The 64,845-nt window shown below is 31.6% G+C and overlaps 2 protein-coding genes across 2 annotated transcripts; both read right to left on the bottom strand.

Annotated features, from left to right (window-relative positions):
- Positions 1–13,129: 13,129 nt before the first annotated feature.
- LOC137931175 (uncharacterized) lies at positions 13,130–59,584 on the bottom strand. Its single transcript, XM_068774581.1, has 4 exons — positions 58,999–59,584; positions 34,703–35,643; positions 34,275–34,463; positions 13,130–13,242 (listed from the first exon to the last, which is right to left on the bottom strand). The coding sequence occupies exons 2-4, from the start codon at positions 35,361–35,363 to the stop codon at positions 13,130–13,132; spliced, it is 963 nt and encodes a 320-aa protein (XP_068630682.1). The 5' UTR covers positions 35,364–35,643; positions 58,999–59,584.
- On the bottom strand, positions 19,592–20,899 carry LOC137931113 (sodium channel protein Nach-like). The gene has a single exon (XM_068774513.1). It carries the CDS (start codon positions 20,897–20,899, stop codon positions 19,592–19,594), a length of 1,308 nt encoding a protein of 435 aa, XP_068630614.1.
- Positions 59,585–64,845: the final 5,261 nt, after the last annotated feature.

Genomic DNA, 64,845 nt, shown 5'->3' with positions numbered 1-64,845 from the left:
AAAACGTTTCTACGATTTATCGAAGGAAACAGCTTTTCCTAGGAGCTAACTAATAAATACATTGCACTTTTACATTTCTTTTAAGGTAATTAGATAATCAAAATTATCTAATGTCTAAAGATAGACTTTACATAATCATGATATGATGTAAGACAAACTACAGAAGCTTTTAAGTCAAAACATATTAAATAATTAACACGCATGTAAATTTACAAAATTAACGCAGTAAACATCATGTACATATCTATTTTTGTTTCTTTAGCATAGTTTACCATCATTATTGCAATATTCAACAAGAATAACAAACTATATTCGAGATTTTTAAGCAAATAATCATAAAAGTGTTTACGTTATTTGTTGTATTAATTTAAATTTATATATAGTCATTAATTAACAGGCAAAAAGAACATAAAAGTATTAAAATATTTTATTTTGAACCTAAAGAGAAATAAAGTTAAAGTTAAATTGAACAGAATATTTAATTTTTGAATTAACTCACCATTACGCTATGTACAAATTTAAAGTTAAGTTCGCCTCAGTAATCATGATCTAATGAGGGGCGTCAGAGAAATTGAGAATTATGCTCGTGTAAATAATCTTGTACGTCCGAGCACCATTTAGAATTCCAGTCCCAATTCCACTTATAATTATTATCTCAAAGAAATTTGTTTTGGAGCCGACAAATCCTTTTTACTTTATCACTAATAGCATAGTTAAACTTTTTGTTGTTAATATCAAGTGGGTTACAAATATTATCACCAAAATTTAAACAAAATCATATTGGTATAGTAGAGATGTAAATCTATTATTATAATTAGTGGATTATTGATTATTAATTATGATAATAATGAATAAAGTAACATAACATGTACATCAAAATAACTTAATTTAGTGTGAAGAAAAAAAGCGTATTTCTCGTTTCTGTCCAGTACAACTCAGGATCAGATTACATTGCCTGCGACTACTTTGTTGTACAGATATATATGACTTCAGACTGACTCCTTTTGGATGGAAATTAGACACATGAAGGAAAGGGCAGTTTAGGGTGTGTATACTTATATATATATATATATATATATATATATATATATATATATATATAACTAAATAATAATATATACTAGCTGTTCCCGCAAACGTTGTTTTGCAAAAAAATAGGGTTTTAATTAACAAAAAAAAAATAAGGGTTGATCGTAGAGTAGTGAAAATTTAAGGTTGTATGTATTTTTGTATGCTGTATCATAATAAAATAAAAAACAAAAAAATTGTCTAAAAAATAAAAAAAATAATTTAGGGGTGGACCACCCTTATCACTTAGGGGTATGAAAAATAGATAGTAGCCGATTCTCAGATCTACTGAATACGCATATAAAATTTGGTAAAAGTCGGTCAAGCCGTTTAGGAGGAGTTCAAGTTCGAACACCGTGACACCAGAATTTTATATATTAGATATATATATATATATATATATATATATATATATATATATATATATATATATATATATATATATATATATATATTATCTATAATTATTTTTTTGTTATCTGTACATCTTAAAAAAGATGTGGCAAGTTAAATGGCTCTTGTAATTTGTGTTTTTTTTGTCGACTATACTAATACTGCTATATAAATAATATTTTGGTGACTATTACAAATTGCCAAGACAACGGATTTCCGAAAAATCTTTTTTTATTCGACTAACGGTAATTATCAATTTTAAATACTAAAATACGCCGTAGTGCCTTTAGCTTGAGATAGTACTCTAAATAAATGATATTAATCACGTCGCCTTTGAAACCAGAAAATAATAATGTTATTGCTTCGGCTTAAAATTGGAACAACGATGGTCACGGGATAAACTATTTCTTATAAAATATGTAGTTCGTTCAAACAGTACCTTACACGAGAAGAAAATTAATTAGTTACTGTACTATTTTCTTAATTCTATAATTTTAAAATTGATACAAGGCAGAGAGATTTAATTTGAAACTGAAATAAATTTTATCCAATTTCCCGATTATTTGCGCAACCGTTCAATGAAATGCATTTCACAAGAGTTTACAAAAGCAATTATACAAAAGAAAGAATGGTTAACGTCAATTAGGAGCGAGCTAAATTCTCTAGTGAAGCTTCTGTTATTCTTGGCGGGAAATGAAGCGGGGGATGGGGAATTGGACCACCGGAAAATTTATTACGAGATGTAATTTTAGGAACGAACGATATATTCGCTCATATGGAATATTAACAATTATTGTAATGGCAATAATAGTGTGTTTATTTTATCATGATTATATGTTGCTTTAAGAAGTTAAAATTTACGAGGACGGGATTTTCTCTAAATTTATTATAACTGGAATGGAATATTAATTATTATACATTATAAAAATAATTTAAATTTGTAAAATGGTTTATGATAATTTAAGACAAAATATTTTAGTCATGTAAAATATATGACTACCATTGTACTGCATTACATACACATACGAGTACACATATAACATTATCTGCATGTAAGAATATATTTTTTAGGCATTGTTAATAATATTTGTTTTTAAAGTTAGACCAAATTACAATTTATTATCGAGTATAGCTGAATTTTTTAAAAATCGATAGAAATGCTTTCCAATATACGAATGTTTACTAAAAAAAAAAGGAATCTGAAAGTTATACCCATGAATTTTTTTCGCAAGATTTTATCTACAAAATAACAAGCTACGTTTTTATGTATCTTAAGATGTAGTAGCGGTGTAGTTCTCTGGTTTACGGGTCCCCTAACTAGTAATATAACTGACCGGGGCATCACCCCGATCTATCTGACAAGAATACACGCCTGGGACGAAGAAGAACTAGTAAAATAACAGAACCATTGACGAAATATGTTACGATAAGTAATTTATCGTATATCAAGAAATCGAACCAAGAAATTATATCAGAAAATTTCGACCAGCTCTGTGTTATAATGGTTGGGTCATAACTTAAGCAATTAAAAGAACGGCCTGCTGATTTCGATATTTCTTAAGACATGTGTATCCATTTATTTGCCATGTAAATGTTGTCGTACCGATTAAGTATTAGTGAAATATATGTTTTATTATTTTATTATATTCTATCATCACAAATAATGCATGTGCCATATTGTTAAACCTTTTATCCCCGATTCTCATAAATTTAACTTATATGGTAAACTTTTTCTTTACTGTCGCTCATAATAACTTTCTGTATATTAAAAACTGACACGTAGTGTATAGAAAAATAAGCCCGCGAAGAAAAAGCGGACGTTGTAACGAAATGTTTCTATATCTTGTTCCTTCATGCGATCATTTGGAAAATAACAAAAAAAATGCTGTTAGAATAAATTATACTACATACGCAAAATAATTTGTGAATATAATCGGTGATATTTGAGTTTACTATTGTAATTATTTTCTCGAAGTACGCAACAATATGTTCGTTGTTACAATCGAATCGATATCATATACATATATATGAACATGTTTAACATTATGTCGTATCTAGGTATGATCGGATTAACTTGAGCAATCTATGAATATAATAAGAGCCTATATATTCTTTATCGATGTAATGTATTTACCAAAAAAATTGAAATGTCTTGTATGGAAAATTGTATACTTTATAAATGAAATCCGTCCTACTTCGAAGCAATAACATGTAGGTATGGTGTTTTTTTCGTACATTATTCTGCATCAATATGATTGAATAGCGAAACGTTTATTAAACTTTAACGAATGCGCTTTATTGTATGGTAATGTATGTTCTTTTGACCCAACAAAGGTGTCATCTCGTGCATGTTGTTAGAACGTCTGAGATTGAATTAACCTTTGTGTTCGTTGCTTGCATTGCAACAAGATTAGCTTTACCTACGGATATAGCTATAGGTTGTAACATTAAAAGACGCCGAGTTGATACACCAAAACCGCATTGCGACTGTTCACATATTTATGCCTCGTTTATCTTTAATGCAAGAGGTACCAACAATCCGCGTTCATCACTTTTTGCTTTTATTTATTCAAATAATGATGATGAATAATTTAGCAAAAAACTTAAAATTCAAAATTAACAAAACATTTATTATAACAACGTATACACTCCCGTTGTATAACAAAAGCCATTCTGAATAATTAATGCTAATGTTATTAAAGAACAATACAAAATCAGTTTCATTTTCAAAGAGAGTTATTTTTTCATAATTACATTAACGGCTTATGGAAACAAAAATAAATAATATTTCCTCAACGTTTCGAATACAAAAAAAAAATCGTATCATCACTTTGATAGCTCTATTTTTTAACTGTTCTTGTCACAAAATAATAACAATACTCGAACATGACATGTATTCTAAATTCAACAACAGTGATTTAACTCAAAGCTTAATTAATAAAAATTTTTTTTTAATCAACTATTCTATTTCAAATATCATTTTATGTTGTAGTATGAAATTGTTAGCCTTGTTTATTGTGATTTTTCCACCCTATTCACGTTCAACATATGAATATTCATTGTTTGGATGAATGTGTATTGATTTTGTTAGCAAAACCGAATTCGTACATTAAATATGCTGTTGTTTTTTAGCGTCGACAAAGAATAAGTATTTTTTTGTACGTATCAATATAGGTTTTTGTAGGAAAAGACAGGAAAGACCTTATACTACCGATAAACAATTAGTTTTAACTTCGCCTATTACAATTATTAAAAGTTCAATAAATAATTAAATTCATCATCAAGTCGAATGGACTACATCGTCATAATAATACTACTATGTATGACAACGTTTTTACAATGATTGCATACATAAATCTAACAGCCGTGTATTATACACAAACAACGATTCTTTGCGTCAAGTGACAAAAACGTGCTTGTTCTTTTTCTTTGTTTTTTTTTTCCCAAATGCTGTTAGGCCGCTGAAATTTACAGTTTCGTTGCGCTCTAACGCTGAATGCGCCTAGCTCAGACCTGTTTTCAGTTAAGCTCAACGACGTTCTTTTTTATTAGGATCTATATTTCACGGACATTAGCATCCGTTTCTTTTTTTTACATTTACGTTTAAAATTTCAGATTTTTTTTTCTTAAACGATTCTGCATGAGACAGTGTTTACTAAGTCTTTTAAACTATTTAATAACTTAAATCATGAACTATTTAAAACTGAGTTGTAGTTAAATAGATAATATGATTTTTTTTATCATTGGTGCTTTGTTTGTTTTTAACGTCGCCTTAACAATGTCCAGATTTTAAAATTACGATTCTTGACTCTATATTGTCATTCTCAGGTTGTACGCCAGTATCTGTACGGTGGATGCCTTATTCCCACATCGATGAATCTTGCGGTCGCATTTTCAGTCTCCTCTGTGTATTGCCACCACCAGTCTGCGATTCTGACCTCTGCTTGATCGATTATTGGAAGAATTTCTACAGTTTATGTGACTAGAGTTATGGAAAGCGTGTGTAGATCACTAGATTAATAAGGGTTATTTAGATAGAAATTACTTACGCTCTATTTCTTTTTTGGAATATATTGCAGCGATAATAGATTTTGTTGTATTACGATAAATGCAAAAGAAATGTCCTTTTCTTCGGTAATAATTATCCATATATGCAAGATTTCGAAATTCAGAAGTTCTCGTCATATCTCCCTATTGAAAATTGAAAGAGGCTTTCATGCTTAACTGTTGTAATTCAAATGTCTGTTTTTTTAAAGACACTATAAATGAAAACTATTCAATTTTAAATCTGTGTAGTCCAAGCTCGTTAAATGTTTGCTGACCTGGACAATTGCCAGTTAGAAAGTCGTAACGGGTCATGCCAATGCCAATGACATCTTATAATTGAGTTATTTGAGTCACACTTTACATGTGTCAACATGGAGTTATTTTAACACGCGGAAGATGTAGGATCTGTTTTTTTAAGATCATATTAGCTATTAATATATTAAATAATTACTTATTGAAGCATTTCAGTTATATTTTTGACATTAATGTACTGTAAACTATGCAAGTTTACAATAATATAACCTCTTTTTAAATTTTCTCTTATCTCTATTTTTATGCTATTAGACAGCGGCTATTTAATTTAAAAAATAACGTTCAAATGTGTGTCTCCTATTGTGAATTTGATCGTAGCGGTCTGTTACAATGCGCTTTTGGGCTTGCTGGGATGGTCTGACAAATGATTGATAAATAACCTTTATTACTTGTTTATGTCGTATTTGAAATTCTAGGCGGTACCAACAAAGCTTGCTTCACTGAACACGAGGTTTCAGATGCTATACTCTCCACTTCTATAGCAGTGTAATAGTGTGGAGTGCTCTTGGTTCGACAAAAGGAAAGTCGTATATATGGATTATTTTGGAATAAAAAGCACGCAAGATCCGCTGCAAGGAGTCTCAAAAGGTTTGCACTTGGGAATACTCATTATTTTATTTATTTATTTGCACTTGTTTGCACAACATAGACAATAAATAAAGGAAAAAAAAAACAATTTATATGGCACAAGTGGCGGTATTATCGTTCGGGGCGATCTCTACCAGGCAACCTTTGGATGGAGATGAGAGAAATGAAGGATAGGGCAGTTTAGGGTGTACGTACGTAGAAAAACATACATTACTATGCATATATGCATGTATACGAGAATACTTATATAAACATATATACACATATATACATGTACATGTACATGCGGAAAGGGTGCTTCACGACATCCCATTTTATCACTATAATATTATCATAATCTCAGCGGGAAGATGTCTATGCTTAGATATTCAGCTAGTATCGAGAGATCCTCGAAGACCTTAATAAGGTCTTCTTTCCGCTTTGGTTTTATCTATCAAACCTCAAGACCTCAACGGCCATCTGTGGGCGCCTTGTAGTCTGCCCACTATACGCTAGCCACATAATTATTCATTTACTAGATATTCTTGAATTCTGGGTAAACTTAGATGGCTCGAATTTACTCCACTAACTATAAACTAAAGCACTGCATATTTCAGTGTATCTTTCTGTTTTAGGACGGTAGAGGTAGGCGCTGGCGGGGCTGCGGATGTGTGTAACATTCTCGTAGTCCGGTCATATCGCGGCGTGAAAACAACATTATTTGGGTTTTAGTCCGTGAAATGACCACATATCCCGTCCCTGCAAGGGAAAGTATGCGACGGCATTCGTCCTAATTAAAACCAAAGAATTTTTATACATAGATAAAAAAAATTGTATATATTATGTATAAAGTACTGTTTTAAATTAGACGCAAATAATATGCAACATTAGTTATAAAAGTTAAACGTTAACGCTTAAAGCTAGAGCGCTTAGATAATGAATGTCTTGATCTATTATAGAACATCTACTGTGATAACTATGGTTATCGTACAGGACGATCATAATGGGGTTAAATAGGTTAAATAATTTAATCAATTTTTATATGGTCATATAATTTAGATAGAATACAGTAGGTTTAGAGTCCATAATATTATGTATTTGTTATTTATAGTCGTAGCCATGCAACTCGCGTGGTACTAATAACTGTTACGTGTCTGCGGTAAAATAATATTACCTTCATTAATTCTGAGTCCTATGACATAACCTTTTTCCATGCATTTGTTAGTAAAATATAAGTTATAGCTATTAACTAATGTCGCACTGCGGCTGTTCTGAAATTCAGGGCTTGACCTCATCTTTAATGCAAGGCGCAGGAGACGACGACCTTACAATTCCTGTCATTTTGTAGCGAGTTTTGAACATTATAAAATCCCTTTCATAGTAAATAAATGGCAAATTATTACATTTTTAATGTTTTCTGTTTGGAAGTATGAGTAGACGTGATGAAGAAAAAAATAATGTCCTTCCAAATAAGGTAAAATGATATGAACATGTTGTTGTTTTTATTTTAGTTTTATTTTGTTGTTGTTTCCATTTGTCTTAATGTTTGGGAGATAAATATTTATGTTAGATTGTGAAGTGACGGACAGGGTAATTACTCGTACGCGAGTAACTGCAGTGCAATATACTCGGCAAGATATGTTACTTCACAGACACCACTCGGTCTGTTAGAGTAACAAAGTCATACAACTGAAGTGGTCTCATATTATCAAAGATTTAATAACAAACACACAAAAAACAGCACATTTAACAACTACCAGATAATATTGATTTACAGGTAATCTACATAGAGTATTGTATCTCTAAGAATGATTCGCGCGACTTCGAAAATGACTATATATATTTTTTATGGAGTATACAGACATAATTAAAATTGTTAGATTGTAATAGCATAAGTTATAGCACCAATTTTATTATTAAATTAATAATGTTACGAGATTTAGGGGAAAGGGGTCCTGTGATAAAGTTGTTAACTGAAATTTAAGTAATCATTTAAATTCACATTCATAACATCGCATATAGTAAAATTAAGAAAACATGATGTAGTATGGGAAGCTTGAACGTTAATTTAATTTAGTAAGAATATATATAAGATAAGGAAAATTTGTACTGAAATTATCTAAATCTGTCTAACTAAGCAGTCAACGATTAATAAATCGTTGACTATTTCGACATTTAAATGTTTATTTTTTCGGTTTTTTATTCGATTTGATTTCGTATAATAATACTAAAGGCATCGATTGCGAAACCTTTCATCAATCAATAAAAACTTTAAATGGACTGCGATTGTCAACAGAGAAGTAACTTTTTGTCAACAAACATTTAAGGTTGAAAGCAAAGTTTAAGAATTTATACTTACGAATTGTTTTCGTTACAATACCTATTACTTTTTTTTAAATTTATGTTTTTTTTTCATAAATTACGTCCTTTCTTTTTATTATACTGTTTGTACTTACAGTTTTACTCTAGTACATTGTGATATAATTAATTATTTGTTACAATAAGTGGAATGCTCAATCTAATTTGAAGTTTTCATAATGTGAATTTTAGATTATCGAAAGTCTATTTAAATTAACATTTTCATCAATTCTGGCCCGATACGCAGAAGGTATTGGGCGATAACAGAGATCGATGTGATTGAATCAGTTAGGCGCATCGACAGCTTTGCAGGTACATTGAGCAAATTTAATTCAAAGGGCTTAAGAGGAATACACATATATGTACAATGACATGTTACTAAATGCATGCAACGTTATATCTATGTAATGTTATTAAATATAAGTTAAGATAATACATATAAAATACAGAGGAACTAATGTTTAATTAAAATGTTTTACGTCGAATATATATATATGTACGCTTCTTTAGTGGGTCACAGTATTTAGACGGTTTAGTGGTCATTGGTTAATGTTTGAAAACAAAAAGACAAGAGTTTTAAAAGATAATGGTGCTTTTAACGACAATACGTTTTTACAGAGCGGTGCCACTGACAAGCTCGGAATCAAGTGTCATAACGTTGGCAAAGCTATTTTGATAGACAGACGTTGCCGTCAGTCATTCGTGTCTCGATATAACATCGCATTTCTTACTTCAAGGTACTTCTATCTGATTTATTGTAGTACGGGTGATTATCTTTTTTATTTTTAGAATTTAAACAGCTTTGCTTATCTAGCGGACTAAATAGTGAAGTATTTTTGGAGTTTTTATTTAAAAAACTCTCGCAATATTATAGTTTCTTTGTTTTCTCGTTTATGAACTATAGCACAATATATTTTCCGATAGTAATAATCTATCGGAAAATAAATCGTAAGTAAATATAATATGGATTTTTTATATCATAAACTAAAATGTTTCCAGAACAATAAACAGTACTATAAAATAAACTACAAATTCGTTAAGTACACCGGAAATATAAATGTGAAATGATGACTATGCTATCGAATAATTGTTTAATTACGCAGTAGGGATATAATATAAATTGACTTTATAATTACTCAATTAACAACACACGCAAAGTTATGGAAATCGCATCTTTGTAAACAACAGTAGAAAATATTGTTACATATTTGTTATATAATATTGGATTCATTTCATGTTGTTTATTTTATGCTTTTGATGGACTCGTTATTTGGTTTGAGATTAGTTTCAAAGGTTTCGCAAAGAATTGTTTCCTTTTATCGTAAATGTAAGATTTGACGAAAAGACATTAAGCTTTATTGTTTATTAATATTATGAGTTTTTAAGATATACTAAGATTACCAAATGTTATTTCAATGGGTATTGCTTATAAAAGTAGTGTGCAAATGAGAAAGCGTGCAGGCGTGATGTTTTGCATGATGTTTACAACCATGATCCACACTACATTATTATAGCTAGAGCTGGCCATTTACCATGTGCTGAAAAGTTCATCCATCCTATTGCTAGAGCGAATTATTTAAACTTTTTAATGTTTTAAAAAGAATTTAAGAATAATTCTGTAATTGAAATGCAAAACCAAAAATATTTAATTTTGGTTTGAACGAGAATTGGCATAGATAATACAATTTTAAACGAGTCAGGGAAATCGTAGTCGTATTTTGGTTTACAAGGCTTATTTATTTGATTTTTGTGTTTCATTTTTTACCAATTCGAAAACACTTCTAGACTGTCTACCAACTCATTTGAGGGCTTCAATGTTTTTTGAACATATTGCCTAGAAGACGAGTAACAACTTTGAAAAACTGGTCAAGTAAATTCAGTGTGTCGTACAGATCCGCACCACACTTGACACCATAGAGGTCGCTCATTATTGGGATTGATGGTTGTTACGCCATACAGCGAAAGCTAGGGAAGTTACAAACCTCAGAATTAAGGAGAGCGACGCACGGAGTTGTTCATTTTATTACTAATTTTAATAAAAGTCTGAATATTACGATCCAGAATTAAATTGTAAGGATTCAGAAATACATTGTCTTTTAAATTTATTACATAAAAGTCCTAAACTTAAGAAGAGTTTTTAATTTCAACTTCAATTTTGAGAAAAATTATATTGAAGGCGCTTTTTTGTAAATTTTGCGTAGCAATTTAAGCTTCACGTTGGTGAACACTCATATTTTTGCCCTCATCTTGTTTCTCGTTAAAAGTGACATTACAGCAATAAAAAATATTTTGCGATGTATTTTTCCTCTACCTCTATCCTGTCATACACCTTGGCCTAAAATATAATAAAAGATGTCAAACACTTGACGCTTGTATAAAATTGGTCCGGTTATTTATTTTTTAACACGTATGCATGTATATTATTGAAATCAAACATTGAACAACATATTATGACAATATATTGTTCATTTAATAAAATCGAAACACTCAATTAATATGACCAGTTAGATTAGTTTCAAGCTAAATCTTTTCTATTTTATATTTTTAGGTATTTTTATGCAGAAACCAGCAGTATTTGGTAGTGTTTATTCTACAATTAGTTGGTATGCGCAGACAAAAGATTAAACAACTAATTCATAATAAATTAATTGTTGTCGTAAATAGTTGAAAATCAGCTTTAATATTTACATTTAAGTAAGGGAGACCTGAAATCAATAAAATAAAAAGCTAAAGAGTAATTAAAATACTGACAATGAGTGTACATAGTATTATGTATTACTAGAGTAGCGTTTAACGTCAAGGACCCAGGATATTTAAGTAAGATAAAACCGAATACAACGGACGAGAAAATGTTTAAAACCGCGTTTTTTAAACTTTTAGTTTTTAATCAGTTATTCTGAGGTCAGCAAATAAGTCAATATATATTCGTGGCATGGTTTACTATATGATTAGTATCTTGCAAACTGTGAAACGAGATGGTATATGCAAACAAGGGCGTGTGCCGCCCGAACGCGTCCAGAATCCCAACCCTGCTACCAGATCCAGACAAATTTTAATACAAATATCACTGGCAAATAGGTTATGTAAAGTTAGTAAGTTAATGAAAATATTGTTAATATTTTAGCTCTCCACATAAACCTAAAATAATAGATTTAACTTTATAACTCACATAGAAATATGTGTACCCATAGAACATTTAAAATAAGAAAATAATTTATATGTTTAACAAAGAAATATTTTCCAGTCTCTTACTTCAAGTAGTTAAAATATTTAACTAAAAGTAAAAAAATAAACGTAATGCACAGGGGGTAATGTGTAAGAGTATATTATATTATATAGCGTACCGCGTTTTTGCATTCATTAATTATATTTATGCTAATAGGTAGACAAACTCGCACCCATGAGCGCAGTAATGAGATGTATGTTTTATTTTTAAAATAAAGAACAAAATATTTTTATGGAAAAGATTCTGTTTATTCACGTTTTATCTTTATTTTCAGCTTTGTCATTAAAACGCGGTATTGTACAATGTCAAGAGATAGTATTGTGAGGCATAAAATGTTTGCTAAGGAAATATTATTACTATGTCATATGTTGCTCGAGTCATCTGGTAAACTTAATTATTATTTTTAAAAAAAGTAACAAAATATGGTCTATGCCTTTATTGAATAAATCGATAATGTATTAAACTCTTTCTAAGAGAAGTGTAACTTATAAAGACGAACTTCTTATTTTCAGACGATAGACTACAAGGCCTAAGCCTACCCCATAGATCGTCACGTTGACCCGTCTTGTGTTGCCTGCATCCAGTGACTTCATGTGACTTTAACTATGTCGTAGGTCCTCCTAGTGGGGCCTAGCTGCGATAAATCTACCAGCTCGTAGTTGCCACTAGGGAATCTTTTAGCCCCACCCCATGTTTCGGCTATCGATTACACAAGCGATGTGCCCCGCCACTTCATCGAGCAGTTCTTCAAGCTACGTCGATGACCTTCATTACACAAGAATCTTCTCATTTCTAATACAAACTTAATTTAACGTCTAAATTTATAGGTTATGCACTAATTCGCATTTGTTTTTCAAAATATTACAAGACACTTTAAGTAAGTGAACGTGATGTTTGTTTTGATGTAAATTAAAATTTATTTACATTGTTAATAATTATATTTTTACCATAAAGTACCATTTTGTTAAAATACTGTAAATAAAACTGTGTTTTATTTTGGTGTAAACACTACGTCCATAAATTGTTTTACATGTAGATCCTTTTCTTACTGTATTTAACTAGAATAAAAATTATGCAAACGTCTGGAAATAAGGGTACGTGAAGTTTTTTTTTTTCAAAATCATAAATATATTTTTCAACGTTATAAATAATACAAATTTACCTTTCTTTCCTTAATTCGCTGTTTCGTTTGCGAAAGCCAGCGACAAGTCCGTGCATCTCAGCTGAGTGCCTTTCATACAGCGACGACAGTTGAGTTGTGAAGTCAGATACTGGAAGAGAAATCATTTATTAAAACTTTCTATATCAGTAAGTAGCAGGAAAGTTCGAAATATCCAGTGGACTGTGTAAAGGAGTATCGTTAAGAATCTCATGTAAATTGTAAGAAATATGTTATCGTAATATACAAACTCGATACTTAAGACGTACTATCTACGTCACTAGATATATTTCATCTGTGTTTATATTATTTTATGTACTATATATTAATAATAATAACTCGAGAAAATCTTGCTCACTGTTAATTTACTGCTATTGTTTGCAGAATGCTTTAGTTTTTGCGTCATTCATTATGCCTACCAACAACAATAAGTATGTGTGTCTGTATGATGCTTTCATATAAAAATAGATCTGCCACCAATAAAGTGTAAACTTTAGGATAAAATGAAATTGGATTTTTGGGAATAGGTAGTTAATAATTTTATCAAAATCTAAATTTACCTAAATGGCGTTTTATACTTTTACACTAACACGTTGCCGGACGTCTAAAATCATTAATAAAGGACGCCTTTATTAAGTGCTCGTCGCCTACGGCTCGTTACGATTCCGGGGACTTGCAGCAAGCCTTTTAAGTACTTTGCGGGGGACCACTAATGAACATTGATTTAACATAGCGTAACCCCAGCACGGTGTTTTGAAATTGCTCGCATAACTCCAATAACGCCGTTAATATTTTTTGATAATAAAGTTTTTGTGAGTAGAGGGAAAAAAATGATGAAAAAAGAAACAAAGATTGTAAAAAATACATTAAAAATGATTGTGGTACTAGATAAATGGTGAACATGTGGTTTAGTACAATGATGTTGAGAGTCGTGGTAGATGCGAAAGCTTATGATGCTACATATGTCTATTATACATATATCATTTGTCTAGTAACACGGTCTTTTTATTGAATTTTTAACCTTTTTATTATTTACGTTATACGGGCATAGCATATTTTAGGTACCGTAAATATTATATTATAGTGTGCCAGATAATTACCGCCTGATATATGTTATCGAATAGACGAGAGAGGACACGATTGCCAAGAGACTCACGCGATATTTGAGAACTGACGGGTTGACATTTGCCTACTTCTTTCGTCTTGATACTTCAGAAAGTGACCACACGCATTACAATACTGTTTAAAAATATATATTTTTTCATATAAAATGTATTTTTTCGAAAAACATTTGAACAAAATAACTCTGAGGTATATTTGTAATAATAACAGTAAAGAAAAGTTGTTATTTTGTCAATAGAATTTATTCAATGCTTGAATGAGAAAAAACTTATCGAATGAGTAAAGTTGAAAATGATATAAAACATGTCAAAATAACTTTTGCTCAAGTACGAGAGGGTGACATTGTTATGTTACCAACGTATTTAGGTAATTTAAATAGTGAAAAATATTTTCTAAAATTATAATGAATAAAATAAGTCTGATGCGCAAATTAATTGAGATGAGATATTTTGTAATTAAAAAAACCTAATAGGTGGCGTTGCTCACCATCCGCCATTGCGAGCTCAGCACTTGTAGCGTTTGGACGTGTCTCCCGACTTTTCCACTCCCGTATTGCTGACTTGCAATTAGTGTCGCTGCCTTGCACCCCGGTGCAAGGAATTCCTGCGCACAGCGTTTGGAAGTGCCAAAGGGTCCTCGGACTTTCCCGCCGCCTTCTCTGCTTTTACTGCCCGTTAAATCCTGTGACCCTGCGCACGGATTCGCTACGCTCGGCGTTTGGAGTGTCGGAAGTTTCTCCGGACTTCCCCGCCTCCCTTAGTAGCTGACGCAGACTATTGTTTCTAACTGTTAGAGAACGTCTAAGGACATCTCTGAGAAACCGGCAGTGAACGCACGTTTAATCTGTGAACAGTCGCAAATTGCGCTGCTCCTGGCGCTTCTGTCTGGACGGCTCCTTCGTCGTGCCAAGTCAAGAAGCAAGCCACAACCGAGCCACGTGTTCGGTCAACATCTGTCGGCCTGCCCACTCCTCGCACTTCCTCGTTCCGACACCCGTCGCGCGTCGTCGCCGTTACCTCCCGCCTCGGGTCGGGGCCGCTGTCCGCGTGCGATTAAGCACTGCCCCCCTTCCTAACGGCGCCCCCGCGGGGGTTGCTTAAGGGATTAGATAGGTAAGGCTAGGGTCTGCTCTCTCTCTTTCAAGGGTCTTTTTCGAGGCCCCTCATCGCAGAGGCATCGTCGGCCAGTGCCACAGATGCCAACTATACGAACACGTAGCCCGCATCTGCTTCCCCTGCCCCCGGTGCGTCAAGTGCCTAGGGGATCACGGGATTGCAGACTGTCCCCGCCCCGGGGTCACAGAGACACCACCGCGTGTGTCCTCTGTAAGATCGAAGGCCGCCCCGCCAACTACAGAGGCTGCCTCAAAGCGCCTTAAAAACACCGCAAAGGCCGCCTCTCAATCTCCCGCCCTCCCAAAGTCGCCGTCTGACCAACCTCCTCAGCTCCCGCGGAGAAAGTTTCGAAGCCCACTTCCAAGCCTCTTCTCCCCCCTCCGCTTCAGCCACTTCAGCCTGGGCGAAGTCATTCTACCCGAGAGGCAAGTTCGCCGCACTCCTTTGCGCCCTTTCGGTTGCTCACTAGTAACCGAAACCCACCAAACCCCAAACCAGGTCCTCTTCGCCTGCCGAGGAACTTAAAGCCCTCGCGTTATACCTCGGCAATGTAGACCTTGACGAGGTCTGCATCCTCGCCGCAAAACTCCGCAAAACCTCCGGTCCCTCGGAGCTCTTTCTTTGAATTGCGGAGCACACGGCCCTTCTCGCCACCCTTATAGCGGAATTTAAATAATATCCGCTCCTCACATCGAGCCCCGGCGATCTCGATGCACATTTCATGCACTACTCACACATGACACGGCGGCCGCGTCCGCCTAACTCGGGTTCAAGCGAGGGCAGTCTGGAGAGGCCCGTCTCTCTCTCGACCGCTGAGTAGTCCTCGCTTCGTGCTACATACACTACACTATACACTTACACGGGTATAGTTCTCCGCGTGTGGACGTCTTCGTCGTAACTGGGGTACGATCCCCGCGTAAAAATTTTAGTCTGTGGACCTCTGTTTCCACGAGCTCGATTTCGATGAAGCTGCAAAAAGCCTAGACCGGCTAGCAGCATAACATCACCATCATGTAATTTACTGCATATCGCGGTACGTTGTCGAATAAAAAGAAGAAAGAATAGCTTTATCATTTATTTTTCATCATGAACTAAAAATGCAGTTGCCAATTGGCATTCACAGCGTCTTATGCTAAAGGCGTTTAGCCTAAATCATTAGAGGTCCTATAGTAGCCGAGATAGCTCATTTATTACCCTCATTCCAAAAATGTATTAGTATTATGTAATCCAAGTTTTCATTTTTTAAAGTTTATTTGCAGTTATTTATAATTATTAGATCGATATTTTACTGTATATGGTTTTGTTTTGGTTGTAAATACTATAAGTGATTATGAATGTATTATTAAGTAAAAGTTACGTATTGTCCGCCATAAGTGTGGCAAGCTCACGTAATATAATAATAAAACTTGGTTTGATTTGTGAATGTTTGTGGTGAATGTCAAAAGTTGTAATGGAATATGTTTGATTGTTTGTGAGTTTTGTATTAGATCAACCTCAGTTAGAACCACATGTCTACGGTAACATTCCGAAAACAAGACAATTTCTTCTTTTTATATGAAATGAGCTTGTAAGTGTGTGTAGCGTCAGTGTTTTCTATCCAGTATTATTATTTCTAATAATAAATTATAATTTCTTGCTGGCTCTGCTACAATCCTTTGCTCATTTTGCCGACCGTAACTTTCTGAGTGTGAAGGTTAAGGCACAGGATCAAAGAAATACTTTCTAAGGAACCCAAAACCACCACTCTAATACACTGACAAAAAACGGCCTGCTCCCGTTTAACAATTTAGAGGTAAATCGATTTTAGGTAAAAGACTTTTTGCTCCTTTTTAAGGCATCCATACTGTTCTGAACATGGATGCCTTCAAAAATTACTATATTCATATATGTCATGGACGTAACTGTAACACTTTTAAACCCGTAAACAGTGATAATAAATAACCTGGTGCTTCCAAAAAATATGTAAATTACATAAAGGTTTTGCTCAAACTTACAAATATAAATGAGGAACTACATTTTCGATATTTTTGTTTCAGCACTTACCCTTATAAATTATTCAAACATTTTAATACCGCTGTGTTAAACCATCTGTGAAAAAATAAAAAGATATCCAAATGGGACCTACACCTTCCTATTAATACTTTTTTCGTTTACGCGAGACTTCGTTATTTTATCATTCCATCGACATTAGGAAATACTTGCCATGTGACAATTTCGTGTGAGTGGAATGCGTACATTTACACGTACATTTTTGTTCCTAATATGATTAAAAATGTTGACGATACATTTCTTTCGAAAAAAGGTGCGAATACATGGATAAAAAATCCTTTGGCTCAGCACAATTACCTTTTTAAAAATGAAACGTGTTAAATGACATATTTTTTTCGAAGCTATGAATATTTTATGAGTTGCCGTATGATAAAATTTTAATAGTGTCTTAAATAAATTTAATAACAGGTGATATATGAGTATATTCCTTTAATTAATATCTTAACAGAATGCATTTATTTACTTGAGAGTATTGATTTATATGGTATTTAAAAATATTTCTAATATGCACATTATCTATTCTATGTGCATGGAAATATTAATACGTATTAAAAAAAATAGCAACACACATAATCTATAACTGGAAATAAACATAATCTCGTTAATCTTTTTTCTTTTTAATTTTCTTTTCTCTTTTTATTGTGCTTAGCTACACTCCCTTATAATGTCTTTGAATTATAACGCAAAATATTTTTAATCGAAAATTAAAAAAAAAATATTTCAGTACGTAAATTTTTCACTGATAATAAAGCTTGATTGCTCTACAACTTTGTTAGGGATATTTTTAGTAACCACAATTAAGGCGGCAGAATTTGTTGTTCGCGTTTTTACGATCACGGCGCGTTTGCAACTCTCAAACTTCAAGTTGAAGTAAGCCATTACAGAGAAGTTCAATCTGATTCGAGTTTCTATCAAATTGAACTCTTCTGGCATTTTCTCAAGACGTGTACAAGTGGTTACTGCAAATTATTCTTAGGGGATAATAATATATATAACAGAGTAAAATAAATAAACTACTAGGTCTTTACATTTATAGATGATGAATAATTAATTGAAACTGTAAATTAAACAATATATATTATTGATAGCTAAAATGTTGAATACTTTTTAAGTTAAAATTTCATTTAATTTTTACATAAATTTCATGCGAAATTAAAACTAATGGGTGTTTGATGAAAAAGAAACAACAAAATGATAAAATATGGAATGATAATAGTAAGCATTTACTATCTATACTAATCATTTAAAGTAATAATTACTAACAGTATGAACTACTATGAAATTTCATACAGATTTGTGGAAATACCTATAAATCTATATTTTGTCTTTATCGAGTATCAAACAAATACGTTTCGCCTTTTTAAGTTCAATGCTCTTGAACTTGGATTGAATTGACAAATTAATCTTACAAATTCAACTTAAAAGTAATCATATGGCATATTAAAAGTAAATATATATTTGTAATTATTCATTTTTTTTGTAACAAGCTAAATATTTCTTTTTAAGTATGTTTGGTACGTGAAATTATTCAATACGACAATAAAGAGAGAGGTCTCTAGAGTATTTCGCAAAATATTTCATATTTAATTATAAATCCTTAACTACTTAAAACAATACTCACAGTTATTAGTTATTCTGTCCTTTATAATTTACATTTTCGAAGGCACAAATATACAGTATTAAGATTAAGGTTAGCTCGGTATTCAAAATGTACATTTTCAATTACTACCTTAATAGAATTGATACTGCCTTCCGTTTTATCTCTAGTATTGTATAAATTTAAATCAGATCAAAAATTCAATAAAAATATAGAAAATGCCTCGGGATATTGATAATTCAATTTTGTTTCAGTACTTTTGAACAAAATATGATTTTTTTTATAGACAACAAAAAATTTTGAAGCATATTTTATTAACTTTACTGCATACATAGTTACACAAATATCACTTCTAAACTAATGACTCCACTAAAGGCACTAAAAGAAAATTCACACAGAAAATTTAGTTCTTCTTTTTATTTCCAAACGAAATATATATGTAGTATATTAAAACGAATTAAAGAATATTTTATTCATAAATGTTTTAATAACATTTGTCAGTTTCAATGAACTAAAAAATTCTAAGCAGCTTTTGTAATGATTAATATTATTAATTCCCGGTAAAAAAACGCCAATGTTCAGTGTTTCCACCGCCTTAAGCATACGTAATAAATAATTTCTGCAACCGACAGTAAAGAACCACCGAAACATAAGCCAAAACAATTTCCCATTGCTATCACAAGGTCTAAGGCCGTTCGAGCTACTTGACGAGTAATGCGCTCGTAAGGTTTGTTACTTAATTTAAATATTATTTGACCTCCACGCTGCATTGTTCGAGATTCTTTTACTTTTTTAACTACAATATTATAATCAGATTCAATACACGAGGGCAAACAATCACAATTTAGACCCGTCTCATTTGTACCAGGTATTTTTAACTTCGTAACTTTTGAATAGAATTCTGTTAAACATTTCAACCCTTTTAAATCACAATAAATTTCTTCATAAATAGATGGCGATGTATGTGGTGTACAATTACATAACTCTATCTGAGTCATAATACGACATTGGATTATACAAGCAGAGTAACTATATTTCTGGAAGGCGTGAAAATTAGGTGGAAGTTCTTGAGGAAACCTGCATCGTCGTTCATAAGGCGGCATTAAAGAAACCTCTGGCTCGTTGACAATATCAGTTATTGAAAAAATCATCGTTGATTTTTCACCGTTTTTAATAGATATTCTTCGATCGTATTCCATATTATAAAACGGAATATCCTCGGTTGAATGAAGAAAAGCTTCGCAGTTCTTTGATAATGATATTGTCATGATATCGGGATTAAATTTGTGTGTAACATAGAGAGAGTGCCCTGGTACTTGCATGTTATTAATAGTAAAACATATTCCATATTCAGTGACAACCGGTTTAAAAACATTGCAGCAATTCATATTTTGACTATTCCACTGGCATTTGTAAAAGATATTTTGACAATCACTGCGATAATTGGCTAATTTTCTTTTAATATCAACCACATTTAGTGATAAATTTTCAAAGCTATGTGCACAAGTAGAACATATTCCGTTGAAAAATATTATTTCTTTTATTAAAACTGGCGGAATTATTTTTCCTCCTTTACTTTCATCGAGAATAAAAGAATGTGTATCAGCTATTTCACAGACCGTGATTGACGGAAACGTTGTATTCCAGTGCAGATAATCAGTCCGAGTGGTGAATCGTATTGTATTCTCTTGATACGTGGCGTAATACTTCACTATTGTAGCTACAGCTACGATCCAGACTTGTACGTATATAATGAAGTAGATAAATTTATAAATGAAGGCGATATCTCTCCGTGCGAGGAAACTTGGTCCGTGCACTGTTAAATTCCGACAGATGTGTTTGAGTCTCAAATATAAAACACCACACTTTTTCTTTGTCCTTTCCATTACGTTAACGTTGAAAATTTAGCGAAGAATGAACTAAATTCCTTAAGAACAGCAGAATTTATACCGTTTCCATTAACACCAATATTTTTGTGTAAAAGCAACTCGCACAGCTTTAAATAAAAGACACAATTACAGATAAAAACGATTGATAACATTTTGTTTGGATAAAACGCTTTCAATTTTATGTCTCTTTTTGTTTCGCTCCGTATTGTTGGATCAAAATTATTTTAAATGTGGCAATTATTTTTCATAGTACTATATATTCAGGTGACTTTATTACTTAAATTCGGAAACGATATGAAGCCTCAATTTTTTTTCAATATTTAGAAGCGACAATTAAAACAAGTTTTTCGGGCAAGACGATATTAGTTATTATCACTAAATAATCCGTTATAAATATTGATTGTGTTTGTCTAAGTTAGGGCTTCTTATACGTATTTTCCTGAAACTTTCTTTAGATTTTGCTATTGCCTTGTGAATTCTCTTCTGTCAGCTATGAATATCATCCTGTATAAAAGTAGTTCTAGTATAGTAATTATAAATAAAAAAATTTAAAAAATTTAAAAATTATAAATAATAAAAGAAAAAAAATTAAAAACTCTTCAATACATAGAAATTAAACGTAAATATGATGTAAAGTAACTATCTCTACCTTATCCAGTCATATGGAAAATAAAATCTAAACTATATTTTTTAATTATTTCTTAAAAATCGTGTGATTTCTTTTTACATATTGCAACCCTTTGTGCTTGTTGGGGGCTGACAGCGCTTTTGCTCTACCAAAGCACTGCACATATACCGATGCTTTTTCAGTTTTCGTAATTTTGTTATAAAAAGTATCTTGTCATTTCTTGCAAGTTTCCAAATAATGTTGACTTTACTACTAAGTATATTTTTAGTTATCAACTTATGACTAACAGCACATTAATGAAATTTCTCGTTTCCTTTGCTATTTATTGTGATATTTTTTGTATTTCTTTCGTTTTTATAAAGTTTCATTACTTCTGCCTTCTGAGTACAATTCGTCTTCTGCTTTGAATAAAATTAACCATAGTCACAATTCGCTCGTATCATCATAGGTAGGTGTGGATAGCTTCACAACTCACAGTTAACTATTATTAATTGTTTTTTAGGGAAACCCTGGCCTATTTTAATCAAGTAAGTATGTTATGGTTATTAGCTTTATGACAACGTTTGATGTATTTCTGAGTAAACTAACTAGTGGAACGTACAACACTTTACTAAATTGCGGTGTACATGAAATGTTAATTAATGTGTTGTGTACCACACGGATCTATTAAGAAAATCTATTTGAAACTTTCACTTAACACGTGAGGTAAAGAGATATAAATTGAAATGTTCACTACATTTTAATTTCTATCTCTTTACCTAAAGGTAAGATGTACTTTATAATAGTCTAGTAAATTGGTTATAAACTTCGGTTGTTATGGTGATATATATACTAATTTGATCACATATAAACGGTCGTTTTTAATATCGATATCAAATTGAGATTTTTCTAGGCAAAATTCATTGTGTTTTAAAAAAAAAGTCAAAGATTAAAGAGAAATTTGCGTGCTGTTGTCTTTAAGAAAACAAAAAAGAAAGTATAAATCAGAGTTCTCCAAACTTTTTTGTGTCGTAGACCCCTTGCCATGTTTTTCCGTGTTGGGTAGACCCCCTACTTACCTGATATTGATTTCCTGTAAATTTCTAACCGTAGTAAAGTTTAGTGTTAAAAACTAAAAGTAAAAACACATGTTAATTTATATATTTGTGTGATATACTATCTGTTTATATTTTTTTTAAATGTTTTGTTAGCACTTTCCTTTTTAAGATTCTGGAAACAAATAAACGTATTTGTCCCACATTTGTATTTATAGAGTGACGAATTAAACAAGTCAGTGCAAGGTAGCGAAGCTCTGAGACTGCGACTCTCAGGTTTTTACAAGTTCAAAATGTATTGCGACTACAAAGCGAATACCAACATCCTACAACTTACACAATTTTATAAACAAATATAATAATTGTTTTACTTCATAGGTACTTTTATAAATAATGTAAATTTTTTGATATTATAAGATAGTATGATGTAAGTAAATAGGTACTATCAATGTATGTGTTGAGATCCAGTATCGTGGACCCCCATTTTCATTTTATTGACCCTCAATTTTTTTTTCGCTGACGTAGACTTCTTGCAGGCTGTCATAGACCCCTAGGGGTCGATATAGACCACTTTGGGAATCACTGATATAAATGAATCGCCAAATGTTCTGCTATAGGCAAAACTCATGAACAGCTTTTCAAAATCAGTTAGTTTTTCACGTGTTTCTCCTGTACGACCTAGCCTGTTGTTAGGAAAAAATAAAAAATCTCAATTCGGTTTTCCCATGTTTGTAGGTTAGTGCTAAGTATTTTCCTTAAATCGTAAAAAGGAAGTGTTATGATAAACTTCCCTTAATGACATTTACGTCCTCGTAGATTACCTAGTAATATACGTATATTTTCCTAAATATTTATTTCAATTATTTACTAATGAAATCAGTCAATAAAATTATCACTGTGTCTTTATTTATTATTTCTATTAAACTGTGATAGACCAATCACATTTGACGAAACGATATCTGTACTTAGAGTACTTAGTTACACATAGGATAATGTAAAATTTACAACTTTCATAAATGTTTGCTCTTTGGCATTTGCAGGTTAGCGCTCTAAATCTCTTTACGGTTTTTAAGATCAAGAGCTTCTTCAAAAGCCACGACTCGGCTGTTATTGTTGTTATAGTCTAACTTAACTGTAATAATTACATACTCTGTTAATCACTCTGACACATTATGTAATTTGATTGAAAATGTTTTTAATTTTACAATTAATTATAGAATGTGGCAAGAACACGATTCTTTCAAGAAATAGGGTTTTTGACACATTTTTTTGTATTCACAACATGGAGAGAAGGTAATGGCTGGTATGGTATGGTATGGTATGTCAATACTTATTAAATTGTTCACTTGACGGAATGACGGAAGCTGTACCAAATGTTATATCGCTATATGTTTGAAAATACACATTCAAACCGCTTTTACGTAAAACATTGATTAACCTACTTTTCTGTTTGTGGATCAACCTTCACAATCCCCTGCAAATATTGCTACGATCATTTATTTTTTGTTTTCTTTATTTTATCAACAATATAACTATAAATATATCCGCTCATTTATATAAATTTATATTTTTTATGCAATCTATAAAATTGGCTGCTTACTCTTCGTGAAACAAATTGAATTATTATCTTCGCTTCACAAAGGATATATTAAAATGAGTTTTATTTTTACTCTTTCTAATCTTATTATTTTAAGTACGCGGTAGCGTGCTTAGAAAATACCTTTTTGTCAAGAAAACCTTCGTTTGAATATGGATTTTACGGACAGCCTTTTAGATGAAATAAACAGCAGCTAAATACTTATTATTTATTTCTGTATTAAAAAAATCTTGCATAGTTATTTTCAACGTTTTGAAATATTTTTTGCTGTTAAAATTGTGTTGTTTATGTTAACTAGTAACAGTTTTTTTTTAACTACAATAGCTTTATAGTTGGTTATACCTTTTAGCCTGAAGAACTACAGTAACTTTATGAGGTTCCTCGGGTGTGTCGGTAGTATATAATGTATATTCGGTAAATAATGAGTCTCACCAATCACGCTCTTAGGTTGCCTATGCCGAAGATCCATGTAATGACTATATGCAATAGATACGAACCTCTTTCTATCAGTAGGTATTGTCAGACATTAAAAATGAGTCGCTCAAATTATTATATCATACTACTTAGAAAATCATGGCAAACGTAAATTATATCAGACGTACAATCGAATTGTCCTTTTTGTTGTACTTTCCAAAAATGCTTTCGCACAAATGTTAATTTATTTGATTTTTCAAACAATAGATAAATTTAATAATTTACGAACAAAATGATGCTCAGACTCAAAGTTAACACTCGTGAATGGATCAAACGTTTCTTTCAACCAGGAGCGAAGCTCTTCGCATCTGCCCTCGAGCTTGCCCGGGTACTTGATTTTATAAAGCCGAATACAAATCTTTCAGAATTTTTATACTTACAAAAAAATTTTAACCGAAAATTAGGATTATTTTAATTTAAAACGATTTATTAATAAAAATTGTTGTTACCCATTTGCGCGTTATTTCAGACAGATATTTATATTATTTCATTTATTTTTATTGTACACTTGCAGCAAAGAATTGATGAAAAATAACTAATAAAAAAAAATAGGCGGTCATGTCACTCAAAGCAATATCTTACAGACATCAGAAAGTATGTAAATAGTAGAAGGAATAGTAGCACGTGTGCCATTCATCGTTTATAAGTACATAGAGTAAAAGTATGAATATTTTAAAGATAATACTCGCACATATTTCAAACATTTATACTTTAAATGTATACCTAATCAACACATTGAGAACCACCTCGAAGGTAAACATGTAGATTGGCAGCTGGAATTTCAACCTACTGAGATAAACGTTCCTGTAATTACGTCACTGCTCGTTATCTAGAGTCACAATTAGAAAGATTTTCTCGTCGTACAACGTCGAGATCGGCTTGAATAATTAACTAGTACATATTAACATGATAGCTCAATCGTTGTCATTGTCTAGTCTGTCTAATCTTAAAAAGTTTTCATTGTAAATAAAGAATACAGCTATTTTAAAATTCTGTCATAAATTTTTGTTCTAGGAAACCACCACTATATGTATTTTTATACATAGAACTAAAATCCCGGAATTTACGCATGCTCCACCGTATATCATCTATAGGCTATAGATCATATAAAACAGATTCTTGCGTACGGTTACGGGCACTTCATAATGTTGTACAATAAAACATGTGCATAGACCCAGGGCGGTACATCATAGCCCAATTCATTATATTGTCTTTGCCTTCAACCACAACCCCCAAATTAAAACGGCTGAGGTGATAATAGTGATACATACAGACATAGATGATACATTTATGTCAGCCGATAGACGCCCATTGTAAAGTATGGGTCTTTAATGAAATTCATTATAAACAAAATGATTTACTAAATTTAATTACAATCATAAATGTTTCGAGACTTATTTATAAAATCATCGGTAAAGCAAGGATACGAATTTGGTATTAATTAACATTTGGGCAAATGTAACGCATGTTTATGCTGTATAATTATATTGTTGTTAGCACTACCGTTTGCAAAAGTACAACTGTGCCGACATAATTACCCCAGCAGTATTAACCTTCATCAGCCTTATTAAAAAACTACCACTTAGTTTTACTAAATATTACCAAATGAATTATTTGTAAATTCCAAAATAAAATATTTTTACCTCGGCTCGGGTAAAAACCTATGTGTTCTTATGGACTGAAAGCTACAAGGCTAACAAAAATGTCCAAAACCATTATTCCCAGAATAAAACTGTTTTACGTACAATGTTCCCATTCAATTATATGATGATGATAGATAGGGGACTGAAAAGCAATTAATTCTACTAGTCTCTTCATATCGATTGTCGGACGACCGCCCTAACTACTGGTCAAATCTCGTTTCAACATTGCAATTATGAACCTTCCAATATCACAAAATGTTTAGAATTAGATTTTAGATTATGAAAAGTTAAATAATTTCATACATGTTAAAAATATATACATACATCAATACCATGCATGAAGTAAATTTATTAATGTAGTGATTTTGGAATATGCAAATACATTTTACAACTTTCATTATAAGTAAGTTGAAATATACAGAGATTAAGACTAAGCTTATGAGTAAATAGTAGTAGTTAGAGTAATATACATAAATATTTTGGTCCTATATTTAAAAACATTAAGTGAAATTAAAATATATTTTTACTGTATACTTTATTTGAAAATATTTTATTTCTAATTAATTTATTCTACCAAAACTGTATTCTATAAAGGGTGAAGATGGATAAGTTTATGCCAAGTTTGTGTTTTTGAAGACACGGACGTTCAGCATACACCAAGTTTTAGTTTTAGAAAGTGAAAAATGGATTTCTATCAGAACGGCCCCGTATGAAAAAAATAGCTGTAAAAAATTGTCCGTTTATATTTGTATCCACACCAGTAATTGATTTTATAATTACTTTTTGAATGTTAGTTCGGCGGTGTTTTATAGATTATTTTAAAGTAGACGTTGGTTATACTACATCTTAAAATAATACACCTAAGAAAATAATATCTGATTGTTAAATGTTTTGGTAAGCGCACATTGGATAACGGAAAACCTAACTCGACATATTTTATTTCGTGTTGCCGTTAAGGCATAAGAAAGATTTAAATGGAATATTTGGGAGGTAAATAGAAAAAGTTGTTTTCTATTCGAAACCACACAATAATACCTAACTGAAAAACATTAGCCAAATTCAATAAAACGTATGTTAGAATTATTTTCAGTGTGCCTAAAAAACTTTTTAAAGACAAAATATTTTTTTTAACTGATATACTTGAATATTATAATTATATTATTGAAAAAAATACAATAGTCATTATAAAATATTTTTAAAACATAATGCTGGTATTTGATTAATAAGGTTAAGTTCGGAATGCTGTAAAAATATTTTTGGAACACTATACAGTACGAAGTACAATGATCATGTACACATAAAGATTTATGTGTAATATGGGATATGGAACCACATCGCTATTGAAATAAAAAAGCGAGGGCGCGTTTTTTGCCTGGGAATTTTCTGTGTAAAATCACGTTTGTTATCTTTTGATGTCTGAAATAAATTGAAAGGGGGGAGTATTGTATTTTAACCGTCGAGCCTTTTTAAGAGTACGTAGGTGTTATTAAATACCCTCATTAGATACTGTGTAGAAATTACTTTTCGTTTAGTTTTAAACGCTATTTCGAGAAATAATGAACATAGAATTAAAAGCGATAAGTTTTAAAAAAAATAAACGTGCGAATTTTGATAGTATCTTTTGTCAGTGGTTAAACAAGTCTGTGCGCAGTGTTTGTTTTTGTGAGAGATATGTAAACGTTACTATATCCTATATCGAACGGTGTTGTAGGCACTAAAATCAACAGGCTGACTAGCCATGTGTATTTATTCAGGTCCGAATTTCCGTCATAATTAATTTAAATTTGGTAAAGTAGACTGTAATAAATGTTTTAACTAAGGAAATCACATCAATATCTTAATGAAATATATATCTTTGCTTCATTTAAAAATTTGCTTGAACGCATAAGGAAAATATATTGCCGAAAATTACGCTGAGTCGCTTCGATAACGCGTCAACAAAGATGTTTTATAAATCTCTGTTGGCGCCACATTTTGCAGATGTTTACCATTTGTAAAATTACAAAATCATGTTCGACATCGTATCAAAACGGCACAGGCACCACCTTTCTAAATCACACCCGCAATGTAAAAGAGTACCTGGATCAGAGTTATGACGAACATAGTGTAACCGCTGAATGAAGATCTGAGACTTATTGTCAAACAATCGGAACGTTGAAAATGGCGTCCGAGTACGAAGAGGGTGGGTGGGTTGTCAAGACGGTCGTTTCAGCTCACAGACGTCCAACACAAGGCATAGACCTCCCTCAAAGATATTCTTGAGGGTATATACCATAATCGCCACAAGTAGGAGCGGGTTGGCGGCGTGTCAAGACGGTGCAAGGGAAAAACTAAATTATGATGTTCATTTTAGTGAAAAATGTTCTTTATTAGGTAAAACCCGTTAAGATACTGACAGTAATTTAAAATAGAAATCTTGCATTAAGGCTCAATAGCTGAATTGGTAATGAACATTCTGTGCAATCGACAACTGGCCTTGAAGTTTAAAAGCTTACGAGCTCAATATTATGTAAGGTTTTTTTCCAAAAGTTAACATTCCTTCATGAGTCTGGGTGTATGCATACATAATGAAGCTCCCGAAGACATCCTAGACCTTCCATTTCTTAGTTTTAAATCTAAAATTAGAGGTATATTATTAAATAAATCTTATCAAGCGTTTTTAGTTGATGGAAATGTGTGAACTTAGTTTTTTGATATATTTATTTGATTGATAGTATAATGTACTCATGAAAAAATGTTAAATTTTAAATTTAAATGAGTGTCTGGCCGACTTTCTTCAAGAGATCAGCGAGCTCCTTCCGTGGCCGCTTACTACTTCTAATGTTAAAAAATCGACAATTCAAAAGCGATAAATGATGATTCAAACATATCTTTATTTGAATTTTTATTTTTAAGAAAAGTATTTTTCTAACATAAAGAAGGAAAGAGAAGCAATACAATAAAAAGAATTGTATATATATTTGATGATTACTTTTCGTGTATAATAAATAATTTACGAAGATTTTTTTTATAATTTTGGGTTTATTTAGTTTATATCATATGTATCATCGCAATACCTTTACCAGCGTGAAAGCGACTTTGGCGGTTGTATTTACTCGCTTTTGTAATGTAATTTTGTGTATGGTGCGGTTATGAGGCTACAAGGCGTTTAATTGAATCGTACATACCTGTTTTGATATGGAAAAGGAATGAATATTACTGTTATTTAGCGTTGTGGTTTACAAAGTTTATTAATTTATCCCGCTTCCTGCCATTCCAATATTTCATAAGTATTTTGACATACTTCATAAAACTAATCACGGGAGATATGTTATGTTATTACGGTCTAATGATATTACGACGAAGACGAGAATTAACAAAGTTATTTTATAATAATGCTCTAATAAGTAAATGTAAGATGTGTTCTTCAAAACCTTTTTTTAAATCGAAGGATCAAAATGAAATTATGCTATTTAAAAGAACCACAAATAGTTTCCTTAGTTTTTCTATTATCGTAAAATGAATTAGAGCATTATGCGATTTTGCGATGAGCAAGTAGGTTTCATTGCTGAAACAAGATACGGACCTATTAGTAGATTATTTATTATTAATTAGGAGTATTTAAAAAAATTTCATTCTAAATTTGAATGAAATATCAGAGTTTGTGGTACATAAGAAAAATTCCAAATATGTTTTATCCACTATACATATTTAAATTAAAAATGCCTAGCTTTATACGAAACTTTACACACGCATTAATTTATTTGTGTTTACGTGCGTAGGTACGTAGTACCAGTCAGTAAATTTAGTAATTTTCGTTGCCTTTTAGAGACTGTAATTACTAAGTGCACGTTTCGTCTTCAAAAATATTCCTGCGAACCGTGTTCAGCAGGCGACGCTTGCACGACGTTAATTGCAATTTTAAGTACCGATTAACCGCCAGCGTTGAAGGGAAATTCGCAAAGAACTTGACAAGTTACTCGACACTAACATGACACGTTTCCAGCTTTTTTTTTAATAGAGCGCTACATCCTTTTTTTCCAATAACTAATAAAATTTTAGAAAAAGACGTATAGGACACATAACATGGGATAAGGGTTCGCCTATGGAATTAAGAATAGGTTCGAACTAAATGAAGCGATTGAAATTAGAGAGAATTAGATTAATAGAAGCTTGTTGTAATTTTTGTTATAAAAAATATTTTTCGGTTCTATAGATTTGAGATTGTCATTTCTATACATTCCGCCCTTAGGCCTTCGGGAAAATCGATACTTAGTGGTGTCTCCTTCTTCCCCTATTTCGCGTATTCATTGTATTGCGCGTTGTTTGTTGATGGGTTTCGATATTCAGTGTGCTTAAAGTGGAAGAGATCACGAACCGACAAGCGCAGTGTAGGACGTTCACCCACAAGGTGGATAGACAACTTTATTAACTTTCAAATAGTCTGGTCTTATTGAAAATTACAAGCATATGGGGGATGCCTAAGACTAACAGCGGACATCAACATGAAAGAAGAAGAAAAATAACTTTTGTCGATTTTTGAGCGACTTCTGTGTGTGATGTATGCCGTGTCACACTGTCGAATGTAAAATTTTTTGCGTGGCTGGTGTGGGCTGTTATTTTGATCAAATAGAGTACCTCGCAATAACTTTCCGAGTGTGGTAGTTGTTTAAAATACTACTTGTATTTTAGTATTGATTGGTGTCTGTTGTTGTGCTCATCAGGTTGTTATGAAAATTTTTGTTAATTATGTTGGCCGCTCTTTTAGTATAAACATCGTATTATATTATGTTACATTTGAAGCATCAACATGAAATACATAACAAAAGACGATAAATAAGCTTATCTAAGAACAGAAATATAAATCTAGTGTTCGCTTCAGTGTTAAACAGCATTCCCCGGCTGACCTGCGGTCTTGCGGTGACTGTCTAAATTGCATTGTAGAATCGAGTTCGGGCCGTCAGTTGAAAAGCTCTGAAGCCCGATATACGGGAGTAACAAAATTAGTTTCGATTTAGTTCCGCTACGGGCGGCGGAAATTGATGGATTTTTAAAGATGGAGGACAATGCATGCTTACTATTTACGTTTTCTTTGATCTTTTCACTACTACCTCTTATATTCATTAATATCTCTGTGTTATATTATTAAATGATAATATCGATAAAGTGTAATAACTGATTAAATAATATAAAAAAAACTTTTTTATACATATCTTTAGCTTTTTACTTTCATATATAATGTGGTATAATGCTTCTGCCCTTAAGTTGCGCTAAAATTTCATACCATGAATTATCTCTTCAGTACCCTCAAGGCAATAAGGCTTTTGAACTAACATTCTCCTCACCTCTCAGAAATAGGGCAACAGCTCTTATATGTAAAGTGGTCAACGCTGCTTTCAAGAGAATGTATGTAAAAATATACAGTTTAAAAATGAAGATTTCACACTCTCTGTTCTGAATTTTTAGTAGGTAAAGGGTAATTACATATTTATAGAGTTTCGTCATCGGTTGTTATCAACTTTATTTCAGGTCGTTCACTGCTGCACATAGATTCTAACCTCCTCCGTATATTTTTAACCGGTTTGAAGTGCTCTACTACTATACATCTTCTAACTCTCTTTACAAAAGAAAAAACCATTGTTCACCTTATAGGTGAATGTTTTACAGTACACTTCACTCCGGAACCTTATTTATATTACATGTAACTTTAAATATACAAATTGTCTTTTATAAATCTTATAATGCAATATTTATATAAAGGACTTTCCAAACCTGATGTTACCGTAATACCGGGGTTAACATATATGATCTTTAACTCGCCTTGACATACTATTGAAATTTACTTACGATTGACTCGTATTTTATAATTAAATTCCTCGACCTAATTCGTTTATTTTAAATACCACCGCATATTACAGATGGCTCGTTTTATTATCTAAAATTAACTTAAAATAAATTAACTAAACAAAAGTTTAATGACTTATTAGTTAAAAACATATGTACATTCATATGTACGCGTGAATGCTTAATGGATTGTTGACGTAATAAACAACGACATTATGATTTTGTAATTCTTCAGCTAAGTATGACGACAACTGCACGAGATAATTATAGAACTGGAAGACTTGTGGTAATATGAATATGACGTATGCTCTTACAGAACAATGTTTTTGTACAGTTTATTTTTGTGTACATACGAATAAATATAAAGTTGTTCAAATTATTTTCTGTCCAACCAAGGTAACTCTAACACCAAAGCTAAATAGGAATTGGATTTAGTCACAGAGTGAAGTTATAATGATTATAAGCAATCACATTAATTTTGTTAAATCTTTTGTGTCTTAACAGACTTGGTACCATCATAAATTTCTGGCCTGTAGCAGTCCAACCGAAAACAAATAAATAAAAGTATTTCAAAGTAATCAATCTCTTTATTTATTTATTTTTAATTATACACAGGTCTGTTACAAATATCAATAATTTTTTTTTCACTACTTGAATTTAGTAATCACATTATTATATTTTTAATTCTATGCAGTCCCTATATTTTATCTCGATTAACATTTAAAATTTGACAGCTATCGTGTTGTTGTAATTTATTCCGTAGTTTGTATAGAATAGAAATGTATTTCGATCATTAGTCTAGCTGCAATGTTTTTTTTCTTATTAAGAACTTTCCTCGTGTATTAAATAAAATTAAATTAAAAAGTGCCTTATTGGTAAAACCATTTCCGTGTTTTGCGCATGTTTGAAATTTAATTTTTATGTAAATAGATGATACCTATATCATCTGTTTACAATGTACACAATATTAAAAAATACCTTGGAAGTTTTCGAAAATAATTTGTATTTGTTTTAAAAGCAATGTGTTATTTTGAATATATAAAGAATTAGGTTACTTAATCTTAAAAAATATACTACTACATTATTACTATACGATTAAAGTAAAAGGCTACCATTTTACTTTCGTTATGTGACTTCTTTTGTTCAACAATGGCACTTAATACACAAGAGCTGTTGCCCATTTTAGAGAGGTTTCATTGAGTACCTCTCTGTATAGTATGTGCCAAAGTCCTTGTTCTTGCAAAAAGTTTTTCAGTCACGAGTTATTAAAAATAATGGTTTAAGTCTTACGTTTTATTTAAGTGGGAAATTTAAAACTCGTTATAATTACATATTGTAAAGATCCAAGAATGTGCGCTTGTCAATTTTCTATCCGGGTCAGAATTTAAATTTATACCAAAGCGAGTACATCTTTCTATTTTCAACTTTATGTTCTACTTTATGACTTTCCTACTTGAACATGTTGCAAAGTATACGATGCTCACTTACCCTTTTTTAATGTAAAGCCCGAACATATGAATCTTTTCTTTTGTTACTTCGTTAACAAAGAACCAATAGTATAACCAAAATTTACGAATAAATTTGATAATTTTTATCATCATTGTTATCGTTTTAATCATAAGATGTCAACCGCAGGTCATAGACTTCTCCCATACATTTTCAGTAGGACCATTTTGAAGCGGCCTGCATCCAGCTTTTTCCGACGACCTTTAAACTGTTACTCTATGGTTCACTCTTTAAAACCGTGAGGTCCAAGCTTTCTTCTTTACAAATATCTTAACTGCGTGGCGAGTGGTAGGCCCAATACCACTTCATCTTGCCAATCGGCAATAATTTTAATAGAATACGTCAATTGTAATTTGATTTTCGAATTTAGTAATGTCTATTGACCGTGGTTTTGTGGTCGATTATCGATTATGTTTTAGTAATGTGACGCTATAGTCAAGTGATTGATTATAACTGTCGTGTTGACGATTCTTTGAGTAATAATTTAATAAAACCTAGAGACGAAAATAAGTGACCTTTAGTAGAAATTTCATAAGAATTTGTAGTAAATAAAATATAGGCAAATACCAACATGCTAAAAATCAGATTTTAACAAATATTTCTAAACCCTTTATTGGTAGCCGACTGAATTTAAAATTTACATATAATTTAACAAATTACTTCATACCTGTCTTCACAAGTTTAAAGGTAACTTGCTGTTGATTTTTCAACTGTTCATTGTGTGCTGGATGATTCAGCTCCCGGAGGGCCATCTCAACAGGAGGCTGCTGCATGGTGACAGTTTTCGGCGGAGTTGTCTCCTTTGCAGAGTTAAATTTTCGAAAGAAACTTCTTTTCTTCGGTTTTGAACTCGATCCTGTTGAAAACATTAAAAATGTAATACAAGGTGCTACATAACTTGCTCTGTTCTATGATCTATTCATTGCGATAAAAATATACACATCGAGATAAGAAACTTATTAGGTTTTAGTGAAAATTCGTGTTATTTTGTTTCACTCACGCAAGCATTGTTATAACAGAAAATCCAATTTATCATGCATCATCTACACATAGCTTGTTAGTTTCAATCGCATCCAAATCCACACTTTATTTAACCTTCAAGCGACGATCGTTGTGTTGGTGTCGAAGGTGTGGAGGTTCGAGCCGAGGGTACGGGAGAGGGGTTAGCAAGGGAGGGATGAGTGGTGGGTTCAGAGTAAGGACGTGGTGGGAGTAAACTAAGAGACGATGTTGCCGGTGAAGAAAATTGAGTTCCCGATGCATCCGAACGTCGATCCGGTTCAGGAGTAGTGACGCGTATATTCGCACCAAACTGCGGCGTATTCGCTACCTCGAAAAGTGCGTCAAAGTCTCTGTCAAAAATGTTCTTCCGCGAAAACGCCGGCGTAGGTAAAGGAGCAGGCAGCTCGAACTCATCGGGTGCCGGGGTCCGAACAATTTTGCCGAATTCACTGTCATCGTGGCGTCCCAGCTTTTTGAGCAGTTTCGCTTTAGTGCGCTCGCGCAGCTTTGCCGGCCGCTCGAGCGACGGCGTCGGCGAGGCCGGCGCGCGCTCTTCGGGCTCCGGGGGCGCCGTTTTGGGGAAGGAGACGGCGCGGGGCGGGGCGGGGGGAGAGGTTTGGGGTTCCGCGCCGGGCGACGAGTGCGGCGGCGGCTCGAATAGCACGTCGAGCGTGGGCCGCTGCCGTGGCCGAGGCAGCGAGTACGAGCTGTACGTCAGGGAAACTACTTCTTCTGCGGGATATATTACGTACATCCCTGGCGAGACCGCATCGCGCCGGCCCCTCGCGCCCTCCGAAGAGGTTTACGCGCGTTCAATAATTGTACTACTACGTCGCTAAGCCTTTAACGTCTTGTGGAGCTTTTTCCTCAATTTATTTAAGGATTTCTGTGGAATGTCGGCGAGTATTTGCTTGTAAAGTCGTGGAACTGGGATTTAGGAATGTTTTATGGGATTTATTGAGCTATTCGAGGGAGGTAGGAAAGTATTGTCTTCATGTAACAACTGCAGCAAGTCCAAGTAACGCATCCTCAACCTAAATGAGAAAAGGATAATATTAAAAAGAAAAACAAACAATTGGCAGTGGTAAAATTGTTGATACATATTTAAATACGAATAAGCTAATATTTTGTTGTTAATATTTAATTAATCAATGACTTTGTAACTTAAATTTAAGCAGTTTGAAAAAAAAAAAGGTTTCGGAAAATGTTGGTCAACTGAAATTACTTATCCAAAAGTAATATTTTTTTTATAATTTCGTAGGTTTATTTATCGGATTTACACTCCTACCTAAATGGCTATTGCATATTTCTCGGGTTGAAGTACGGAAATGGGCTTACTCTAAACCTACTTCATTGGTATTCGTTCGAGGGCACTCGAGAACCTCGGCTTGGGTGTAATTCTCCTAGGTTTTGGATGCTCCAAAAAAGAATACAATAACTATAGAAATTTTGTATGTCGGGGATATAAATTTTCTAGTTTTGAAGGTCTCATTAGTAATACCTTTTTCGATCAAATATAAAAAAAAGTTATTTATAACATTAATATGTGTTGAATAATACCAACTATGAAGTAATTTTCATTAGCAGTGATGACAATAGATAATCCTGTAACAATACGGGTATATTTGTCTATGATTTGGATTTAAATACACCCTCTATATCTTATTTCAAATTATTTTAATGTAATGAGACGGGGATGGCCCTCAAAGCGCTGTATTGTGTGAACCTACTCGACCTCTTTTCGCTCGTTTTCGGACGTCGCACCGAGATTAAATATAATAAAGTATTAATTCAGTAATTTTTTTTATTCTAAAAAAATTTTAAGTATACTTTTAAATTAAATGATATTTTTAAAGTACTTACAACAGCATACAAACAATTTTTTTTACATATATAAAAATTTGAATGAGAATGAAATTATATCATTCATCTGTTTCAAATAATAAAAGAAACTAATGTAAAGATGTAAACATATTGCCCGTGAGACGTAATAAATAAGATTTGAATCTTCGAATTAAAAATCAAAAGTAAATATTTTTATAATATCTTCATTATCATTATTTTAACCACAGGGCGTTCCCTACTTGATATGCGCCTTTTCCATAGGTTTCCAAAAAGACTAGTTGGAAGCAGACTACATCCAGCGTCTTCCAACGACCAACAACAAGGTCGTCTATCCACCTTATGGGTTGAAGTCCCGCACTGCGCTTGCCGGTCCTTTGTTCATAACCATTAACCCTTAGCGGTCATTGACTTTGTAGAAAGATGTGTAGCGTTGTGCCTGACGGTCCGGGGTTTTACTGCAGAACCTCGAGGCTTCTGCGGCCATCTCTTCTGCGCGCTATGTGGCTTGCTCACGACCGCACCAACTAGTTATTTAATTTACGCGCGTAAACAATGAAATCCTTACCATTTTAATTAAATGTTCGTTAAAGGCTATACACATAAGCCGTCATGTACTTCACTAGATAAAGGTAACAGTTAAGTGGTTAACGTGGCTATTTAATTAACCTCTTAGTTGACTGTCTGAAAGCTTAGGCGGAGATCTTCACATTGTTGCGTTTCATTAAAGGCGTCTTTAAATTTTAGGAAGTAATATTGTATTTTATTACTGATTTTTTATAGCCTTTCTTAGAACAATGTAATAAAATAAGTTGAGATAATTCTTATCCAACTGATATTTTAAAAAAAATTATAAGAAACAACATTTTTATTGTATGTTACATTTATTACTATTACGGTTGGTTAGTTAAATGCGTAAGTATAAAATTATTAAAAAATATATATCTTCGCAGTGGTCTCCATTGGCTGCCAGATACTTCTTCTTTGTTTTAAACCGAGAGGCCAGTTATTAATACCAGCACGCACTCTTTCTATGGAAAAATTTTTTTGCCAATCGTATGGATTGTATTAGAAACTCAAAATAAAATATAGCACAGTCACTCCTTCGTAGCAAACACCCCACCAAACCATCACTGAAGCCGGATAACGTCCACGATGTACTCTGTTGACTAATAGGGTAGCTTCTACGGAGTTTTCAGCATAAATATGGTCATTTTGTTTGTTAAAATATTGCTTAGTTGTAAATTTTCTTACAAAATTTTTCTTTCGCTTCCGTTTGCATACCGCTTAAGTGGTTCTTTTGATTTTACCACCGTATTATTTTCTAAATGTTGACTTAAAATAACCAGTGCATCTCGTATAGGCTGTATATCCTAAGCCATCTTTTAAAATACGTGACATGGTACTAGTCGCCATCTTCATCTTTCGGGATGAAAACTTTTGCTCCTTGACAGGATTTCTACGATTTCTTTTCCTTACTCCTTTGAACACCTTTTTCGTATGAACACTACGTGGACGGTTATATATTTTTTATCACAAACAGAAGAGATTTCAGTATACCAGTCAATACCGCGATGTACAAATATTTGACTAATACCAAGCGTATGGATGATTTTAATAATTGTATTTGGCACCATACCTACTTTATGTAATGCAATTACAACGATTTCATTATTTTTAGCATCCCTAGCCATTTTAATATTACAAAATATTTCACAATATATTAGAGCAAAAATAAGAAAACTCAACGAAAAATCCTATAAAAGTGACAGAATACAAATAAAGAAGTAATATTTAGTTATTTTTAATTATAACCGTATTTACGGCCATACTAAGTGTGTTGAAATACACGCCTTAAATATTGCATTTTCAATGTATTAAGGCTACATATATTGATATCATGATCGTTAAATGTTTCAAGTATTTATTTCCTTTTACAAGTATGTAACGTAAAGATTGATTGGTCGGCATGAAATCGCGAATCTTGAAAGCTCAATAAAAATCATACAGTGTTTACACATGGAAACCTTTAGTGTACTTGACAACAACTTGTTTGCAACCCTATTATTGGCAGTAAATTTAACATTTGAGAATAATATTCATAGAGTATTGAGAAGTGTTTAAGTGTGATTGGAAAATGAAAAGAATCGTTATAAACTTGTAGTAATAACAAAACATTCCTTTGAAACGATCCACATCTCAGCTTTGTAAATGTAAAATAACACCTATAAAAGATATTATTCGCGAAAAAAATATATAATTTCATCGTTTTCATAAAAATCACGTAGAATAATATTATTAATTCTATCTCAGTGATTCGTCTTTATAGTACGTAGGTCTATTATCTGAGAATACTTGAGCTTAACAAAGGCGATAATTTCAGGAATCGCTTGAAGTTGAATTCTAGGTTTATATGATTGCAATACGAATTAATATATTAGAATTAGCAAATATGTTGCTATTTGGCAGCAATATGCTCATTACGTTAGATATAAGTCCTTTTTATGCAACATAATCCTCTTTATACATATAAAAATTTATACAATAAAAAATGGGCATGATTGATTATGATGTGACTACGGGAGCTTATTTCTAGAAGGTTTTTGTTTTTAAATAATAAATTAAACAAGTATATACGTGCATAAATACATTTCACCCGTTTGACACCTACTAGTATCAAAATGCACTTTAAAACAGTTTCGTGTCCCGCTTCGTTAACGTTATTTCTGATATAAAAGGAAATGCTAAGATGCACTTCCCGCATAAAATTAACCTAGAAAACACATCAGCATAACTTTAAGAAATACATGAAAAGCAAATTGTTGGTTAAAAAAATTGTGTCGCGTTTTCTCAGAGTAGTTACTTATTATTGACTACTATAAACTTATTTGTCATAATAAAAGTACAAAATATCTGAATCTGGTAAAAAATGGTACTTTTACCGATTTTAAATTCTAGTGTAAATTTTATAAATAAAAATTTACGTGAATAATTTGTATAAAATCTCTTCGTGACGCTTTATTTAGAGTCCACTCGATGTCAATTGTGGTTACGTAGTATTTGCTCAGCTCTATAGCATTGACTGTTTGATTGCTTTTAGACTGGAGTACGTAAAGTAAGAAATTGATTGGCTTTTAGGTAGTCTGCTCTCCTGCCGTCTTGACGCGGCAAGAGTACGTTTGCTACAACAGGGATTTTATCAAATTAGCTACCGTGGCTTCTAAGATTTCCCCGGGTTAATGTAATGCATAAGTTGCTGTAACTTCAAAGGAAAGTTTTCACGTATTAATGACACAAGCTTACCTAAATAGTAACACTTTTTTAATCTCATTCTTAAAAAAATTTAAATAATATCTGTCGAAATACAACGTAATTTGTCAGCGGTAACGTTTAGTAGAATTACGTAATTATTAAAAAATATTATTTTATAACTTATTGTGTAGTAATAGTTTTTAAATAGTGATTATTAAGTGTGGGCAAATATTTGTAAGTCTTTGTTAGGAAGATGCACAGACGGCACAAATAAGAGGTGTCACTTGAACCGCCGTGTGTGAAGCGCAGTGTTCGGAGGACAATGTCACGCCGTCAGTCGAATATAAGATTTAAACTGAAACTGTGTTGTATTGATATTATATTGTAATCACTGAAATTAAATTATTGATATCCTGCAGATAGAGTCACTACCGCAAACTTTTTTAAAAATGCTGCAAAGGTTAAAATTTTGTAGTTTAAGCTAATTCAGTTTTATGATTAATACAGTTAAGGAAAAATTTTGATTAAACTTCGGTATGCGTTTAAAATAACTTACGTAACGAAACGTTAACGTATTTCATGTGAGCATTTCTGTCTGATCAATCAATGGTTACGCTTTGATTACTGTTTCACGGAAATGAAAATAACGTACAAAATTTCAATAATGTGCAAAACGTAACATAATATATTTATAACATAAATATGTAGGAATATTATGGCAAATATAACAATCTGCAGGATCCATCATTTGATTACTAAAAATAGAACACGTTGTCTTATTTAAAACTTAAAGTCTCCATCTCAAACCAAAAAAAATGTTAGACCTCAAATGGAATTCTGGTGAATTATTTTTGTCAAGAAATGTAATTTAAAGCTCTGTCGTATTTATTACGACTACTTGGAAAAAACGCCTGTCGATTTGAAAGAAATATTCATACAGTTTTTTTTTTAATTCGCCTACGTCAATGAATAAAGTAATACTTCGACAGTTTTATTCTTCAATTAAGATTAAAAGGGCATTATACTGAATGTTTTATTTGGTATGTAAAGTTTTCAGTTTTATTAGCAATATTGAAATGTCAAACATAAAAAAGATGAAATAATTAAAAAATAAATGGCCTTTAAAAAATGAGATGTTTAAAGATTTTATATATATTTTTTATATATATTTACTGTTGTTTTAGATACGAGTTTTTTTAAGGCCAATTATATTTAATTGGACTCATTAGTCTTTTTTATTCGATATTGTCGCTTGCTATGTTAATATAAACATTTCTTTCTACGATATTAAATAGCTGGTTTGTTAAACGACAGCGAATAATAAACGTGCAAAAACGTGTACACGATTTTTTTCGTGTACCCGATCCATCTGATCTTTATTGGCACTAGAACATATATGAATACAGCATAGGTATTACAGGGTGGAGACGGTACGTAAATTGCCTCTTAGCTTTTCTATAGCAGCGCGAGTAAAAATTACATTAAAGTTATTGTGTTACTGTCTTTATTCATGGCCATTTATAATTTTGTAAAGTCAAAATAAATACTAGTTACGAGAATTATTATCTTTATTTATTTACCCCTGGTATCCAAAAAAATGCTAAAAGTTGTGTGAATCGGATTATTCAATAATCAATTGACATGATGTTGTATTTGGGGCACATAATTAAGACACAATTGCATAGTGCCTTAAATAAAGTTATATACCCATTCTAGTAGACCAAAAGTTACATATATTAAAGATCACTTCAGTTATTAATTAAATGTGAAAAAAATAAATTAATCTCATAGTAATACAGTGCGATGTAGCTTTTACACGATATAAAGCGCAGAGCGAGAACCTACGAAATTTTTATTATTATTTTAACTTCTTAAAAGTAATAGGTAAGTCATAAAAATAAAGAAGTATGTAGAGTCATAGGTCTCGCGTGAGTAGTGAAAAAAGGAATTTATTTTTACATGTGTACATAGACATGGGTTAAAAACAGTATCTTTCTAATTAGAGTTTAAGATTTATCTTGGGTTTTTCCTATTAACTAAGGCAATAAATAAAAAAGTAAACAAATTTACAAAATAAACTTTGATGTAATAATTAAAGTAGATGTTTATTTATGTATTAAGACGCTATTGTATCTCAACACGAATTTTTACTATACCTTTACAAAAAGGATAGGTTAAACAGAACTATTAGGGTTTAATATATTATAAAGGCAACTATGACGCTCGTGTCTTGCTAATCAACGCTCGTGTAGTATAACGTATAAAGGCCCTAGTGACCATCCGATCTGCACCTATTGCCTTAAGGTTTAGGAACGGATGGGCTGGCTCTTGTTAAGGCTATCGCCACACGCCGGACCCAGGCTACTTGTAGCCTGTATGGGGACGAATTGTATCCAGCAGTAATGTTTTACGTCAGAAAGAATATTGACGATACAACTTTTCTAAATTAGTTAACACAAAATTTTTAAATGCATATGGTTACTAATGTTTATCAATACTTACTTGCTGAATTAACTTTTGATTAAGGTCGTAAAGAGTTTACTGCATTGAAACTTAAGTTTGTGAAGTATTACCGACGTAGTTTAATTTGAACTGTACGCAATCGAGTTTTTATATATGTCAACATCCTCTTAATTGTTTAAAAATTACCAGGAATATAAAGACGACTAAATTTACTTTAAAAAATTATTTTATTGGAAATAATGTTGAATAGTGAAGGTATGATTAATTTATGTAAATATCAAGTCATATGTACAGTACATAACCATGATTTTATTTAACAATTTTTAAAAGAGTTTATGATAAATTTGAATGTATGTGTCTATTATAAATAAGTATTATCTTGTTTGTGGTCTCATATATTATTATGATTAAAGTACAATATCCATGCTCGCAACTATTCAAAATGTTACTTCCTGGTCCACATTTTTATCTCATATGGTTGATAATATATTTATTTTTTAACTTCTCTGAAATTAAAAAATAAATATATTATCTTCTCTCTTTAAAAAAAATTTTGCAGGCTCTTAAAAATACTTTTTTAACTTTGCTTAAAAGAACGTATTGTTAAATATGTGTTAAAGGCAAATAAGAGAACAAAATATTGGCAACGAATCTAGCAAAATCATACCCTACAATTGATGATGAAATGAAATGATGAAAAATTTACGATACACCATAATAAATAGCTGCTTATAAATATGTTTAATTAAATCGCCTATATGACATAACCAAATTTATTAGGTGTATTGTATTATTATCATGATTTTTACCGTAGAACATTGACTGCTGTAGATAGGCCCTAGACTTACAATACGAAGGTTTAAAGTAACTGTACAGATTTGTACATTTTTATAATATAATAACTTGCATTATGTACACATTAGTTATTAATTATAGATACAGATCAGAAGTATTATACAAACAACAATAGAACAGAAGTATAAACAGAAAATATATCTTAAAATCTCAGGCATTAAAACTGTTTAGAACTTTTTTCTGTACTAAATATTAATTTCAAATTATTGGGTATAGTAACAATAGCAAAATATAAAAACTAAGAAATGTCATTATTGATAATAAATAAAAACATAAACATTTATTGAAAAACGAAATCATGAAAATTAAATCAAATATTAAATAATTGATGTTAAATAATCATAACCTCAGATAAATAATGGTAAAGTACTAGACATTTTCCAAAGATGAGTGGAGGTTGACGCAAAAAGGATGAATGGACAGTAAGGACCACAGTAAATGATTAATAATTCAATACCTGCTTTATGTCTATAATTAATCTGCATAAAAATTATTTTATAAATCGAGAAGTCTATCTAGGTTAATTATGTTCTCAACAAACAGATACATTTTGCAGAGAGATCCGAGTACGCCTTTACGGAAATTGTAAGACTGATAAGTTTAACCTCCAGAAACTCTATAGTCCGATCTAAATTGGATTTAAGTGTTCTCTATCCTGCGTAGAAGCGATATCAGTTATTATTCTATTGTATTTAACACTTACAACTCGATTCATTGTTAAATGTCGCATTGAAACTGCACAAAGACTCATTCGTTTCCTTTATGAAGCATTTCATATTGTAAAGCTCATAGACGATAATTACGAAGTGCAATACGTATATATATATATCAGTAGTTAAAATTTTTAAAACTAAATTTATTAGATAATTTCTTAAACATCCGACTCAGTTTTTTTATTACAGATAAGTGGAAATTGAATTAGTCCCTTTCCTAATGGTTTTGCAGAAATAGTGCAGTATGTATATTTAAATATTTTTGTACTAATAAATTTTAATAGAATAGATAGTTTGTTTCGCAATATGTCTAGGTGTTTCAGGCTCACATACATTTTGCGTAAAAACGAAATTGATCTTCAATTAAAAGATGAATGTTAAATTTGAGGTGACCAAAAAAAGGTTTTTTCAATCAGTATTTTAATAGTTAATTAAAAATGATGGCGGAACAATAAGCTCCAGTGAGTACAAACTTGACCGACATTCATTGCCGCACTTGGCCGTGTAACAAAACTGTGTCAAGACATACACCGTTACAATGTTTATTTTTACCACTCATTATCAACTGGTGCCAGATGCGTCTCTAATATTATTTCTAAGCTGCTTAAAACACACGTTGAGTTTGATGTAGAAAAATATACTCGTATAAATCGTTTGATATAACACAATTACTTCTGTTATTATTATTATTATTATTTTATAATGGGATATGTATAAATGAATAAATAATATTATGCGACTTTTTCGTTAAAGAACATAACTTGTAGATTTGAAATTTAGTATGATTATTCCTTTAGAACGGATTTTACGAAATTCCACCCATAAGTGTTGTGACGAGCGTTCATTAAGTCATTAAGCGGGCGGGGTACAGTTAGTATAATTTAAAAACCCACTTAAAATTATCTTCTGTACATATTTTTTGACTTGAATATACATTTGGCGTTCATAGTCTCCCGGAGTTTGAGAAAGCATTGCGCTGAAGGCGCTTATCTTAAACCTCGTTATACTGTAACTATCTCTCTCTATGCTCTCGAACTACTTCAGAAACTTCGGTCCGAGCCATTATATTATTTATTTCATCGGATTGTAAGGCCCCATGGAGTGATTGGGAGCTAGGATCGCAAGAATGGACCTCGGTTTGGAATGTTAATCGAATCCCGTTACTATAAAGGGTTAGAATAGTCGTTTTAGCAATGACTATATACAAAGCTTTTTTTTCAGTACACGATGACATTTACTGGTTTATCAAGTGTGAGGTACCAGAGCGCTGAAATTGCTTAGCTTTTACAGGGAACTTTTGCTTGTTCCGTTCCATTTGACATTCCTACGGATTCAGAGACCGCCGACCCCTTAGGTCACTTAGACGGACTTTTGTTGCAACTAGCGTATGGGTTTCCGAGAGTGGGACTCGAACCTGGCACAGATTGTCATATGATACGCATTAATCATTGCAATTTGAAGGCAGCCAAGAAGGCCGAATAACGGTTTGATCGGTCGATATTATTGATTTATAAAGATAGAGCTATATAAATAAAACAAATATAATTTTCTTGAATCTTCTCCTTCGCATGTAATATTTGTGACATTGTACTGTGTAAGGCGGAGCTTGTTACGCAGGCTAATCTAAATCTGTAGTATAGCGATCGCGAAAACTCAATCTTTTTTTTATAAATGTGTCGCATACAATGTAAGCTTTGATAATTCCTCAACACTTGAGCATTGATAAATTGTAGACCGTGAAACGTGAAAATGCTAATTTTCATCTCCCGAGCTTTTTTGTTTTTTGTATTTAAAACAATGAAAAGTCGCAATTTTTTCCATGTACTTTTTAATCTTGTAATAGATTATTTATATATATCCAATTAAAACGCAAAACAAGTATGGCCTATCTGTTCGCAAATAGTGCGACGAAAAACATTATAAATATCGACGCTCTTAGTAATTTTTTTTTTGTTCACTAACCAGTTAAAAAAAACAATAAATATATCAATAGATTTTTGAAGTGTCTTAATTTACGTCGCTTTCATTTTATATTTTTTGAAATTCATTTAAGAAGATGTTTAACGTTTTAAGAAATAGGCACTTGAATAAAGTAAAAAATGAACAATCGGTAAACGACCCTTTACGTTTTATTAATGACGCCTTTACACGTCTTTGTGAATATTATATAACTATATGACTGATGTTATGATCCCTTCGGTGTCTGAAGAACACGCAGAGTCATAAATTTTTTTATGGATGCGGTAAACATGCTTACCGAAACGTTTACAAATTTAATAATATTTGGGTGAATTACTCCACGAGTGAATTATGTAGAAATTTGATAAAATACATCGACTTTTTGAATAAAATTATTTGCATATTATATTATAAAGCTTTGAAATATATTTTATTCCAGAACTCTCTGAATTATATTATTTAATCAGTAGGCAGCAAGCGCTCACATTTTTAACATTGTATGTTTTTCATGTATCATCGTAGTCGTTTCAATCCATAAACACCTATTGTATAGCATAGACCTCGCTTTAAAATACCTATGGTATATCCCATACTATAATCGCCACGCTTGGTAGACAGGTTGACGATCGCAGTTTGGTATTATACTACGCAGAGGACGCCGCTTCCCATCCTCTGGAAAACTTTTTGTGAATAATTGCAATCCTATTAAATTAATGCACAAAGTGTGAATTATTTTTGTGTGAAATATTTTTAATATTTAAGATCGTATTCCGACAATATTCTACAGAAAATAATCTCGTTAAAATAATTCCTATTTATACCACATTACTTATTATTAATTAGGCAGATCCAAAATTATACATGTATAATACACTCAATGTTGAGAGACGATCTTGTTAAGATCGTCAGAAGAAGCTGGGTGCAGGTCGCTTTCAACTGGTCCTATAGGAAATCTATGGGGGAGGCCAGGAGGTCCAAGAGTGGACAACTTGTGTCTGAAACGATTATGATGAAAAACTGTTTTCAAAATTAGTATTCACTTTATCACATTAAATTATTTATTGTTTACTAACTGTCTGAGTATGCAGTATTTTGTACTGCCATAAGTTATTGGCCTGTCGGATTCTAAAAGAAAAAAATCAATGTTACATATTTCATAGAAATCATTATAAAGAGAGTGGTTAGAAAAAGATCAAACAGCTTTAAAGCTTTTTGATGACAAGTGAGCTGTACATTCGCCCCTTCACCTTTTTACACCTATAACCAATCACCTCGTATTTCGGACGGAAATTTCTACATGACATTGCGATTTACCCACACTTTACTCACTAATCATATTTTACTGAGCCTAAATTTAATTATTTGGGTTAGTTGTCGGAGTGTTAGCATCGGTGAAGGAGAATCGAGAGATGTAATTGACACATTTCGATTGGATATCAATAGTATGAAGCTCTCTATTATTATTAAACAAATTTATTAGGTTTATTAGAGTCGCTTGAACTTTATTATTCCACAGAATAAAAGCGTCATAGATTCTAAATAAATGCATATTTTATTATTTACATCATCGCGGTTTGATTTATAGAAAACAGATGAACTATATATTTATATCTTAGCTTTGTAATGAAGGATTTCGTTTCATGTTTTTGTTTATAAATACCCCTGACTAATAACGGGACAGTTCAATTAATAAATATAAGAGTATATATCATTAATCTTAAATATAAATACGTTGTTATTTTAGATATTTTCAACTCCTCCTATTAATCAATATAAGTACAGATTTTCTCAAGTTGCAGTAGCGAAAACCACCTTGTTATAGAAAGTTTATTTATTAAGAGCTATTAGTGGTGAAGACAACGACAATACGCATCGTTATAAACGTATTATTTTATTAGATGTTGAAAATGAATTCCTTATACATAAATGGTTGCATGAATTATAATTAAAAAAAAATCAGTAATAATATTTTATTAGTCTTGAAAATTAATTTTCTTCCTGGTGGCGCGGGCCATGAGAATAAACGGAAGAAAAAATTAAGAATTGATATTCTAGATTTACAATTTCATATATTAAATTACACAATTTTACTTTGTGTGTATTTCAATATTTCTCTTACTTCTTGAAGATTTAAATATGCTACAGTGCCTGTCGTTGAAGGTAGTTGTTTAATTCAAAACACTTAAGTGTTTAGTTTAAAAAGCTCAATATTAATGAACTATTTATCGTTTTCAAAAAAAACATTTCGACTACTTATTATAACTTGGTTTCAAATACTGCATGACATAGTGAAATAATCTATTTGTCGAAAAATTTTCAATAACCTAAAATAAAGTGACACCTGATAAGCCAACGCCTTTTGATTACATTTTTGCTATAATACATCGTGACGTCTTTTAAATAGAATAATTATAACCGATTTATAAAAGCTACACAGAAAAAATCGTTAACATATTATAAATATATGGAGGGTACGTTGCAAGATAAGTAATTAACTTTAGTGACTTTCCTCTTGTAACTAGCGGTTTCTTTGATCACTAACAGGCTTTACGGAGGTGGTTCAAGATTAAGCACACTGCGTGGTCAAATTGAGTCCAATAAATATTCCAACCCAAAGTAACACTGATTTGTCAGCGCTGAATAATTTGAAAGATAGAAGAACAGATCTTTGGAGTCTAGAAACTTTCTTAGCGAGCTTTAGATATTCGCAAAAGAAAAGGCAATTTTTCGTCACATGTCTTCGTTCTTATCTTCACGTTAACTTTACCTCTTATTGCAAACTGTGTTCTAGTATTCGCGTGCTTATGTGTGCTTTTTTGGACTTTCGGAATCTATACTGGTGTAAGCAATATCGAATAATTTTAATTCTAACTATAGTCGATTTTAGATAAGTATTTAAATAGCGTTGTAACACGATAAATAATAGTCTGATGTATAGCTACTGAACAGCAATAATAAGAGATGGGAAGTCTTTACTTAAGTACCTCCACAACCTGATTACGACGAAAACTTAAAAGACTCTGTGCGCTATTTTGTCTTTTAGATTAATATTTCTCGATCAAAGTTATTTTGCGCGCTATATTTATAATAATCTTCCTGACATTGTGATAATTAAAAACGATTTGGGAATTTTAATTATGTCGATATTCGCGTTAAAAATATCTATTAAGGCCAAAACGCGGGTAAGCGTCATTTCTGTTATATTGTGAAGACATTTTCATGAATAAAAAATACTTTAAAAAAAAGTAATCATCTGCACAAATTAGTTTTCAAATTTATATATTCCTATATTTAACTAATTTAAAACATACAAAAGAAATATTAGATAGGCCTATATACAATTATATATACATATAATGACTATCTACACCTATATGTATTTATATACATACTCTTGTTTAAAATAAATATATAAAGTTTAGCAATATACATTAACGGTGCCTTTAGACACATACATTTAACCTGAGTTAGCATAAAAGCAAACAGAGTTAAATAATGTAGGCGACCTATACGTATATTTAAATATTAAGGACTTCGTAGAATCAGCAATATCTATTTACTGTTAAGTTAAATAACTGTGATGGCTATATATTTTGAAATACGTAACTGATATATTATGGTAATAATTTTAATCACTTTTTTAAAATTCATATTACTTAGAAATATGTAAATGTTCTGTAATAAATTATAAGTCATAAGTCTTGAACGCGTGAACTGCTTCCATAATGTTACTTGAGAGCTAAAATTATGAGCAACTTTATATACCTTTCCCTTATATTAACCGCCCGCAGATGGAGAAGTTAACATGTCATATATTTATATATGAAACATTAAAAGATCGAAGATCGTTCATTTCAAACAATTTTTTCATTGCTAAAAGAGACATCGTATAGAAAATACAACCACTATAAATTACATTATTCTTCTTAAAAGCATACACACTCTAATATACTGGCGGACAGTTAGTTTATGTTCGAAAGAACATTGACGGGTGAATCGCTTAAAGAAAGATTTATTACCCAGATCTCCGCAGTAATTGCCCGAGCGATCTTAAAAACGATTTTGAATGTAAATATGGCGCAGATCAAAGCTGTCAAGGAATCGTGATAAGAATAATAAAGAGTTATTTGAGTAATAAATTAGAATCAAATACCACTCTTAGGACATGTTGTCAGTTTTATAAAAAGTAATTTTTATATAAGATTAAACAATAGGTAAGCTTATTTTTACTCCAAGACTATTTTCATAACCTATTTTCAAAATTATCATCTAATGATATCATTGTCTTATTTACTTCTAATACTCTAACTATGACTACAACTTCAACAAGCATAAGCAATAAATTTTATGAAATTGCTGCGTTTTTATAACATAAATTGACTATTAAATATATAGTTTTAGAGCCTGATCAGCAAATCTAGTAGTTAAATAAAATACACAATAGTAAATTAATCTGTTTTATAATTTTTTTACAATTTAAAGTGAAAGAAACTGATGCGATAAGATTTTCATCATTTTCTACCATCATTTGTTAACGTTTGACATTGCAACTTATAAAATTTTGCAAACTTATGTAACTCAACAGCGAAAATCGCTTTACTGACGGGCCAACAATTTGTGATCGGGCCTTGGCGAGTGTGGTGACAATGAACGGACCACGACTCACGTTCTAATTTTATAACGAGCATCCCACCTGCGGCCGGGACTCTGCGCTCAGCTGTTTATATTACGCACTGGCTCTCAGACGATTTCCTCAAACTTCGACCTTTCAAATTTTTTAGCGCCGGACATCGTCAGCTGCCACGAGTGACATCGCTGCGGAATTAGTGCATCATAGATTACAAGTAACCTTGCTGTTTCTATAATAAACAAAAAACAGCTCTTGTTTTATACCAATTTATTTAGTACTGGAGCTGCCTCTGATATCTATTATTAAGGATGTTATGAAAGTAAGCACAAAAAACAAAAGGCCTTCAGATATTTTTGTGGGCTATTTTTTTAAAACCAGGGCGGGTTAGCAGCCCTCGTAACTTTTACTTGAAGTTGATTTTATAGGAGAGCTCAAGCTGGTTGCTGTCATTTTTTTTCTTTTTCTTGTGACACATACGTGATCACTGTAAATTATTCTATGGAGAATAATGTGGCTTAATTTATGAACTTGTCATAGTGAATATAATAAGAATTTTCACAACATGATTATTGATATAAACCGATTCAAAGTTTCAAGGGCAAAGGCCTATTTTTTCCTTTTTCTGCTTACCATAATAATCTAGTCCAGCTAGTTATCAACGAAAAAGGAACGTTTTTATTGAAAAAAGGCCTCTTATTTAAGAATATTAGGCTTTTAAAATATAAGAATCGTCCATGCATCGTGCTTAGTCGATTTTTCTCCATCGTTTCATATCGTGAAACTACTCTTATCAATGAAAGCAATTCTAGTGAAGTCAATTAAACAAAGAACTAACAACCTGCTTTCTCATTTTTTAAAGCAGTGAAAATTCGAGTTTGTACCATGTAAGTTAATGCCCAAGAAATACGAGTTTTCACGATTGTTCAAAAGACGAAAGAGCGAAAACAGGGTGTTCACTTATGTACACATCAGATGTTTTGATAAACTAATTAAAGACAGAATATTTGAATTTTAATTTCTTTGAGAGTCTAATCACGGTTGTTTACTATGATGATAAACGATTATTCGATTTCATAGAGCAACGCTGGTATAAGGGAAGTCGGCCGTGTGTTTACTTAGTGTATTAATATGCCAATCACGTTTAAATGAAGATTGTTTTTTAATGTAGCGTACATAAAAAAGTTATTGTCTCTTTTTTTTTAAATATCTTCTTATATTTTTACTTTGTTCTACAACTATCATAGACAAAACAAATAGATAATATTATATACAGATAATACTATTAACAATATTGGAACTTTGTAAGAATTTGAGTTTATGGCGGTTTGACCAAAAAATAATGACGATAAAAAATTATAATCAATAAATTTAAATAAAATATTAATATTAAGATAATGATGTAAATTTCAACTAAATATTACTATTTAATATCAGTTCTCAGTATAATAATCTTTTACATCGTTAAAGTTTTAAATAAATGAAAAAGGTTCTTCTTACTGATAAAACTGTGACCTCATTAATATCCACTGAAGAAAAATTTAAATGCTTATTTAGCAGATTCTCATCTGCAGATTGGGATCATGATTAGCATTTATTATTTAGCACTTAATGTTTAGGTATGAGAGTGAAGGCTTTTGACATCGATGATTCATTGTCGTTGGTACCTTTAACCACACTAGGTCATACAAATATTGGAGTAGTAATATTTGTCATCATTATCTATGACGGCATTGGTGTATAAAGTAATGATATATGCAAATCCATCGCTGTATAGTTCACCTATAATATAGAAAATACTCAAGAGTCTTATTTTTTAAACATTATCAGTAATAACAGGCCAAGGCAAATTTTTGAAAAGTTGAAACAAAATATAAATTTATTACAAATGTTTTTACCGAGAAAGATATCGTACGTGTAAAATTGTCAAATCATTTTTTAATGTAACTTTAGTGGTGTTGCTAAGGTTGAAAGAAAAATAAATTGGAGCAGTCGACAATAGACTATTGTTATAGTAGAAAGCGCATTGAAACTGAAAAATTTGGTGGTATAAAATCGGCTAATTATCGGCTTTCGAGAAGATTCTGTCAAAACTAGAGAATGCAAACGGAATCGGTCGGTATATGTAGTAGAATATTTTATACGAGTACTTTAGTATGCGGAAGATTATTTTGCGCTAGGAAGAAAACCCATAAACAATCAAGGCGATGAACTTCCTACATACCATGCCGGGAAAGCTTTTGGGATCATTCAATTTACAGTTCTGTTTTGCAACCGTGTGCGACTGTCTTCAACACTAAATGTCAGTTTAAATAATAATGATTTTATTGCCCGAAGATACTTTGACTGTGTTCGAGAGACTGCTCAGGAAGTACCCTTTGCGAACTGAAAAATGTGTCCCATAAATTCGTTGAGATACATGAAACTTTCTATAAACGTTAGTAGAGAGTTTTTTACTTTGAAAATGTCGCAGTCTGTTGGGCGGTGGTAATTTACTCCGCGGCAGTACCATGTCTATGATTTGTTGACGAAAACTTTCTCCTGCTTTACTTGCTCTTAAAAATTTAGCTGGCTTGTGGGGGCCGAGACGAAGCTCGGCCAAGACCTCATTTTAGGTAGCAAGGCACATTCATATTATTTTCATTACTGGATTGGAGATCTACTTACTTCGCTTGAACGGACGCTCTGTTTAGTGGCCTGGTACAAGGGCCTCCGAGCATGGAATTCTGCTAAGGTTGTCACTCAGTATTCCGACTCAAGGGCGCTCTTGAGGGTCGAGCCTCACTTAGTACTTTGATATTACTTGTTTAATATTACTACCGCTTCAGAGCATTAATGACTTCTTGATATATCAAACTTTATGGTTCCATATAGTCTACATTAATGATTGTTATTTGTGTATTAGGCTTTGAAGGAAGCTATTGTTTATCAATTACTTATTTGGCGAGATTACACATTTTCATTTAAAAGAGTCGATCTCAAACTAGATGTTTCATAGGAAATCATTTTTTTAAATGACACTCGAATTGTAAGTATCACAAATGGAAATTGACCCGGCTTGTAAAGAAATTTGCCATAAAATATAGGAACTATTTATTTAAAAAATACCAAAATTGATTACATGAATTACGGCAAAAGGGTTGACAACAATTGATTATTAACAATAACATATTCCATGCATTATTTTCCACTTCTTTTCAAAATTATAAAGACGTTGCTTAGATATTAATTCATTGATCAATCTTTGTATTTGAAATTGTGTCGATGTCATAACGGTTGTGTATTTTGTATACATAGATTATTTTTAAAACGGCGTGTATTATTTCTTAACTATTAATGTTATATCTAGAGAGAGAGTTAAGATAATGATTGTTAACGATCTAGGCTAGCGAACATACTATGTTTCTACTGAAACCGCTGTATTGTGCGTTAGCTAGTTGGCGAGATCTAACAGGCAGTATAGCGGATAGACAGCAGTTTTCATTTTTTTATGTATTTTTAATATGATTTTTACTTTCAATACCTCTCGTCAACAATAATAGCATTGATTAATCTTATGTGAAATTACAATTACATAACTAAAATTTAGCTGGTTGCGTGGTTACGAATCGTAAGTTGCAAACCGCATGTTCCGTACTAATGCTACTGTACAAGACACCTTGCGCAGTTCATACTCTTGTTCTTTAGCGAATCTCCCCGTTTCATCACCATACGACTAAATATCAGAAATAAATTGTTCAAAATACGTCCATTATTATACAAAGGCTTAGATTTTCTTTCGTTGATACAATTTAAGCCACCTGCTCACATATTATCGATCCTATTAGATAAAGCGGGAGATAAGATACCCTTATATATGGTATAAATGTTCATGTGCAAAAAAGATTTGTTATATGGAGAACTTTACTTTGGCTCTTTTTACTTTGATAATTATAAAATATTACAAACTGTACTAATTGTCACAGTTTTACGAAGCAACTACTAGATTGCATTAATATGAGTGAAGTCTAAATTTAGCTCGAAATATGGGAATTGTTACATATATTCAATCCCTTTGATGTAAATATCATAGCGGAAGCCGTCGTATATCCGACATAGTTCTCTCAACTCTGTACAGGGAGTTTCTGGGAACGCTATACATTTCTCCAATGCCAAAGATAAATTGCTGCTACTACCAGTGGATTTTGGTATCTATTGCATTCACAACATACATTAAAGTTAAAGAATTATTAAAATTCATGCGTTACTGTCTGAAATGGTGTAACGTAAATGTCAAATAGTGATACTTTTCGCTACTAATTAATTATTTCTAAGTTCCATTTTATAGATATAAGCTGAATGCCAAAAAGAGTTACAATTATAGTAACACTTTCCAGATAAACATTCGTAAACATAGTAAATATAAATAATCAATAAATTACACAAAGAGTGTGCTTAATTCCTAACAAACAAATATTATCAAGAACTATAAAATTGCTAAATTAAGGAGCATCAGGTTCCTCTATTAAAGCATTTAATACATTAATTATAATATAACATTGTCACTTTTACAATATCGTATCCTTAATTATTAAATTAATTGAGGTGAAATTAAAGTTTAAGTCGAACAATGTCTTCTGTTATAATTAATTGTAAATACTATTGGATTAATATTTATTTTACATTGAAGATTGCAAATATTAGGCGCGTTAAAAAGTTCTATTTCATTTACTGAAATCTGACTATAATTAAAATTCCTTTTGTTCTTCTTTGATCACAATTCTTCATTCGAGAACATTATGCTTAGGCAATTAAATTTTTTGTCATTATTATCTTCAACGTAATTTTTTTATGAGAAGGAAAATAAAGGTAATTTAAACATTGTTATTTATAAAATGCTAATGATAAATTCAATGTTTGTCTCTTTGTGTTGTATAAATAAAAACCACTGGAGATTATGTAATATATATATTACATGTCGATATCCATATCGAGAGTAAAGTTAGTTGTTTATACGATAATTTATTGTGGTTGTTAAAACGTGATTCAAACTAACATAAAAATATTAATACTGTTTCATAACTTAATGTCATTGACATCATGTTAATAAATTTTTTCGGTATTATTTACAAAGGATTCAGTGCGTATGCTTCTAACACTACTATCAATTATCGTCAGTATTACAATTTTATCATTTCAAATACGTTAAATATAATCACGTAGCTCATCACGAAAACATTACGTAAAAACATGTAGGAGAAAGTACTTTCCGTTGTTTCAGATGAAAAAAGTTAAAGAGAAGTAAACCAATAACGTATTCTAATACCTATTGTATTCAAAATTCTAACAATAAATTTTTAAATCTATCCTTTATTGCTTTGCGTCTATTTTTGTAAGAGCAAATTTTAAGGGAAAAGCCGATTGTTGTGTCGACTTCTAAGAGTAATAGAGAAATGATAGTGAAATATTTATGATTTATTTTGCATACCTAGAGGATCGATTTGAAACTATTGTCTTTCGACCAAAAAAATGTACAGTAACTAAAAAAATAATTTAAAAATTGTTATCGAAAAAGAATTTCTGAAGAAATGAATGCGATGCAATTTAAATATTTTTCTTATAAAAAAAATGTGCGCAAGGCGTAGTAGTATATTAATTACACAAACGTACATATTTGTTTTTTGAATTTAAAATGTTATCTTTTTATATGAGGGGTTTTGATTTTATTTGTATAAGTTCAATTAATCATTATGTCTTCAATGTATAATAATTAACATGTTTGTGATTTTAATTTAACAATATATAATCCAAAACTTTTTATGTTAAAAATTAAAGCTACAACAACAAGCCTTTTTAGCCTAAAAAGTTAATAATATATCTTCCTTGGCTTACTTCATTTGTCCTTTTAAAACGTTCAACGGATTCTATATCCTAATACAATTTTCACAGCTACGACACTTTTCAACAGTTATAATTGATCTGAAATATTTTTATCTAGATAGTTTGATATTAAATAAGCAGATGGAACGGTACCGAAGAATAAGGTTTTTTGAAATCATGTCCTATTATTAACTTTTGAATACTTTTGATTTCTTCATAGTTTTTAAAATTTTTCATCTCATATGAAATATTAATACCCAATTTAACCGTAATTTTAAAATAAATGTTCAAGCTAACTCATGGAATTAATTATTAATCTCAATTGGAAAAAAAATCTACCGCGCAATTTCTTTCACAGTTTTTAAATTAGAGATAACGCTAAAGTTAACAGGAATGCCAAAATATACAGAGTGCTTTGTAATAATGGATATCATACATCAGAAGAACAAATATAGCCGATTTCTTTTTGAACGGTTAAGTCATAAAGTAAATAACCGAAGAAATCATGATGACTGGAAAAATGTTTTTATAGTGTATATATCATTTAATAAAAATGGTGCTAAAATTACATTCAAAATAAATTAAATTATAGTGGATCGGAAAAAGTTTTTACGCATTTTATATAATGATTAGAGTTATATTTTCTAGTTAATTTACATCTAACTTACATAGGTGCCATTTTATTCGATGACTTTCGCCAGCGATAGGCAAAAAGTTATACCATTTTACAATTGCTGTAAAAATTTTGGAACTTCTGATCATAGAACGCAACAAGTAGTTTTGGCAGTCCTCTCTAGAACTTAACTTGATTGCTTAAAGAATTGTTAAGAAACCGAAACAAGCGCAAATCTAAAGATACGACAGAGCTATATAGCAGATGTATTATCACCGCCAAGCCAAACTTTCTTAATTTTTGTGCCTAAAGATGTGTGTGGTCCAGCGATATCATGATGGAAGATCATTTTTCTTAGATTGATTCCGGCCATTTTATCCCATCTTCTTCGAATCTAATCTCCTTTCTACCTCACCAGATATTGGCAATAGTGATTCTAATTGATTGAAGGTTTTAATCAGAAGTAAAAGCGCAGAATAAACAACGTAATCGTCATATAAACAGCATCACCTTATTGCGAATTGAACTTGGGTTATCAGCTTTTTTGTTTTCGTTTTGCAACAGTCTATAAAGCTTGACCGATCTTCGTCCACGACATTTTTCGCACATTATTGTAGTACGTAATCCACTTCTTTACTTCCAGTTATCAATTTCTTAAAACAAGATTCGATTTCATTACGACCCAATAAAGAATAACAAATATAAACAGGGTTCTTTAGGTTTTTTTCACAGACCTCATTTAGTACCGAAAACCGAGTTTATTTTTTTGTATTCTACAGCTACAATGTAACTTTATGCATATGCCGATCTCGACCCACTTTTTCAAAATGGCATCCATTTTATCCAGGGCGACCGACGTGATGCATTTTTGACATCAAAATTTCCGGATTGATAAATCATTATTGTGTTACTCTTAAACATTGCATTAGGTCCACAAACGTCATAAATTCTTTCGCAGCTTCCGTAGTAGCGTTTTTTGCCTTTTTTTTTTAAAGAAAAAGTATTAATTTCCTGAAGAAATTATTGATCTAACGAATTAGATTCACTAATTTTGGGATAAATCAGTAAAAAATACTTTGAAACATTTTTTTTTATTACCATCTAAACCAACCAATTACAATCGACGATATATTATTACAAGTTTATACATAATATTTGCGAAAGGACTTTTCATATACTCTAATAAAACCCTATGCTTACTTTTGTATTAATTTTAAAATATAGTTACTTATCAAGCAGTAATTATTTTTAGATTTAATAATTTTTCTTATCACACTATTAAATAACGTAGATATTAATATTTCCGTGAGCACGCTCGGCCACATTCCTGCAATATTCCCTCGGGCGCCTAAACGTCTGGTCAGGGCTTTATGTGCAAATGGCAGATCGTTCAGTTGAAACCGTATTTTACTATTAATTTGGTTTTAAGTCAGCTTTAATTATAAACAGGAACATAAACACATTCACAAAGTTTAAATTAAGAATAAATTACATATTTTTAATGTAGGTTCTTCTTTTTTCATGTTTTCTTCAGATAAAACTATTAAAAATTATCGATTTATTATTATTTTTAACAGAGATATGTTAACAAATCATTACAAAACTTAGATAGGCGTGTTTATTTAATAATTGTATGGCAATGCTTCTCAATTAATGTTCGAACGCTCTGAATAATGTTGTTTTTATTACTTGTTCTTTTCTGTTGTGATATTTTATATAGCGTTGAATGACGAGGAAGTAAATATTGCTCACGAGTTTTAGTTGTATTACAGTTTGGCATTGTGAAATTATCTTAAAAATACTCGCGATGTCATTGGACTTGGCACCGACTGAATAATATGATCCTAATATACGAGTATAATCTACCAGTAGATATAGCGCGTCTTAGTAACAACACAATTATATATTTTTTATTCTATATCAATAGGTGTTTTCCGTCACAAAATGCAAGTAGATTACGACATTTTGATTACAGCGGGCTCACATGAACGTAACAGAAAAAATAAATAAAAATTAAGTTAAAAAATAATATTTAAACGGGAAACATTTGTTGCTGCCTCTAAAAAAGTGAATCATGTTGTTTATAAATCCAATGAAATAGCTGAGTATTATTTCTTGCTCGGTAAAGGAATAATATAACTATTTTTAAAAATTAATTAATAATATCATAAATTAAAAATAAATATATTAAAAAACTTTCCCTTACCAGTTGTTTTCTATTAACCGACGGTTTTACACGAACATTACAACTTACAACAATTTATGTATTATATTAAATCGAATAATCCAAATTACGATACACAGAAGGGAACACTATTAAAACACATCAAGGGACTAAGTTGCACAGTTAAATGTCTTCGATCGCACTTATATTTGAGATATGAGAGTTTTCAGGCGATAAGGTTAGGTAGTCCAAAAGTTTTTCTAAAATCGTTTAAATTGTGTTATAAATTGTGTAAAATTTAAAGGTTGTAGGTAGAAAGTTTCAGTCGTTTCTTGTGTATAAATAGATTGCAATTAAACTTTTCTCTAAGATACATATTGAGGATTAAAATAATAAATAATTCGGAGCGGATCCCATAAGATATTCACGTGTTAATTTTTCATAGTGACGGGGTTCGAAAGTTGGTAAAAGTTCTCGCGCTCGAGCTTCAAACTCATTTTCTTAGTGCGAGTCGGACAATGCGCTTGTAAATTCGGGTTTTGGGTAGGATAGGAAGGGTCTTTGTTTTATAAAGTTGTTTGTGTTCGTTTGGTCGATCGTAATTCATGGGGTAGAACGCGAACGCGGCGCGTGATGGAGCGCGAACGGCGGCCGCGATGTTCGGAGCAGGACTGCCGCTTGCGTTCCAGTCCCGTCGCACCCGCCAATCCGTCAGATACACACCTTGTACTATTTGCATACAAACTTATTATGAAAATTTGCACTCAATGACGTTCATCATAATACGATTGACCGTACAAGCAATTTCAAGTATATACAGACAAAAAATTGCTTAAAACAAATTTGGTTTTAGATTTTGATTTGGAATTAGATTCAGTTATCTCACGATACAAGCGTTAAATCGATAGGATATTGAAATCATTTAAAGGAATTTTAATCTCAACCATCGCTTTACAAATCCATCGCTCGTTTTCATTAAAATCGTACTGGGGATTTAATCGTGAACATTTCTATTTCCTTTATGTTTTTATTCGAAATTAATGTGTACTTATGTTGGTACTTCAGTACTTGATGTTAATTATATTCTCATTTACGCTTGATCTTATGATAAGCATATTAATAAAACTTTTGATTTAATTAACACGGATCTATTTAGCCGTGAATTCTTTAAAGGTAGTGAATAATTAAATGTGTAATATATTCTATGAATTATAAATTGTGATTTCGGAAATTGATAGAATACAGAACCGTCTATTACATATTCTCTCTATCATTTCTCTTTAGAAGCAACGGCGTATATTAATTCATCAAAAATTCAACACTTATTTGTCTGTAAAGGTGTATTAAGTCACATATAAAACACGTTCAAAACCCAAGCATAGTTTATTTTAAGGACGCTCATAAACCTTTGAGAAATCATATTATCGTTATGGTCACTGTTATAACAATATAACTTCTATTTATACTTATGCCTGTTTTTACAATTACTTTACGGGAATAATAGCTTCCACCCAAGAGAAATCTTAAAATTTTCGAAACATTTTTTTAAATTATGTGATCTCATTTATTCGGAAAATTACAGTAATTTCAGAAACCCGATAAAACTTCCTATATAGAGTAATCCTTGGTATTACTTGTGATGTCTCGTGGCCCAAATCAATACACTTTCGACTAAGAGGTTATTTAAATTAGTTATTAGTTGGCGATAGCCTTGTGTATTAAATGTTTTGCCGACTTTTTTCGTCGTTTGATTTTTGTGGTCTACCAGAGCGTTCACATTCTTTTACGTTGAAGTCACTACGTTTAAATTATTCAAGCCACAACTCATATGTTTTATACGATAGAGCAAGTTAACAATATGTTTTAACAAACAAACGAGAACTTTCAACACCCCTGTTTAGATGTTATAAGAAAAGCAATACGTTTCTTAAATGTTTTGTTTTCCAGGCACAAAACACTACATGATTACTATTCAGTAAAAATATCAGAAATTTCAGTGAAATTAGCAAAGATGCTACTTTGTGATAGACTCAACTTGTGTGTTTGGCGCTTATTGTAAAATAAACAATTTGGCGTCTGTTTTAAATTAATTGGCTGTACTACACTCTCAGTTAAACTTTAAAGTTAAATTAAACTCGAAAAATCCGCACACATCTGAAATTATAAATCCGTATATTATTTATGCAAGTTGCAAACTAGTTGCCTAGTCAACGAGCACTCTTATCGGTTTACTGCAGTTACGTTTACGATTTTATGAATAATTTTCTGTTCTTGATTTGCGTAGTGTACCTCGTCGTGGTAAATGATGAGCCTTTGACACTTAGTGCTTAAAAATTACAATAGCCTCTTTTACATAATTATAGAGCTATAAAAAATAACAAAATACAATTTTCTCTTGATTCTATAGTTGATTTAGATTCGCAGAATAGCTGTTATTTCAGTGTAGAAACATTAAATTTTTACTAATAATTTTATATCATAAGCTCTAATCGATTATTTTTCTTAATTAATATATATGTTATTGGAAATTTTCGTACAAATACGACCAAGAAAAGCTTTATTCGGTTTTACAGAACATTGTAACAAGACGTGCTTATACTATATGATTCTAACCCAAAAACAACTATTACTGCTTGAACTTGAAAATGCAAAGCTCTTGCGTGGATTTATTTTACACGGGGATGCTATTGGAACCTGCCGGACATGCCATCTTTAAGAGTCGTAAACATAAAAGAAGCAATTAATGATTTCGGGAATCATTTTGAACTATATATATTTTATGTTTATGAAAAAGTGTTTTTGCGTAGATTGTTATTTTTCAGCGTTCAACACTAAGAAGACGCATCACATGACGCGCGATGACGTCATTATTCTAACTGTCGACGCTGTATCTATTCCTGTCCGGGCGACATTTCCTTGGATTTCGACCACGACCGCGAAGCGCATACAATATTTGACGACATTCAAAGGTCGATTGTACAATCACAAATTGATGTGTTCTATGATCTCAATGTTACTAATTTTTTAAATTTCCACTATACATTGTTCATTATGTATGATTAATTATTGTTATAAATCTTTATGATTTTGGAAATAGACTTGTACGCATATTAACTAATCTTTCAAATCAAACTTATTTTTATTAAAATACTTAACATATTCACTAATTATATCCCTTGTATGTAATTATATGAACTGTATGAACTGGTAAAATATTAAAGTCGCGCAATGATCTCCGTTTTGAACAAGCCTCAAAATATCTCTTGGTGTAGTCGTGCTAGCAAATGCTGCAGATATATTTATAACTGAGGACATTTGAAGTTTTATTTAATACAACACCAGGTGATGAATGCTAGAAATATCACTATATATTATTAGATCAAACGCAAGACTTATCATTTAAATCGAAAATTTGTAAAGAATAAATTTATTTTTAAAATCAATTGTGGACCATAAGGGGAAGGTCTATTATGCAAAAAGTGGTGTCCCTAAATATTAGCGACGGCGACTTTTTATTAAGAATTAAAGTTGCAAGTTAGTCTTGTCATAGAAGAGTTGTGTCCGACATTAGTGGGATAGTTAGGAACTTAAAAATGATTTTCATTTTAGTCGCGCATTCATTCTATGCTCGCAGAGCTCAATGCAATCTAAAAGTTCCTTGCATTCTTTTGATTACCTTATCTAAGAATTATTCCAATCTACTTATACTTCTACGCTACGACAATGTGTTAATTCGGAAAACAGTGAGCCTTTTCTTGTACGTACTAATAAACCAATGTTTGTTTTAGTGACCCGTGTGGTAGTGAGCAAGCAGTTTTTAGATGCCATATTATTTCATTATTGTAACTGATGCCGCGAAACTATTGCAAACATTTTTTTTTGTTATTGACTAATGCTTTGTACTAAGTTCTTTACTGAGCAAGAGCGCCTTAACTCGAACCGTAATTTAATTTATTATAATTAAATTAAATTTATGTCATCAATTTGAAAACCTTTTTTAGTACGCATGACAAAAGACGAAGTAAACTTCTTAGTATGAATGCGAGAAATATGTATAACAAAAGGGTGAATTCTCACGTCCGTCATGAAATAACTGAATGAGATTAAGTGAGTATCACTTAATGTATATATAACTAATTTGCAAAACTTTACTAAATAATTATTCTGAACGTATGAAAGGGATAATTCGCATACCTCATATTACCACCATAAAGTATCAGAATGTCCCACAGATTTTGACATCGTGGAGTATATTAATAAATATGAACTTCAACTCACAATTGCCTGAATATAATTATCTCCTTTGCCGCAAGAATCAGTTTTTATTAATTAATCTATGATCAAGTTAGTTAACTTTTACCCAAATAAAAAAGAAATGTTTCCTTCTTAGCCCATTTCTTATGCGTTTTATACGCAAACTATCTCTCAATTATTGTAATTTTTGTTATAGTTCTTTTTTATAGTCTACATTAATGACGTGTATCAATATACGCCCCTTTAACTAACGCTTTTTTTTTTCAAAAACTGTCACACTATGATTGTATTAACTCTGAAAATTTATTATATATTGTCCTATGAGCACTGTATAAAGTGACTGCCGCAAAAATAAATTTTAACGCTATCTAGTGAACAAACTTTATGTTTTAGTGACATCTATGGATTAACATTCATAACTTCTACTTTAAACAAAATAAAGTAAAAAGGTCAAGGATCGAGGAAGGAAATAGATGGCGCAATTTCAAAATAACTTAAAAATATAAAATCGTGAAAGCTTGTACATAATTCATTAAGAATTTTATTTTTAAAGGTAGAAAAAGTAAAACGTTATTTTAAAATATCTAAATGTTAAATGTTAAAACTAAATTTATAGAAAAGTTAAAAACAATAGTTTTTTTTTTTAATTATATGGAGTTTTATTTCAAGTACACAACAAAATCGTTTCTCGCAATTGTGGGACCCTACAGTGAATGAAGAAATACAGTTGCTTAAATTTAGGTCAACGGGAGGTCAAGGCTTAATATCGTTGTCTCTAAAACAAGAATCTAGTCGTCTCTGCCGCTGAGTCGAGCGTGTAATATTAGAAATACATAACATTTCACAAATTCTGTCTTTTGTGCTAAAGTACATTATATTATCTTTGGAAGTACTATCAAAGGTAGAAAATAAATGGAAATTGTATGTTCGTGTTTCTATATAAACGGTGGAATGTATAGAAGTATGAAGATATACTTATTACAAGATTAACAGCAAATAATTTATTAATTCTTAGTATTAGCGGCTAAAAGAAAGTTATTTGTTTATTTAATTTCACTTTATCTATCTAGATACTTTTTTTCATAAAAGATTTACGTTGGCACATTAACGAAGTAAATTATGTATCATATTTTATGTTAGCTATGTTTAGAAAATAATATTGTTTAGATAGTTTTAACGTCTATACAGCAATTGTAAATCAAGCTCAAAGTGTGTCAACAGTTAACTGTACTTATAAAAATTGGGCAACGCTTTCCGTAGTTCGTTGCCAATGAGGACACATCCAGAGAGTAAAAACTTGTCAAGCTCGAAAAGCCTGCGCGCGCAACGGCCACCATCTTAAATTTCCTTCCCTCTCTCATGACACTGTGGAGGAGGCCCCAGGACGTAGGTAACAGCTGTGAGCGCGAAACAGCTTCGCCGAGGGCCTGAAATTTGACGCTTCTTGGAGCAATTACAAAAAGTGGTTTTTGAGCCATTAATTGGTACGATCAACAGCAAGAAATCTGAAGAATATTGAGGGAATTGTGGAACTTTCTATCGAAGTGGATTGCGATCCTACAGTTTTCCGAGTATCGATTTTATATCCCAAACTTACAAGCTGGCACCATTGTGTACGACGTTGGATACAACGAA

The sequence above is a fragment of the Battus philenor genome, unplaced genomic scaffold (assembly GCF_028537555.1).
Source record: "Battus philenor isolate CCGP_79_NKW_IND1 unplaced genomic scaffold, ilBatPhil1.0.hap1 SCAF_7, whole genome shotgun sequence".
NCBI lineage: Eukaryota > Metazoa > Arthropoda > Insecta > Lepidoptera > Papilionidae > Battus > Battus philenor.
This window is presented reverse-complemented; position numbering and strand designations above follow the sequence as displayed.

What these genes read in the sequence shown, in the direction of transcription:
- LOC137931113 (XM_068774513.1), bottom strand. Translation starts at nt 20,899, where the DNA reads ATGGAAAGGACAAAGAAAAAGTGTGGTGTTTTATATTTGAGACTCAAA.
- LOC137931175 (XM_068774581.1), bottom strand. Translation starts at nt 35,363, where the DNA reads ATGTACGTAATATATCCCGCAGAAGAAGTAGTTTCCCTGACGTACAGC. An exon ending in ACAACGATCGTCGCTTGAAG is followed by an intron (nt 34,464 to 34,702) that starts GTTAAATAAAGT and finishes TGTTTTCAACAG; the next exon opens with GATCGAGTTCAAAACCGAAG. An exon ending in CTTTAAACTTGTGAAGACAG is followed by an intron (nt 13,243 to 34,274) that starts GTATGAAGTAAT and finishes TTTCTCTTCCAG; the next exon opens with TATCTGACTTCACAACTCAA.